The sequence below is a fragment of the Salvia splendens genome, chromosome 10 (genome assembly GCF_004379255.2).
Source record: "Salvia splendens isolate huo1 chromosome 10, SspV2, whole genome shotgun sequence".
NCBI lineage: Eukaryota > Viridiplantae > Streptophyta > Magnoliopsida > Lamiales > Lamiaceae > Salvia > Salvia splendens.
In genome coordinates, this window is record NC_056041.1 from 121,178 (window position 1) to 190,058 (window position 68,881).

At 38.2% G+C, this 68,881-nt stretch overlaps 9 protein-coding genes and 1 pseudogene across 18 annotated transcripts; 7 read left to right on the forward strand and 3 right to left on the reverse strand.

Moving 5' to 3' along the window:
- The first annotated feature begins 791 nt into the window (after window positions 1-791).
- LOC121752363 (dynamin-related protein 4C-like) lies at window positions 792-3,058 on the forward strand. The gene has a single exon (XM_042147389.1). The coding sequence runs from the start codon at window positions 931-933 to the stop codon at window positions 2,968-2,970; it is 2,040 nt and encodes a 679-aa protein (XP_042003323.1). The 5' UTR covers window positions 792-930; the 3' UTR covers window positions 2,971-3,058.
- A 966-nt stretch (window positions 3,059-4,024) lies between these two features.
- Window positions 4,025-7,421, forward strand: LOC121753221 (cycloeucalenol cycloisomerase-like). Its single transcript, XM_042148433.1, has 9 exons — window positions 4,025-4,159; window positions 4,327-4,351; window positions 4,426-4,568; window positions 4,990-5,073; window positions 5,382-5,423; window positions 5,971-6,081; window positions 6,159-6,350; window positions 6,477-6,574; window positions 7,026-7,421. Exons 2-9 carry the CDS (start codon window positions 4,345-4,347, stop codon window positions 7,207-7,209), a joined length of 861 nt encoding a protein of 286 aa, XP_042004367.1. The 5' UTR covers window positions 4,025-4,159; window positions 4,327-4,344; the 3' UTR covers window positions 7,210-7,421.
- Window positions 7,422-8,264: 843 nt separating this feature from the next.
- LOC121751200 (transcription factor GLABRA 3-like) lies at window positions 8,265-11,773 on the forward strand. Of its 5 annotated transcripts, none has more exons than XM_042145914.1 (9): window positions 8,265-8,583; window positions 8,681-8,781; window positions 9,231-9,485; window positions 9,626-9,722; window positions 9,834-9,848; window positions 9,939-9,995; window positions 10,086-10,910; window positions 10,983-11,408; window positions 11,528-11,773. In XM_042145914.1, exons 1-9 carry the CDS (start codon window positions 8,515-8,517, stop codon window positions 11,597-11,599), a joined length of 1,917 nt encoding a protein of 638 aa, XP_042001848.1. In that variant the 5' UTR covers window positions 8,265-8,514; the 3' UTR covers window positions 11,600-11,773. The 5 variants fall into 5 exon arrangements, with proteins under 5 accessions (XP_042001848.1, XP_042001851.1, XP_042001850.1 ...); XM_042145917.1 differs by having other exon boundaries at window positions 8,266-8,512; window positions 8,617-8,781; XM_042145916.1 differs by having other exon boundaries at window positions 8,266-8,483; window positions 8,617-8,781.
- Window positions 11,774-23,186: 11,413 nt separating this feature from the next.
- Window positions 23,187-24,980, reverse strand: LOC121751228 (F-box/LRR-repeat protein 13-like). The gene is made up of 3 exons (XM_042145938.1): window positions 24,876-24,980; window positions 23,682-24,567; window positions 23,187-23,573 (listed from the first exon to the last, which is right to left on the reverse strand). Exons 2-3 carry the CDS (start codon window positions 24,564-24,566, stop codon window positions 23,319-23,321), a joined length of 1,140 nt encoding a protein of 379 aa, XP_042001872.1. The 5' UTR covers window position 24,567; window positions 24,876-24,980; the 3' UTR covers window positions 23,187-23,318.
- A 2,271-nt stretch (window positions 24,981-27,251) lies between these two features.
- On the reverse strand, window positions 27,252-29,851 carry LOC121750260. Of its 2 annotated transcripts, none has more exons than XM_042144766.1 (7): window positions 29,703-29,851; window positions 28,847-29,179; window positions 28,275-28,419; window positions 28,024-28,163; window positions 27,808-27,870; window positions 27,653-27,721; window positions 27,252-27,553 (listed from the first exon to the last, which is right to left on the reverse strand). In XM_042144766.1, the coding sequence occupies exons 2-7, from the start codon at window positions 29,018-29,020 to the stop codon at window positions 27,494-27,496; spliced, it is 651 nt and encodes a 216-aa protein (XP_042000700.1). In that variant the 5' UTR covers window positions 29,021-29,179; window positions 29,703-29,851; the 3' UTR covers window positions 27,252-27,493. The 2 variants fall into 2 exon arrangements, with proteins under 2 accessions (XP_042000700.1, XP_042000701.1); XM_042144767.1 differs by lacking the exon at window positions 29,703-29,851 and adding an exon at window positions 29,526-29,627.
- A 4,321-nt stretch (window positions 29,852-34,172) lies between these two features.
- LOC121752954 lies at window positions 34,173-38,175 on the forward strand. 2 transcript variants are annotated; one of them, XM_042148062.1, is made up of 3 exons: window positions 34,173-34,510; window positions 34,653-34,727; window positions 35,018-38,175. In XM_042148062.1, the coding sequence occupies exon 3, from the start codon at window positions 35,045-35,047 to the stop codon at window positions 38,063-38,065; it is 3,021 nt and encodes a 1,006-aa protein (XP_042003996.1). In that variant the 5' UTR covers window positions 34,173-34,510; window positions 34,653-34,727; window positions 35,018-35,044; the 3' UTR covers window positions 38,066-38,175. The 2 variants fall into 2 exon arrangements, with proteins under 2 accessions (XP_042003996.1, XP_042003995.1); XM_042148061.1 differs by lacking the exon at window positions 34,653-34,727 and having other exon boundaries at window positions 34,174-34,510.
- Window positions 38,176-38,317: 142 nt separating this feature from the next.
- On the reverse strand, window positions 38,318-45,837 carry LOC121751711 (annotated as a pseudogene).
- Window positions 45,838-47,738: 1,901 nt separating this feature from the next.
- Window positions 47,739-48,899, forward strand: LOC121751712 (F-box/LRR-repeat protein At3g26922-like). The gene is made up of 2 exons (XM_042146509.1): window positions 47,739-48,632; window positions 48,717-48,899. The coding sequence occupies exons 1-2, from the start codon at window positions 47,739-47,741 to the stop codon at window positions 48,897-48,899; spliced, it is 1,077 nt and encodes a 358-aa protein (XP_042002443.1).
- Window positions 48,900-52,800: 3,901 nt separating this feature from the next.
- LOC121752158 lies at window positions 52,801-56,021 on the forward strand. The gene is made up of 10 exons (XM_042147070.1): window positions 52,801-52,823; window positions 52,926-52,953; window positions 53,265-53,367; window positions 53,797-53,912; window positions 54,000-54,072; window positions 54,137-54,249; window positions 54,335-54,418; window positions 54,486-54,585; window positions 54,731-54,810; window positions 55,894-56,021. Exons 3-9 carry the CDS (start codon window positions 53,275-53,277, stop codon window positions 54,761-54,763), a joined length of 612 nt encoding a protein of 203 aa, XP_042003004.1. The 5' UTR covers window positions 52,801-52,823; window positions 52,926-52,953; window positions 53,265-53,274; the 3' UTR covers window positions 54,764-54,810; window positions 55,894-56,021.
- An 871-nt stretch (window positions 56,022-56,892) lies between these two features.
- On the forward strand, window positions 56,893-64,375 carry LOC121752157. Of its 4 annotated transcripts, none has more exons than XM_042147069.1 (9): window positions 56,893-60,442; window positions 61,013-61,139; window positions 61,254-61,275; window positions 62,782-62,838; window positions 62,923-63,004; window positions 63,292-63,387; window positions 63,541-63,665; window positions 63,753-63,771; window positions 63,941-64,375. In XM_042147069.1, exons 2-9 carry the CDS (start codon window positions 61,040-61,042, stop codon window positions 64,181-64,183), a joined length of 744 nt encoding a protein of 247 aa, XP_042003003.1. In that variant the 5' UTR covers window positions 56,893-60,442; window positions 61,013-61,039; the 3' UTR covers window positions 64,184-64,375. The 4 variants fall into 4 exon arrangements, with proteins under 4 accessions (XP_042003003.1, XP_042003000.1, XP_042003002.1 ...); XM_042147066.1 differs by having other exon boundaries at window positions 56,894-60,917; XM_042147068.1 differs by having other exon boundaries at window positions 56,894-60,442; window positions 60,988-61,139.
- The last annotated feature ends 4,506 nt before the right edge of the window (window positions 64,376-68,881 follow it).

The following is a 68,881-nucleotide window of genomic DNA, read 5'->3' on the forward strand; positions in this document are numbered from 1 at the left end:
CGGCACGGTTGTGGGCCCGGGCAGTACTATTAATGCCTGCTCTCTGGCAAGAGCACAACACCCACAACTGTGCTCTTCCGCAAGGACGAGCACAATTAATATAAAATTCAATTACACAAAAACATTTTCATAATACTAAAATTCATTAAAAAAACCACAATAAAAATAACAAATTACAAATAAAATAAAAAGACATAATTAAAATCCTAAAAATTAAAAAGTGTGAATTTTTTGGAGTGAAATTGGGGGTATTTATAGATGAAAGTGTGTATTTTTGGGGTAAAAAAAATAAAAAAAAATTAAAAAGTGGGGAAAAACGGTTATAAACGGATATAATTTTTTGGGGAAGTGAATTTTTTTTTTTATTTTTTATCGATTTTTTTAATAAAAATCCGATTTTTTAAAAAAAAATGTTTGAAACCAACGGCTATGCCGTTGGCGAATGGGAGACCGCCACGTGTGCGTCCGCTGGCACGGACGTGCTCGATACATCGAGCAGCGCCGTGCCAGCGGTGCGGTTGCAGCGGTGGCGGTCCTTCGCCTTGCCGCTGGCACGGACGGCGGTGGCGCCAACCGCCACCGCTGCGGATGCTCTAATGTTAAAAGTTATGTAAAGCAAATAATTCAATTCAGTAAATTTGTAAGATCATTGATTAAAAAAACAGAGAAAAGTGGGGTGGGGCTGCTTGTCCTTTGATTGGCGGAGAAAAAGCATAGAAGTACACTATGGTTCCTTCTAACGTTAAAGTTATATAAAGCAAATAATTCAATTTAGTAAATAGTAGTCTATAATTAATTTACGGTACACTTCCTGAGTTGTATAACATGTGCTTTCCACTTCCCCCTTTCCTCACAAGTCACAACACTCAAAAACCATACCTGCCCTAATTTCATCCACACACCTCCAACAACACGCAATACAGATCAATCATGTCATCATCTACAGTAGTAGAGTCTGTGCGGAGGATGAATCTCCTCAAAATCTCCAAACACGACCTCCAACAAGAGGAGGAAGAGGAAGAGGAAGAAGAGCATGACTCCAGTCACGACGCCCCCATTGTTACCCCCTACAACGACCGGATTCGGCCGCTGCTGGACACGGTGGACAGGCTGCGCCACCTCAAAATCATGCAGGAAGGCATCCAGCTCCCCACCATCGTCGTCGTCGGCGACCAGTCCTCCGGCAAGTCCAGCGTCCTCGAGTCCCTCGCCGGCATCCGCCTCCCCCGCGGCGACGGCATCTGTACCCGCGTCCCCCTCATCATGAGCCTCAAAAACCACTCCGATCCCCGCCCTCACCTCTCCCTCGAGTTCAACGGCAAAACCGTCCAAACCGACGAGGCTAACGTCGTCGATGAAATCATGTACACAACTCAGGAGATCGCCGGCAAAGGGAAGGGCATCTCCAACACTCCATTGACTCTCGTCGTCAAGAAGAAAGGCGTGCCCGATCTCACCATGATCGATCTCCCCGGGATAACTAGGGTTCCGGTCAAAGGCCAGCCGGAGGATATCTCCGAGCAGATCTCTGACATTATCGTGAAGTACATCACGCCAGAGGAGAGCATAATCCTCAACGTCTTATCCGCGGGCGTCGATTTTCCCACCTGCGAGTCGATTCGGATGTCGCAGAGAGTGGACAAAACCGGGCATAGGACTCTCGCCGTCGTCACCAAGGCTGATAAGTCGCCGGAGGGGCTGCTTGAGAAGATCATCGCCGACGATGTCAACATCGGCCTCGGCTACGTCTGCGTCAGAAACCGCATCGGCGATGAGACGTATGAAGAAGCTCGGGAAGAAGAGGCGAAGCTCTTCGAGAATAATCATCTGCTTTCACGGATTGACAAGTCCATTGTTGGAATCTCTGCTTTGGCAGAGAGGTTGACGACCATTCAGGCCAACATCATCGTCAAATGCTTGCCTGAGATCGTGCGCAAAATCAACGAGAAGCTCTCGGCTAATCTGGAAGAGCTGAATAAGATGCCTCAGCATCTGAGCTCAATCAGCGAAGCGATGACTGCGTTCATGAACATTCTCGGCTCTGCTAGAGAATCTCTGAGGAAGATATTGCTACAAGGCGAGTTCGATGAGTATCCCGCAGATGATAATATGCACGCCTCCGCTAGATTAGCTGAAATGCTCAACAATTACTCCGAGGAGCTCCGATCTGCCAAATCCGGCGACGGCAACGACAATTTTCTGGTGGATGAAATGAAGGTTTTAGAAGAAAGCCGATCCGTCGGCCTCCCCAATTTCATACCTAAATCCGCATTCCGCACTCTGATCGCGAAGAAAGTGAAGGAGATATCGACAACACCGTTCGATTACTCGGAGAAGATATGGAATTACATCCAGAGCATAGTGATCTCCGTCCTGCTGAAGCACTGCGACAACTACCCGCAGCTGATCTCATGCACCAGACGAGCGGCTCAAAACCTAATTTCGAGGAAGAAGCACCACTCTGCGGAGTGGATCTCCGATCTGGTGGAGATGGAGAAGCTCTCCGACTACACGTGCAACGGGGCGTACACGGCGTCGTGGAACAAGCTGATGGCAGAGCAGAACGGATTCGTGGAGCGGATCCGAGGCAATTTCCCGTTTGCGGCGGTGAGCGGGTTCGGGGAGATCAACATCGCGCATCTGTGGGGCGTGAAGGCGGATGTGGTGCAGGCAGCGTACGATCTGAAGATGAGGATGGCTGCATATTGGGAGGTGGTGACGGGGAGGATGGTGGATAACATGGTGCTGCACTTAATGTTTAGCATAGGAAAGGTGGTGAATAAGGAGATGCAGAAGGAGATTATTGATGAGGTGATGGGACCACAGGGGAACGGGCTGGAGAGGATGTTGGACGAGCCACCATCGGTGGCGGAGAAGAGGAAGAAGCTGCAGAGCAGCGTTGCCTTGCTCAAGCAGTCTAAAGAGATTGTTGCTAATATTATGGACAACATTTCTCTCGATTTCGATTGAATTTGAATGACTAGTTATTTTACGCTTTGTTTTCCCTCTATGTGGCGCCGAGCTGATTCGGTTATTTATGGAACTCGTCTTCTATTGATGTCCTGTGTCTCATTTTACAATAATGTTCACAAATTGTCTAAAAATTGCAAAGATGTGGATTATATATTTACTAGTATCATTTAATATCCATTAAGAAAAAAATGAGAGTGACAAATAATGAAATAATCATCTACACATCTATATTTGGAAATGCCAAATTGCCAATTGAGGGAGTACTACAAAGTTATTAACAAAAATCACTTTTAATCAAATTACAGTATATTTTAATTTCAAATGATAGTTTTTCATAACTCTCTTTTTATACATGTAAAGTGACGGATGTGATCAATTGCTAACTAATTAGCAATCCAAAACTAAGACCAATTTTTAACATTATGAGATCTAGTGGTTGATATAATGTTAAATGGAAAATTTAAATGACTATTAAATAAAATTAAAAGGCATTAATGTCAATTCTCCCTTATTAAAATTATCATAAAACTTTAAATTTACGTAACTGTCTCGATTTAAAATATTTTTTCACAAAAAATATATCAAATTAAAGGTAATTCTATAAGGATTCTAACGAGATATCACATGCATATGTTCCGACAACGTTCGGATGATGAAATTTGATGATTTTATTTTAGTTTTCGTATATGTTGATAAACATATTTTTTATCAACAAATACATAAAAAATCTCAATATAATGGATATAAAATCTCAATATAATGCATGCAAATCTTAATATAATGCATGTGAAATCTCAATAAAACTGTGTTGATATTTTGTCTATTAATTCGTAAGATTTAATCTCATCCACTCATTTTTAAATTTAAAGGTAGAAATTTAGTCTTAGGGACAATCTAAGACTAAATTTCTATGGTAGAAATTTAGTCTTGATTTTGGACTTTGATGCTATAAGCCATAGAAGATGACCATCTGAATATTATAAATTGATATATAAAAAATTTACTCACTACAAATTATTGGACTGACTAGATAAAAAATTTATATCAAATTATTGGACTGACTAGATAAAATGGCTCTGCAGCCATCATCACCGGAATTCTCTCTCCCTCCGTCGTGCTTTTTCTGCCTTGGGTCGTTCACCAATCACGTGTGCGGGGCTATTGCATTCATCCATTGGAATTTTAGGTAAATTTCCTCCAAAAACAGTTCAGAACGCCAATTTCAATCTGCTTCAATATAATATAATAACACCCTAAATTAGCAGTAGGTATAGATTTTCAGTCTCTCACTACTATTATTTTTTTACTGAGAAGCATATCAAACTCACTACTAAATCTCGCTCTTCTCTGCAGCCCGAATTGCAGACGGAAATGGGAGGTACATTTCTGCTTGTTAATTGCTGATCGATATTCGTTTATGCGGCTTTGTTGAATTGGGGGTGAAATGCGTAGGTGGTGAAGTGGATCGCTCAACTTCAAATCTTTGGTTAGCTCATAACCCGAGCAAAAGATGGGCTGAACTTTTCTTTCTCATCTACACACCTTTTTGGCTCACACTCTGCCTTGGCATTGTCGTCCCCTACAAACTTTACGAGGTATTTTGTTGATTTGCCTTTTCTTCATTGATTTAGGGAAACTTTTGATCAGTATTTCCCATGAGTTGATTCCAAACATGGTTATGAATTTTCTTTTTCATGTAAATTTTGAAAAGGTAATGGTTAGGATTCGTCATATACTCCATGTTTGTTTTCTGTTGGTGCTGAAGAATGATACGGTAATTCCTGTCAAATCTTAATAACATGGATAGTGAGATGGAACATCCTAGATTTCGGAAGATTTGAAATATAAAGAGACAGGGCAAGATTGCAAAAATACACTATATCTTTTAGATGAACAACAAATATCCTTTTCTTTATTGTGCTTATAGATGAACATGGTGCTATGTAGTCCTTGTCCTGTTGTTATATTGATGACATTGTTGACTAGAATTTCTTAAATTTCTTATTCTTTTGCCAGAATTTTACAGAGTGGGAGTACCTCTTACTTGGACTTGTTTCAGCTTTGCCTGCTTTTATAATTCCAATGGTTTTTGTTGGAAAGGTGAGTTTATGGTTTTCTTTCTTCTGGTGAATAAATTCATTTGAGAATAAAGTTGTAAAGGTCAGTTTGATTGCTCTGCTGGCAGCAGTTGTTGTACTGAATCTTGCATTGATTCACTTGTTTCTATTATGAGTTATTTCTCCCTATCCCCTAGAAGATGTAAATTGTAAAGTCATGTTTAGAAACTTAGTTTTTAACTAGCGACATGTCTTTGTTAATTGCAAAAATCATGTGAATAAGGATATAAGCTTTAACATATTTCCATCTCACGTTGTAAAATTGTATTCATTCCTCTTAAACTCTTTCAGGCAGATAGGAGCTTGTGTTGGAAAGATCGTTATTGGGTGAAAGTAAGTACTTATAATTTTTTTTGCTAAACTAATTGAGAATTACTAACATTTATATGACTAATCTAATCATCTTTGTCTTATAATATGCTTTCACTTGTTTCTGTGGAATTTCTTATCAAACAAGGTAATTTTAACTCGTATCACTTGCATGGCATATAACCTGAGATTCAAGTTCCCATGTCAGATAAAAATCAGATGAGATCCTTGTTTCGGAGTTTTTCCCAGAAAAATGTTGCAACAGAGCTATCTTAATAATCAATTGCTTATCTTCCTTAAGAAATTGATATATGGAAGATTACAGATAACTCCTTTAGGCTGAGCAGAATAATTTACTAGATTGCGACAGAACAAGTCATGTCCCACCTGTTTAGCATGCAAATGAATGAGCTAACTTTTTTTTCTCATACAGTATGCTTCAAAACAAATAACGTTAATGGTTCATACATAGATTTTTTGTTGTTCGCTTCTGGTACATATCAATTAATAACTACTACGCGAGTTGTTTTGTCTTGCATCTTGCCGTAACTTGAAATTTCTTTTCTTCCAGGCTAGTCTCTGGATCATTCTCTTTAGTTACGTTGGAAATTACTTCTGGACCCACTATTTTTTCACGGTATTGGGTGCCTCATATACATTCCCGTCGTGGAGGATGAATAATGTGAGCCCAAAAATCATATTGTTTACATTTTTATTAATTCATAGTAGTTGAAAGTGATCATGGAAACCGTTTTGCAGGTACCACATACAACCTTCCTTCTCACGCATGTCTGCTTCTTGTTTTACCACGTTTCTTCTAATATGACACTTCGCAGAATCCAGCATTCTGTCGCTCACTTGCCAGAAACAACACAGTGGCTGTTTAAAGCTTCCTGGATTTTAATTCTTTCATATTTCGTAGCATATCTGGAGACTGTAGCCATTTCCAATGTAAGTAAAGACACAAAAACAAACACTGGTATTTGGGGTTTAATCTTTATGCAGTTCAGATCTTTATCAATATGTTATTATATATTGATATTTTCTAGTATTAATCTTCTATTTGACTATGTGCAGTTTCCCTATTATGAATTTGTCGATCGAGCTGTCATGTACAAAGTTGGCTGCCTGTTTTATGCAATTTATTTCTTTGTTAGTTTCCCAATGTTTTTCAGGTAATATTTGCTCCTCTCTCTCTCTCTTTCTGTATGTGTGTGTCTAACTTTTATCATGTGGCTGTAAATTTATGGGTGCTTGAGATGGCATTGCTTGTGTTTGGTGTATGTGTGCTTGTGCGCCTACTCGTTTAGGAACCCAACTTTAAAATACGGAGATCTACTTATATATCATGAAACTCCTTCATGAATGTAGGCTTGCTTACAATAGGAAAAGACTTTCACTTAGATTTTGGTATTGAAATTTGAAATCGACATAGATGCATATGATGGTCTAACTGCTAAAATTTATTGTCTTTCTGATGTTAATGGTAATCCATGATTATTACTGAAGTTAAAAATAGTTGTTCAGTGCAAAATTAAGGACCTAATTTAGAACTTGAAGCTCATGTTATTGAAGTAGCAAACTATTATTGATCTGCTTATTTGGTTGGCATCATATGCAACGCAGGATCGATGAGGAACCGAGTGATGCATGGGACTTGCCAAGAGTGGCTGTTGATGCTTTAGGTGCTGCAATGCTAGTCACCATCATTCTCGACTTATGGCGGATCTTCCTCGGACCAATTGTGCCTATTCCAGAATCAAAACAATGCCATCAACCAGGGCTTCCGTGGTTCCCCCTAAGCGCGTAAGCCTTGTTCATGCCAAGCACGTTTGTCCTTGTCGGACACATTGTTTAGCCCCAGACCTTCCAACTGCCCTGATTAAATTCTAATAGAACTTTCATTTCATACTCTTGGCTTCTTTGGCACATGACCAACTCTTCTATAACTGTATTCAAATCTGCCAAAGTTTGTCACAGATTATATTCAAATCTTTTCCACTCTCCCTAAGGGTGTCGAAACGGACTGTGGGACATCGTGTCTTCAACGAGGGAGAACCTCGTTGAAATGCAAATGTCAAGTAGTTGCTAGCGAAATCTATGGTGGTGTTGTACTCCCTACCAACCATGGATCCCAACCAGGGCTTTGTCATCAATCAACACTTAATAATAGTACTACTAGATTTAACATTATGGTAGGAGCATGAGTGTGACACATTGAGTTTAAATAGTACTCCAGCACAAACATGTGTATACAGATGTAGGGACAAATTGATCATGTGACCACTTCACTATATGAAAACATCAATTTCTTCGACCTGTTAATATTGCTGGTGTGGGCATCAGTGACTAAATTGTTTTGTATAAAGTGCTATGTCTGGAATAACAAAAAATGCACAGAACTACAAATGCTCAAATTTATTGGTTGTCAACTTAATGCAATATAGTAATACGGAGTATACAATAGAATTAAATTAACTCTAGAATATAAATAAGTGTATACAAAATAGAACATACAGACATAAGAAGAAGCTCGTATAAGGTATGTAGCATATCATTTTCGTATAAACATATGCTACAAAATTGAGCATACTAACTTGCTGTAAATTATGAAGTTAGAAATTTGGTTTAAATTTGCAACAATGTCCTAAATTTTCTATTTAATTCAGAATTAATACACAAAAGTAGCCAAGTGTCTCTGAATGTGAGGTCATTTCTTGGACCACATTTCAAATCTTTAATTCTTTCCTATCTTATCCAACTCTGTCACTCACTCAGGTTTCGATCACTTACTGTAATTAGCACTTGCAAAAAGTGTAAATAATATGGCCCATTTAACCTACTCCTCTGCACCTCATTTTCTCTCTCTACATATGCTACTTAAAAAGAGATTCCCTGTATAAAATTTGGGATAAAGGGGAATCATATTTCCTATGATACTTGTCACACGACATAGAATTATGCATGCATGCCGCAGGAACTATTCTTGAATCTTAACATGTGAAGATAAACTTGTTTCTCCGATCTTTGCCCCAAATGCCTAGATTGTGTTTTTATAGATGATGATGAGGGCTAAAATTTGAGGTGAACATAAAGATAATTTTTTTAGCGGTGTATGTATGCAAATGGGGATGTCACTTTTTACTCTTCCTGCATTTCAAGTGCAGCTGTCAAGCTCCATCTGGTAATTCTCTTCTTTTTTATTGTGCTTTTATAGTTTCAATATTTGTTTAGGTGGAGAGAGAGAGTGGTCAATAATGGCAACTGGAAACCAAAACCAGAAAGAAATGCCTCAGAATCTAAGGACGCATCTTGCTCTTGCTGTTCAAAGCTTTCAATGGAGCTATGCAATTTTCTGGTCCGTTTCTTGCATACAACCAGGGTAAGTAAAGATCCAATTTTTACTGTGATACCTCCCCACCCCACCTACCAACCAATAAAATTGATTTTTCTTCTTTATGCTTCTGCTGAAAAAATTCCTGCAATGAGAGGAAAACTGCCCTAAAAGTTTGAATGCAGTAGAAATATGAGAGGAATCTCTAATTTCAGTCATGATTTTTCTTTTCAGTGTTGCTATATGTTTATGTTATGAGTTTGGCCTTCCTACATTGCTTGCATTTAGGGTTACTTTTGTAGGACCACAAATTGAGTGATTGTGATCCACCATTCACTGTTTTAAAGCTGCTTTCTTGCTTCTTAACATTGCTTGAACAAAAGCTTTTTTTTCTACTTGAATTCACCTGCTTTGTTGGGGATTTGGATGTAGCTTTGCTGGTGACTGCATTGTTAATGGTCGATTTTGAATCTTATATGCATCTGTGACATGTTTAGGATGCTGGAATGGTGCGAAGGGTACTACAACGGTGATATAAAAACACGAAAGACTGTTCAAGTAGCTGAGGTGGACATGGATCAGTTGGGATTGCAGAGAAGTGATCAATTGAGAGAGCTTTACGTGTCTCTGTCGCTTGGTGATACCAAACCTCAAGCTAAGAGGCCTACAACTGCATTATCCCCTGAAGATCTCACTGATGCAGAGTGGTATTTCTTGGTTTGTATGTCTTTCGTGTTCAACGCCAACCAAGGGTACCTATCTTTCCAGCTGAATCAATTTGCTTTTACTTCGACTTCTGGTTGATGGACATAATTATGATGATCTGTGAGCTTGAGTCTGAAACATTAAAATATGAAAACTATATTGAATTTTGTGATTCTGAATTCTTGAGGTTGCCTGGGAGAACATTAGCTGCAAATCAAATGATATGGCTCTGCAATGCTCACCGGGCTGACACCAAAGTCTTCTCTCGTTCTTTGCTTGCAAAGGTAAGCAGAAAACGAATCACCCCACAAAATATGTATCCCATAGAATCAATTGAGTTTTTAACATCTTTTTGCTTCTCAACTTTGATTGTTGGACGCGCATTGCTTTATTAGAGCGCATCGATCAAGGTATTGATCTGAACTCGTTAATGTTTTCTCAGGTTCGAGTAAAAAAGAACATATTTCTAAAGAATCTATTGCATTGATCTGAACTTGCAGACTATTGTGTGCTTTCCCCATTCAGGAGGTGTCGTTGAGCTCGGGACAACTGAACTAGTATGCCACTTAAATCTCAGCCTCTGTAGTTACGTTCATCGAACTCATTTATTGTTATGATAACATGCAATGTCCACGCGATTTTTTAAGGTTCCAGAAGATCCAAGTCTGATTCGGCATATAAGTTCGTTCCTGGAAAGTCCTTCCGTGGCTGTTCCCCTTATTCCTAACCTTGTCTTCGACAGCAGCAGTTGCAACCCAAATGGTCTGAATCTTGAACGACTCGACCATGCCCACATGCTCGAAGATGGTCTTGACCGGCTCATGGATGATCCATACATGGAGATGTGTTCTCCATATAACTCTTCAGATGACTTTGCAAACAATCTGCTGAGAGAAGAGTCGAATTTGGTGGAAGGCGTGGGCGGTGAGGCTTCTAAACTGCAAAGCTGGCCAGTAATGGAAGATGCAGTCAGTAATTGCTTGAATAATTCTGTGAATTCCAGTGACTGTGTCTCTCAAACAGAGGGAGAACTCGAGAAGGTAATCCCACATTCGGATGGGAACAAGGAAAAGAAAAGCTGCGTGCAGGAATGCAATCAAAAGACACCCTCTGAAGGCCAAGGAAATGATGTTCATTACCACAGTGTTCTTTCCTACCTCTTGAAGAGTTCTCACCAATTGATTCTTGGTCCTTACATCAGAAATGGGAGCACAGAATCGAGCTTCGTTTTCTGGAGGAAGGTTGGAGTTCCGGGACCCCAAAGAGGAACTACTCCACAGAAGCTACTCAAGAAAGTGCTCTTTGAAGTTGCTAGATTGCATCAAAGTTGCAGGGGTGAATCTGATAAACATCGCATCTGTCCCAAATCTGATGAAGCCGACAGAAACCATGTCTTGTCTGAACGGAAGCGCCGAGAGAAAATAAATGAGAGATTCATGATTCTTGGATCCCTAGTCCCATCTGGTGGAAAGGTAGATGATCTGCTCTTCAGATTATCCTGACTCATAAACTAAATTTCATGAAAACGAAACTCGTTGTTGCAGGCTGACAAAGTATCGGTGCTTGACCACACGATAGAGCACTTGAGGAAGCTCGAGAGAAGAGTGGAGGAGCTGGAGTCCTACAAGGAAGCAATGGAGAGAGAGTCGACCACACACAGCAAATCCCAGGATGCCATTGAGAGGACCTCTGATAACTACAGAGATGACAACAATTCGAAGAGGCCAGCAATGAATAAGAGGAAGGCCGGTCATAGGGACAAGACAGGACCTCGGTTGAGAGACTCCTCCCCAACTGATAACATAACCATCAGTGTCTCAAACAAGGTGGTCTTGATTGAGATGAGGTGCTTGTTTAAGGAGCACGTGTTGTTCGAAGTTATGGAGATGTTGAGCAAAATACACCTCGAAACGCAGACTATCCAGTCATCCACCATTGACGGGACTCTCTCCATTACTGTAAATGCCAAGGTCTACCATCTAAGACCATGAATGTGACAGTTTCATGCATGCCTTACAACTTCAGTTACATTTTGTTTAAATAATTAGCTGAAGCTATCTATGCTAACAGCTGTTGCATGATTTTGCAGTGCGAGGGACTGAAATCTCCATCAGCAGTAGTGATCAAAGAAGCTCTTCAGAAAATTATCAGCAAGTGTTGAACATGTTAGACTCTGTGTTTGAGAACCTCTAATCACTAATTTAGCAGGTATAATTATATATTTTCAAGTAGTGCAGTTTTTGTAACCTTTTTTTAATGATGGACAGTAAATATTTCTAGTCATGTAGATTAATATGTACTGGTATGATTCAAACTATAGTTTTGGATGGATAAACCAGCATAACTTTTAGAGCATGCGCAGCGGTGGCGTCCGTCGCCACCGCCGTCCGCGCCGCTGGCACGGACCCCATCCGCCGCCGCTGCGTTCGCGCCGCTGGCACGGCGCTGCTCGATGTATTGAGCACGTCCGTGCCAGCGGACGCACACGTGGCGCGCTCCCATTCGTCAACGGCTCGACCGTTGCATTTAAACATTTTTTATTTTTTTTTAAAAAAAATCGGTTTTTTATTAAAAAAACCGATAAAAAAAAATTCACTTCCCCAAAAAAATATATCCGTTTATAGCCGTTTTTTACACCTTTTAATTTTTTTTTCATTTTTTTTACCCCAAAAATACACACTTTCATCTATAAATACCCTCAATTTCACCCCAAAAATTCACATCAAACTACACAACTTTCATCATCATTCTCCAATATCCATTCTCATCTCCATTCTCTCATATCCATTTTCATCTTCATTCTCTCATACCCTACAACATCACTATGTCCGGCCAAGACGATAACCCTTCGGGCTCCCACGGTTGTAACCCCGAATGGTTCGGTTCACAACCGTTTCCTAGTCCGGAAATGGAATATTCGGCCCCTCCTCAAACCCAAGATTCGGCCGTTCCGGGTGGCTACCGTCCATACACAATCGACGCCAAGGTGCCTCCGAAGGGCGCTACGGGTGGACACCAGAGCCTAGGCGTCGCGCCCCTTCCCAAATGCCGATTCCTCCATCTCACTCCGGTGTCCGCACACCGTACTCACCGGCGGAGATGGAAAGATTGTTCAAGGCGTACTTGGAAATCTCCGAAGATGCGGTGGTTGGAACGAACCAATCCGGCGATCACTTTTGGTGGCGCGTCTCTAGCCGGTACAATGCAAACCGGCCGCCCGGAACGATCGAGCGCAACGAGAGTATGGTGCGCAACTGCATCGGCCGAGCCAACGAAGAAATTGGCAAGTTCAACGGCTATTTCATCCAGGAGTCCCGGAATACCGGGAGCGGCCGAAGCGAGGTCGACATCATCACCGCCGCGCTGAGCACCTACCAATCCATGAACGGTAAGTCGTCCAAATATCTTAACGTTTGGCAGGAGACACGGACGCACCCGAAGTGTAAGGGAGGCATAACATCCTCCTCTAGCGGCTCCTCCAAACGATCAAGGTCGGTAGCCCTATCCGACTCCGGCTCGGAAGAAGTGACTAGCCAACTCGCCGGAGCTAACTTGGGTAGCCACGATGCCGGACCGAGCGGTTCCCAACGCCGCCCCCAAGGAAGGAAGAAGGCGGCGGCCAACCGTCGTCGCGGCTCGACTCCCGAAGCCACTCCCGAAGCCGCTCCCGCTCCCGCTCCCTATGTGCCACCTCCACCCCCGAACAACTCGCTGTGGATGCTCTTAAGCCAACTCAATATGGCCGATAGGTCATCTATGACCCCCACGCAACTTGAAACACACGAGACCATGATAAAAGGTCTCCAAAAACAATTGGGGTTGATCCCGCCGGATGCGTAGTTTTATTAGGAGTTTAATTATGTAATTTTTAATTTTTAAGATTTTAATTATGTAATTTTTAATTTTAAGGAGTTTAATTATGTAATTTTTAATTTTTAGGATTTTAATTATGTATTTTTTAATTTTATTTGTAATTTGTAATATTTATTATGGTTTTAAAATGGATTTTAATATTATGGAAATGTTATTGTTTAATTGAATTTTATATTAATTGTGCTCGTCCTTGCGGGAGAGCACAATTGTGGGTGTTGTGCTCTTGCCAGAGAGCAGGCATGAATAGTACCGCACGGGCCCACAACCGTGCCGCTGGCAAGAGCACGGTTGTGGATGCTCTTAGGTGTAGAACAGCAGATGATGAACTTAAACTCAAGAGTCAAAACAGCTTCATATTTTTTTGTTAATTTTTAATTATAATATAATTTGTGTAAAAGCTAATAGAGCTAAACTACTTTTCAAGTTTATCGTTTTAAGTGTGTACTTTAGGCCATCCACAATAGGCGCCCAGCGACGGCCCAGCTGAGCTCCGGCGCTGGGCGGTTCGCTGGGCGATCTATTGCAGCCGCCCAGCGGGCTATTGGAGAGAGAAACCGCGCAGCGCTGGGCGGTCGCGTGGAGCTGGGCGGTCCGTTCGGCGCTATTGCAGCGCCCGGATCGCCCAGCGCACCGCCTAGCGCGAAAAAATAAAATTTTTTTTTTCGAAACACTATTTCTACGCGCTTTGTTCGTCAGCGACAGCGACGACGGAGACGAGGAGTGAATTGTCACTCCTTTTTATTATTGTATTTTTTTTTAAATTTATGTACTTTTTTTTATTATTGTATTTTTTTAATTAATGTACTTTTTAAATTATTGTACTTTTTAAAATTTTAATAGTATTATTAAACTTTTCTCGTATATATCTCGTAAATTAAATTTCGCATATTGTGTGATTGTTAATTATTTCATTTTGTATATATTTGTTAATAGTGATGTGGATATTAGTGGCTAGGCTATGGCTGGGCTATTGCTAGGCTATTTGCTTGTTTTGATGATGTGTTAGGAGGATTTTTAGTGCTGCTGATGTGGCAGTGGCTGGGCTATGGCTGGGCTACTGCTGGGCTATTGCTGGGCTATTTCTATTGTGGATGGCCTTAGGGCACCCGCAACGCTGTGCCGTTGCGGTTCCTATGCCGTTCCGGCGGAACGGTTCCGTGGCGGCACGCGTTGCGGGGTGCGTTCCGTCGCCGTTCCGTGCCGTCGCCATTCCTATGTCGTGCCGCGTTCCGTTCCGGAGGAACGCGGAACGGAACGTTCCGCCACGCGCCGAGGCGACGTGGCGGCCTCCCATTCGACGCGTGAAGCCCACTCGCTGCCCCGCGAGTGGGCTTCGTCCGGTGACGCAATAATTCATTTTTTTTAATTCGAATTTAATAAAAAAAATTATTTTTTTTTGCAACGGTAATGAGACCGTTTTTTTATATCCGTTTTTTATTTTTTTTTAATTTTTATTTTATTTATTTACTCTATAAATACTCCTATTTCATACTCATTTCAATCACAAACACACATCTATTCCTCTCTATTTCCACCCCAATTTTCATGTCAAATCAACTATATTTTCCTTCTCCCAAATTTAATCAAACTAATGGATCCTTATGAACAAATGCGTCAAATATTGGAACAATCACTTGAAGAAGATCGACGACGGGAGGCGGAAGAAGCCGCGCCGCCCCAACGACGCTCCCGTACGTACATCCATCGTAACCGGGAGGAAGCCGCCGCAAGGTTAGTACGCGACTACTTCTGCGATAACCCGGTTTGGGAAGATACGTACTTCCGTCGCCGTTTCCGCATGGGGAAACCGTTATTTCTCCACATCGCGAATACTTTGGCAGCCCGGGAAGAGTTCTTCCAGGAAGGGTTCGACGCGGTCGGCCGTCCCAGCCACACGACGCTGCAGAAATGTACTGCAGCAATCCGCCAGCTTGCGACTGGACAAACGGCCGACATGTTCGACGAATACCTCCACATCGGAGACAGCACTGGGCGAATGTGCTTGCTCAAATTCTGCCAAGGCGTCCGGGCAGCCTTCACCGACGAATTTCTCCGAAGGCCAAGCACGACCGATTGTCAGTTCCTGCTCAACCTTCACGAAACAGTGCACGGATTCCCCGGGATGCTCGGCAGCGTCGATTGCATGCACTGGCAATGGAAGAATTGCCTGGTGGCGTGGAAGGGGTCCTACACGAGCGGCCACAAAGGCACCCACCCAACCGTTATACTTGAGGCCGTTGCCGACTACCGCCTTTGGATCTGGCACGCGTACTTCGGGGTCCCTGGGTCGAACAACGACGTAAACGTGCTCCACCAGTCCGACCTCTTGACCGAAGTTTTGGATGGTAAAGCGCCGGCCATCAACTTCGTCGCCAACAACCGGCTTTATAAAATGGGGTACTATCTCGCCGATGGCATCTACCAGAAGTGGCCTACCTTCGTGAAGACGTGCAGTGGGTCTGCGAACCCAAAGCAGACTCTTTTTGCGCAGAAGCAGGAGGCTGCTCGCAAGGATGTGGAGAGGGCGTTCGGGGTTCTCCAAGCGCGCTTCAACATCATCAAAGCCCCGGCTCGTACGTGGTTCATGGAAAACATGGTCGACATCATGTATACGTGCATAATCTTGCACAACATGATTGTCCAAGACGAAGGACCCGAGGCGGGAAATTGGTTCGACGACGAATCCCCCGGAAGCTCAACCGCAAGTAGTCCGCCTCGAAGTGGAGCGCATCCGTCTATACAAGAACGGTTATCTATTCGTGCAAGGCCACGCGACTCTAGTGCCCACACCCAACTCCAACATGATCTAATTGAGCACATTTGGGCAAATTTTGGCGGATGAAATTATTAAAATTGTGTACTTTTATTTTTTTAGGATTTTAATTGTGTGCTTTTTATTTTTTTACGTTTAAGTTGTAATTTTTTTTAATGTTGTGTGTTTTTTAATAAAGTGTGTTTGTTTTTTAAAGTGTGTTTATTTAAATTGAATTGGGTTGGAAATAAAAAAAATGAAATTGAATGAATAGTAATTTAAGAAACGGTTAAGGAACGGAGGGTTGCAGGTTCCGTTCCTTAGTTAAGGAATGGAGTAAAAAAGTATAGTGGGGCCCTCAAATAGTGGTTTAAGGAACGGTATAGGAACAACGTTGTGGATGGCCTTACTGGTTTACTCTTCCCTTTTTGGGAAAAAGATATCAATTGAATAGTTGATTCTCAATTTCTTTTTTGAGAATTTTACGACCAATATTATTAATAAATGAGCAAATCATCAAATCCATGTCAGAGATTCTGAGTCAGAAATCTACAGAAATGTTGTAGCCACACGGAGTGGGATCCCCTGCTGTGTTAAAAAACACAGCAGGTCCTGCTGTGCTTAAAACGACAACAAATGAAGAATGAAACGCAAGAGAGGTGATGGTAGGCCTTATCTTTCTGCTGTGCTTAAAACGACAACAAATGAAGAATGAAACGCAAGAGAGGTGATGGTGGGCCCTTATCTTTTCTTTCATGTAGTACAGTAGTAGTACTAATTTACTTATTTACTTTATTCAATATACGACATTTACCGGACACATTATTTCTACTGAATTAATCTTTATAGGAGCTCAATATTTAATTGTGAACTTTTCAAAATTTACGACATTTTCGAAATGAGCTCTATTTTTGTTTATTGATTTAATTGAAATTATAATATATTTGGGTGTGTTTAACAAAAGCAAAAATAACATAAAAAAATACCACCTCCGTACACAAAAATAGATTAATTTTATCATTTTGGATCGTCTACAAATATTAAACTAATTCTAAATATAGAAAGTTTAAACAAATAATAACCCTACACAGCATTCTAAAATGTGGACTTCATAATCTATAAACGCTACTTTCATAATATTTTTTTCTCAATCTCTCCATATTTTACCAATTGCACAATAAATCCATGTCATTCATAACTTTGTCTATTTTTTTAGACAGAAATAGTAGTAAGTGAAAAGGATATAACAAATTTGCAGACAAATTACACTAATCTTTTTATAATACTAACTCAAAATATGTTAGATTATGTTTCAATTACAGCCGTAGTGATTTAAATCTTTGCATTTGATAGAATGGTGTGAAGAAAAAGAAAAACCACGACCATTTTTTCTTTTGTTTTTAATATATTTTTATTTTGTTAAAACTCTCAAATATATTATAAGTTTTCAATTAAATTAATAACTTAACATACTTGAAGATTCTTTATGATATTAGAGATTATTCTTAAAATAAATTATTAGCTTTAAATATTTAGAAATAAAAGGTACTATAGAAAATTGTATTAAACAAGAAAGACGTAAAACATAAATATTAAAGACAAAAAAATACATATGTATATATATTCAATATCATGATCATAATCTATAAGTATTTTAATTTGTAAATATAATTGAATTTTATTGTGTTTTTTAGTGTTCAAATAAAAAATATTCCATAATGAAAATAAATAGTAGTACTCAGTATATCTTAAAAAAGGAAGAGAAAATACACAATTTATACAAAAATAAAAATATTATTAAAAATAAAAGAAAAAGATATGTAGAAATTTTGACTTACCAATTTTTGATCAGTTGAAAAATGTCGGTAAAATTATTTTTAAAAGCGGTAAGATTCACAATTACTAAGGCCATCCACAACGCTGTTTCTATACCGTTCCTATACCGTTCCTTAAACCACTATTTGAGGGCCCCACTGTACTTTTTTACTCCATTCCTTAACTAAGGAACGGAACCTGCAACCCTCCGTTCCTTAACCGTTCCTTAAATTACTATTCATTCAATTTCATTTTTTTTTATTTCCAACCCAATTCAAGTTAAATAAACACACTTTATTAAAAAACAAACACACTTTATTAAAAAACACACAACATTAAAAAAAATTACAACTTAAACTTAAAAAAATAAAAAGCACACAATTAAAATCCTAAAAAAATAAAAAGCACACAATAAAAATCCTAAAAAATTTGGGAGAAGGAAACGGCGACGGAAGTACGTATCTCCCCAAACCGGGTTATCGCAGAAGTAGTCGCGTACTAACCTTGCGGCGGCTTCCTCCCGGTTACGATGGATGTACGTACGGGAGCGTCGTTGGGGCGGCGCGGCTTCTTCCGCCTCCCGTCGTCGATCTTCTTCAAGTGATTGTTCTAATATTTGACGCATTTGTTCATAAGGATCCATTAGTTCGATTAAATTTGGGAGAAGGAAAATAGAGTTGATTTGAGATGAAATTTGGGGTGGAAATAGAGAGGAATAGATGTGTGTTTGTGATTGAAATGAGTATGAAATATGAGTATTTATAGAGTAAATAAATAAAATAAAAAATAAAAAAATAATAAAAAACGGATATAAAAAAACGGTCTCATTACCGTTGCTAAAATAAAAAATAAAAAATAATAAAAAACGGATATAAAAAAACGGTCTCATTACCGTTGCAATTTTTTTTTTATTATTAAATTTGAATTAAAAAAAATGAATTATTGCGTCACCGGACGAAGCCCACTCGCGGGGCAGCGAGTGGGCTTCACGCGTCGAATGGGAGGCAGCCACGTCGCCTCGGCGCGTGGCGGAACGTTCCGTTCCGCGTTCCTCCGGAACGAAACGCGGCACGGCATAGGAATGGCGACGGCACGGAACGGCGACGGAACGCATCCCGCAACGCGTGCCGCCGCGGAACCGTTCCGCCGGAACGACATAGGAACCGCAACGGCACAGCGTTGCGGGTGCCCTAAAGCTCCTATAAAGAATAAAGTAATAGTACTAGCATAGTAAAGCCATCCACAACGCTGTTCCTATACCGTTTCTAAACCGTTCCTTAAACCACTATTTGAGGGCCCCACTGTACTTATTTACTCCATTCCTTAACTAAGGAACGGAACCTGCAACCCTCCGTTTCTTATCCGTTCCTTAACCGTTCCTTAAATTACTATTCATTCAATTTCATTTTTTATTTTTATTTTTATTTCCAACCCAATTCAATTTAAATAAACACACTTTAATAAAAAACAAACACACTTTATTAAAAATCACACAACATTAAAAAAATTAAAACTTAAACTTAAAAAAAACAAAAAAAAAACACACTTCAACGTGGGAAAATAAAAAAAAGTACTCCGCCGGCGAATCATCCTCCGGAGGCGGTCGAGGTTTAGGGGGAGTCGGAAGGCCAAGTTGTGCTGCCATAGCAACAATTCCGTTCCACCAGGCCGTGAATTGGGCATACGAGAAGCGGGAAGGGTCCGCCATTGTGGCGGTTATGTACGCCACCATAAGTGTGTCCAAGCCTCCCCGCGAGCCCGATCCCGAGGCCGACTGGCTTGATTCGCCTAAGCCCTTCCTCGCTCTAGCCGCCCTCGCTCGTAGAGATTGAATATGAAAATTGGAGAGGAAATGATGTTGGTTGTGTGAAATGAGAATGAAGTAGGAGTATTTATAGAATAAGAAAATAAAAATAAATAAATAAAATAAAAAAGTTAAAAAAACGGTAATATTACCGTTATAAAAAAAATTTAATTGGGTCCTTCCTAATTATTTATTGTAATTTAATTGGGTCAATGATGTTGCTTGATTCGCCTCAGCCCTTCCTAATTATTTATTGTAATTTTTTTAAAATGAATGCGTCAATCACGGAGAGAGTACTACTTATTTCTATTTGTAAGTTAATTGGGTCCAACAGAATTTGTGGAGAAATTGTTAGAGCATCCACAACCGTGCTCTTGCCAGCGGCACGGTTGTGGGCCCGGGCGGTACTATTCATGCCTGCTCTCTGGCAAGAGCACAACACCCACAACTGTGCTCTTCCGCAAGGACGAGCACAATTAATATAAAATTCATTTAAACAAAAACATTTCCATAATATTAAAATCCATTTAAAAACCACAATAAATATTACAAATTACAAATAAAATTAAAAAATACATAATTAAAATCCTAAAAATTAAAAATTACATAATTAAACTCCTTAAAATTAAAAATTACATAATTAAAATCCTAAAAATTAAAAATTACATAATTAAACTCCTAATAAGACTACGCATCCGGCGGGATCAACCCCAATTGTTTTTGGAGACCTTTTATCACGGTCTCGTGCGTTTCAAGTTGCGTGGGGGTCATAGATGACCTATCGGCCATATTGAGTTGGCTTAAGAGCATCCACAGCGAGTTGTTCGGGGGTGGCACATAGGGAACGGGAGCGGCTTCGGGAGTCGAGCCGCGACGACGGTTGGCCGCCGCCTTCTTCCTTCCTTGGGGGCGGCGTTGGGAACCGCTCGGTCCGGCGTCGGGGCTACCCAAGTTAGCTCCGGCGAGTTGGCTAGCCACTTCTTCCGAGCCGGAGTCGGATAGGGCTACCGACCTTGATCGTTTGGAGGAGCCGCTAGAGGAGGATGTTATGCCTCCCTTATACTTCGGGTGCGTCGTCTCCTGCCAAACGTTAAGATATTTGAACGACTTACCGTTCATGGATTGGTAGGTGCTCAGCGCGGCGGTGATGATGTCGACCTCGCTTCGGCCGCTCCCGACATTCCGGGACTCCTGGATGAAATAGCCGTTGAACTTGCCAATTTCTTCGTTGGCTCGGCCGATGCAGTTGCGCACCATACTCTCGTTGCGCTCGATTGTTCCCGGCGGCCGGTTTGCATTGTACCGGCTAGAGACGCGCCACCAAAAGTGATCGCCGGATTGGTTCGTTCCAACCACCGCATCTTCGGAGATTTTCAAGTACGCCTTGAACAATCTTTCTATCTCCGCCGGTGAGTACGGTGTGCGGACACCGGCGCGAGATGGAGGAGTCGGCATTTGGGAAGGGGCGCGAGGCCTAGGCTCCGGTGTCCACCCGTAGCGCCCATCGGAGGCACCTTGATCGTCGATTGGGTATGGCCGGTAGCCACCCGGAACGCCCGAATCTTGGTTGAGAGGAGAGGCCGAATATTCCATTTCCGGACTAGGAAACGGTTGTGAACCGAACCATTCGGGGTTCCAACCGTGGGAGCCCGAAGGGTTATCGTCTTGGCCGGACATAGTGATGTTGTAGGGTATATAATCTAATTCATTAATTTGATCCAACCTTGGAGCGAAAGAAATAATTCTATGTAATCTAATTCTAAAATACTTTTTTTTTTTTTATCTATTATAAGTAGCAATGAATGAGACAATTAATTCCACAAACAAGAAGAATTTTGATATCCTCTAAAACATTTATTGTAATGGGAAATTCTTCTTCTGGTAAGCAATTACAGTTTGCATTGATTGATTGTTTACTTTTCAAAGGCATATTTATGAAGTAGTACAATTTGCAGAAATTTATATTGATGGTGGAGAGTGAATGTGGATGGGAGAAGAGTGTTGAAAGCGTGATGAAGAAATACTATGGCATGTATATTTGAAGTGTATTTATAGAGTGTTAAAAGGATTGAATGATGTGAGTGAGTGTGTGTAGGAGTAGAGTGTTACAGAATGGGTAATAGTGATTTGATGGGGCGCGTTGATCCAAGTGCAATAATTTTGGTTTGGTGGAAATATGATCCAAGTAGAGTGGTGAGAATGTTGCGGAGAGCAGGAAGATCTGTCGAGGACCCTATCACATACACATAGCCTACATTCACTCATGCTACTCCACCATGTTATCAATTTATTTCTACTTACATACACATAGCCTACATTGAATACTGAGATTAGATATCCATATAAGCCAAATACATTTACGATTCTAAATTTTATTAATAAATACTACCTTCGTCCCTCGAATATTGACACACTTTGACCCGCCACGAGTTTTTAAAAATATAATGGAAAGTGAGTTGAAAAAGTTGGTGGGATGTGAGTCCATAATTTTAAAGTATTAGTTTTATAATAAAATGTGAGTAAGAATGAGTTAGTGAAATATGTGGTCCACTACCAAAAATGGTAAAAAGTGAAGTGTGCTAAACTTTCAGTGATGGACGGAAATGGTAACCTGTGTCAAACTTTCAGGGACGTAGGTAGTAAATGTTTTACTCGTTCATGAATAATCCCATTTTCCTATTTTGAACATCTATTAAAACTAGTCTTCATGATAAATTTTCTATTTTCTCATTTTCACCAAATACTTCAGTAACTTTTTATTTATCTCTCTTTCATTTTCCCCCAATTTTATGTCAAAACATATATCATCAATTAAGACTATTTTTTGCATTTTTGGTTTTGTAATAATGTTGTAGAAGAAAGGCTTGAATTTAGAATTTTTATTTATCAACCAATTATTATTTACCATTTTGATTCTTAGGTTATATAGTCATATAATGTCAGCTAGCTAGGTGTCAGCAAAGGTTACCAATCTAATAAGAGCATCTTAAAAAAAAGGTAAATAATATTTACCTTCTTTTTAGAAAAAAATATTCTCTCAAGAGGAAAGGTTTTTTAGAAAATATTATACAATTTTTTATTTTGAAGAGGTATTTTTACCTCTTCATCATTGGAGTTAAAATCTTATAACTATCATATTTGTCTTTTTTCCATAAAAAATCATTCTCTAAGAAGGACGATATTTGAGAAGATACTATATATATTTATGTCTGGAATGTAATCTTGTACTATTATTTTTTTATTTTAAAAAATAATTTACCTCTCCATATACCTTTTCTCTCTGGAGTTTGTTACTTTTAAGAAGAGTTATTTCTTTTTCTAAGAATGTAAATAGATGATATGCCTTTTTTTCTTGGAATGCTCTAAAGTCCTACGCTCTCTCTCTCTCTATCTATAAAAAAATATATCTATGCAACTCTTTCGTAAGAGTCTTGAGTCACTATAATATACTTTATATATGATATAATGTATAAAGAGATTTAAAATAAATAAGCTCTGAAATCAAATACAAACAATCTTAAAAACTAATACGTCAAAAGTAAACAAATCAAATCCAAGGGAAAATGCATTTAAAAAAAAATCATAGTTCCGAATCAACAATGGTCCCCTATTGTTGAAGTGAAAATATCTTACCAACTAAGTTGCATTATATTGGTGTACCAATTGTTTTAAGGAGTTTTGATAGTCGTACATTTCTTCGTCAGTCATGTGTTCAATATCAAATAAATTAGGAGAAAGCTCCACCTCGCAGTTCAAAGTCCTTGTCAAATAGTTTATTACACTCGGACACACTATGAGACTTGTATAACGTCCTTTCATCACTTTGAGACATTTCATGTTGGGAAATGGAATAGGAGTTTGGTCAGAGAAACCAAATTCGCGTTGGAGAATCTATCAATTTCAATCAACCCAAACATACATGTAAGCAACAAACACACTAGCTAGTTATTAGTAAGTATATATATGCAGATGAGGAGGGAGGGAGAGAGAGAAATGTACCTGCAGAGTGTTGGAAGTCAATGAAACAGCAGAGGCATTCCCAAATTGGTGAAGCATAGTAAGACAGTTGGTATTGAAAACCTGGTCAATGTCTAAATAGACTTGTTCCAAGATTGGGAGATTCACCTTGGCACATTCCCAAGCAGCTAAACACTTGTATGTAAATGAGGTAAGCAATGGGGCAGAGATTTCTTCCATATTTAAATAATAATTCTCGATTTCAAGAAGTCTAAGCTTTGGAGCCTTTATAACAACGAGGCCATCACACACAAAACTAGTGAGAGTAAGCTTCTCCAGCTCCGGAAGGGCGGAAAAGGGGTCCATCCTATGGTGATCATTGGCGAAGACCAAAACGATGGTGTGAAGATGAAGGGTTTTCAAATACGGTAAAGATAAGCGTCCAGGTAGTTTAACCGGGCAGAACAAATCCCTGATCTCGAGCTCACGTAGCGTGTTGCAGGTGAGAAACGCTGGCGGAAGCCTGAGTTTGCGGTAGGTGGGCCAGTGGAGGCGGATGGATTGAACGCCGTGATTGATGGCGTAGAGCACGCATTCCTCCAAGAATTCCCGGTCAACTCCGCATGGAAATTGTGGAACGGGGGTAGGGCCGTCGAATAAGAGGTGGAAGTCGTGGACGGCGGCTGCGGCGTCACGGTGAGATAGCAACTGGGAAACAAAGGTAGAGTGGATGGTAAAATCTTGTAAGTGGATGCGGAAGGGAGTGGTGGCGGGACGGAAGTGGAAGCGGAGGCCGGGGAGGGAACGCCACAGGTTTTTCCAGAGAATCATGCTTGTTTTAACCGCTTCATATATGTCGATTTTATCGAGGATGAGTAGAAGAATGCCATCAGGGAGTTGGCTAATCAGATCTTCCTCTTCCTGCATTCTATGATACAAATAAAATTCACTTTAGAAAAACTAGAACTCCTTGTATTCCTTTTTGCTCCTTTTTTTTAGCGAAAGACAAAACATTTAATCACTCTCACTTTATTCCATCATTTACTCTACTCTCTCTTATATTTCCTACTTGTTACTCGTTTCCCATGTAAACATTGAGTATAGAATTTGTAATTTGCATTAGCCACTTATACATTAAATACTGAGATCCCATTTTTGGGTTGAATTGACCTCCAACCATACTCCATTTGCAAATAAATCCTTTTTTTATTTTCGTATAGAGGCAAGAAGACGTACCTTATTTAGTGATTTATGAAGAATGGTTGGCGGAAGATATCGTCTGAAGCCGAGAAAGAAAACGATAAAGGAAGAGGAAGAAGTTCAGTATTCATTAGGTTTAGGTTTAGGTATTTAATTGTGGTTAATGGGTTGGGCTTATAATTATACTCTACAAGTATTTAATAGTCAAATAAAATTCATCTTCTATTAATTCATCCACACTACATACAATGTATATGTATAAAAATATATAAGCAGAGAGTGGGATGGAGAGGCGGATGCAAATTTTATACATCGCAAAACCTGAAACCTAATCGTCATCAGATTCTATAAATTTAATTGTGATTGGGCCCAATAGCTCAATTTATTAATGTAGACCAGGCCCAACTCTTTTTCTTCTTTATTGACAGAAACGTCATTTTAATTTAAAAAAGTCATGTTTTATATTAATGGAAATTTGAATTAAAACTATGTCTAGTTGGTAGTTGAAATTTGAACAGCGAGCGCTGGTGGTGTGCCGATTGAGAGGTGGTGTTGCGGTGGGATAGGGAAACCTAAAGTTTGTAACTTTTTATATCATACTACTATTACTCCTATAATATACTATTAAGTAAGATTTTAATTGATTAGGAAAAGATTATGATTGATTAATTTTCACATGTTCCCTCTTATTCGAAGATTTTGCAGAATAATTGCTTGGCTACATGTTAGTAAGTTTTCCATATTTAGGCTCTTATATTAAGCAGCAACTGATTTATTTATTCATTAAAATTCATAAAGTTGTTTTATATTATTTCTGCAGTTTTTGAAATGAAAACTATAAATGTTACTGTTTTATTAAATAAATTTAATTGTTATATTGAATAACATTCCATGTGCGAATTAATGTGTGGAGGCGGGGCATCACATAACCAACAAAGACACGATCCCAGTTAATTCAATTATATTCCCAAAATAAGAGCAAAACAATGTTTTACTCAAAAAATTCACCATGGTTCCTTTAGCAAAATGAGAGTAGCTATTTAGATATAGTTCTTACAATAATCTCCAACAAATTTTAAAGTATTTTCCTCTAAATTTCTCCGTTTCCCAAACAATAATTATTAATTATATTAAATTAAGTTTTAGTGTATTTTAAATTTATTTATTTATTTGCCTTTAGAATAGAAAGTTACGATTGATTGCAATAACAAAAATAATTAGGTATGATAGTTTATTATACGAAATCATTATATAACAATTAATTCTAATATTTTTGTGTAGGTTATGGGAATGGAATCATTGGATGCTCAAAAAGTGTTAATGGAGTTGTTGTAAATTCAATTCTTTTTAGTTTGATTAAAAATGAAGGTATTTATAAAAAAATTATTGTATAAATCAATAGTAATAAAATATTATTCTTAACTTTTTTTGTCAATTATATTTGTATTTATGTTTTTTTTCAATAACAAAAACTATCGATTTCTTGATTTGTTTATTTATTTGTATTTGTAAATTGCTATTGTTAAGCCAACAAATAAGTGTGTTGATATGATGATAAAAAAAATTATGAGAAAAATAATAAAATTCACATTTTTTCTAATAAAATTTTAAAATTTAGCTATGTTGAAATCATATTTTTATGTTTAGTCCCGACTTTTATGGAGTATAATAAATTCACTTTTTCGCTCCCATGCATATTTTTTCCCGTTTTTTTATTAAATATTAAAATGTAATCTACATGTTTGTTGTTGGTTTGTTTTGCAAAATTGATGGACTATATACCTTATAGGAATATGATATGTTACATCCATATAAAATAAAAAAAGTCAATAACGTTTTTAAATATATTCAAACAAACTAGTAAAATCAAACGAACAACGCTAAAAGTGCATCAATGATAGTGATGTTCACATAAATTGCACGTGTAGTATAACATACCGAGTATCATATATGTAGCATACCATGTCACATCACGTGATTAAAAAATATTAGAAATAATTATTAGGTGCATACATATATGAGCACTCCCGTATGCTATAAGTAGTACTCCCTCCGTCCCAAGCTACTCGCACTTATTTCCTTTTTGGGCGTCCCAAGTTACTTGCACTCTTTCCATTTTTAGTAAAAATTTTCACCTACAGCCGTCATTTTTGACTTTCCTATACACTCATTCCTTAATCTCCGTGCCGAAAAGGAAAGGAGCGAGTAGCCCGGGACGGAGGGAGTATGTAAATACTTCTCCCGTCGTATTACAATTGAATCGCTTTTGGGGGGTTAACTTGATTAATAATATCAATGGGCTTTTGAATCGCTTTATGTGGGTTAACTTGATTAATATCTTTATGCAATGGCTTTCTGTGGTTAACAGCAGACTCTATTAAGACGTGCATATTAAGATAGACCAACACAACCTAAAAAGAAAGATATGAAGGTGTATGATAGTGGAGTATAATTTATATTGACTAAACAAACCAAACCAAACCAAACCAAACCCCCTATTGCATGGTTAGTACAATCCACACTCATGCACACCTTTTCTCTACATCAGCAGTGCTAGTGAATAATTAGAGGAGGTTAAACTAAAAAGCTAGGGTCTATTAGAGTAGATTACCTACTAAATACATACTATCCATATATCATCAATCTTTGCCAACTCACTCAAGTCTCTTGGCCGCACGAATAAACTCCACAATCACTTGTACCTCGTCTACTTTCTGTAGAAGCAGCAAACGCTTCGAAGAATTACATCTTTTTGCCATAGAATATGTAACATGACTATAATTTTTGCAAAGTGTGAGTGCAAAAGAGGAGACCTGCGAATAAAAATGCTGCTGGACAGCTTTGATGAGTTGTTCCTTAGTAGGGTGAGAGCTGATATTGGCCTGCATATACAATTTTAGAAGAACAAATTAACATTGGAAAATGACATCAACTACAAAGGAAAGGAAGATTGATGAATAAAACCCACGATGTGGAAGCTTCGACAATATCTCCATAATGATCCAGTCCCGAGCTTTGCCAGATTAACTCTCTGAAATGTTTACACGAATATTATATCCAGTTCAAGAATTTCCAGTTGCAACATTTCCTCACTCGTATTCAAGTAATCACATGAACATGTAGACATGCTGATCCAGAACTCTGTTAGAAAACAAAAATTGGTATCATATGGTATTGTGATTACCAATTGTGTTGCGCGAAAATTGGACTGAACCTCTCTGCAACTGCTGTGGTTCATCGACTTTGTTGTTGCTACGGATGGAGACCACTGCATATTATACCTAATTTTAGGCTTGTTTATCTTGCTTAAGTGAAGCCCATAAGCTGTTTCAAAGAAAAAAAGACAAAGTTCTCTAAGCTACATTATAAACCAGATATTGAAGGCAAACACCAAAAACAGAATGTAGCGCTGTAGTGATATTTAAGGCAACTCACAGAAGCGGCGATGGTTTTCCCCCATATCAGAGCCACTGCTTGAATCATCAAAATCATATTCATCGTCTTCTTGAATTCCAGTAGGCGGTTCTAATACACTAAGAGCATTCCTCTGAAGCTTGACCTCAACACCATTCTTCAGTACCTGATCATGTCAAGGACCTTAGCAAGAACACGAATGTATAGAAATACAAAGTGAAAGTAGCTGGAATTGGTTTCAGGCCAAAAAAAAGGAGAGAAAAGAGTTACCGTATGAACAGTAAAGCTCAATGATGAGACTCAACTCATTAAAGAAGCAGAGTCATTTGATTCCTTATCTTCATCTCATATTAGGCAGGCTTGTTTAGAACTTTTTAGAAACAGACTTATCAAGCAATGATCTGATCGACTCGTTTATAAACCGAAAGAAGGACATGGAATATGTACTTGTAATTGAAAAGTGAAGCGTGGAGCATATCAAGCATTCTACATTACACAAATTAATTTTCCTGGAAATGTATAAGTAATAGTGGAGTAGCAGATAGTAATAAAATAAAGGGAAAGAGGATAAAAGATAGAGAAAAAAGGAGTACCAGCCAATGCCAACCACCAAGACCAACGGCTTTCTTGACCACTCCTTGCAAACCCACCAAAACGCTCTTTGTTCTGTTATTCCCTGTCACAATAACCTTTGTATGCCTGGGAAGAACGGCTAGCTCTTCCTCACAGCTTTCATCGCGGAAATCAGATAAAGGGCATGACTCCATAGCCAGCCTCAAGCCTAATTACTGGAACCGCCGGATATCATTACAATAAATCTCTCTTGTGTTTACTCTTGTTACAACTTACAATCAACACTTGCTGAATTGGGCCACAACTAAGAGCAAACAAACTGCAGGCAGAAACTTGGAGCTCTGAACAAATTCCTGACACACAAGAAAAATCTATGGAGTGAGTCATAAATACACAAGTTGCATATGAGTTGAAGAATTTTCATGGAATTGACATGTACAGGTTGTGGGGATTTTAAATACTCCTAGAGCATTCAATCTCATATGATTCACGGGCTTAGTTAGCTCACATTAAATGAAATCAATTTCATTGTTTTTCAGAATAAAAATATCTTTTTCTCTCACACACGCGCGCACACACACACACACACATAATTGATTTATGAAATCACGCTCGGCAACATCTGCATTTCCAACAGAATAGAAGCTACTCGAAAAATCAAGTGATCGCGTATAGACAGAAATGAAAGTCAAGCAACACCTCAGACAATTGAAAGTTAAGCATTGATACTAGTAACCTTGAAGTCGACAACTCCAATGCCGTTGAATTGAAGTACATTAATCAAAAAGAAGAAACAAAACTTGATTTAGCACTTAAAAATATGAGAAATTAGGAAACTTGAACTTTGCTCATTAAATTCGCAAAACCCAGCCTTACCAGCTCCAACGGACAATGGCAATCGACGACGACTAGAATCAGCATACAAAAAAAACAAAAATGGAAGGGGGGGGGGAGCAATCAAATTTGAAGCAATGTGTGTGTGTGAGAGAGAGAGAGAGAGCGCAGGCAGCAAACTGCCGTGTGAATGTGGATTTGGAAGCGACCTGCTACTGCTAAATTGCAGTGATTTGTACGGCCGCTGCTTCTAATTTTGTCGTAACTTTCATACCGGCTGAGCCGGTAGTGGGTCGGAATGGATCCGTTTACATTTTATGAAGTAAAGATACCTTTTCTCAAATCTTAAATAGTAAAGGATAGAAGCTAAATTAAAAAGATAAATAAAATAATTAACTTTTTACATTTTAAAAAGTAAAGATACATTTTCAAAATGAAAGAATATATAATATCTCTCCAATACCTTTTCTTTGGAACATAAAATTTTATAAAAAATAGGTAAATATGATAATTATTTCTCTTTACCTCTCCATTTACTCTCCATGCTATAAGACATTAGGCTATTACTCCCTAAATTATTACCCTTCTCTACAAATCGGAGTAATTTTTTTATTCCTAAATTATTACCCTTCTTTACCACTAAAAAGCCTTTTCATTTTTTCCTTTTTTAATTTTTCTTATTTTATTCTATTTGCCTAATATGAAAAATAAAACTACTTAGAATCAGGTGTCATACAAGGAAATGAAATGATCATCTTATTTGAAATAGAGGAAATAATAAATTTGCTCATTTGGGCGATTCTTGCATGCTCATTGTAGCAGTATACAATCTCTACTACGAAGCATGTCGAGAAAACCATGTTATATACTCAATTACATAGAGTAGTTGATGGTAGTCATTGAATTTCGTGTACGGTATTAAATATTGGATATGTAATAGTACTACCTTCGTCCTTAATAGGAATTCATATTTGATTTTATGCGAGAAGAAATGTAATAGAAAGTGAGTTGAAAAAGTTAAAGAATATGAATCTCACTTTTATATGTTTCATCTGTCACATTTAAGATGTCCATATTTTTAAATGACACATGATTTTAGGTGAAGTAGTTAGATATGATAAGAAAAAAAAAAGTGATCGAATATTTTAATGAGGACGAGAGAGAGGAGAGAGACATTTAATTTGTTTCTAAATATGAAAAGTGAACGTCTCGAATTAGACAAACTAAAATGAAAAGATGAATAATTTGAATGAGATAAATAGAGTATGAATTTCATAATGAGCTTACTTATTATTTATTGTAAAAGTAAAGTCTTATTATAGGACGGATTAAATGACATAATGAATTAGTGTCTCATTTTCCGAAAGTTCGAATTTTCATTTGCAATATTGGATGGATATCATCAGTTGCAATTTGATGGTCTGCTCAAATGGGCCGAGCCCAGTACAATGGCCAATGCTATGTCTTTAAATAAGCTTGATAGATTTTTTATACTATTTCTCACTATTTAATTTAGATAGATGTCTACACTTAGTGTTTTTTATATGTAATTAGTCGTTTTTGAAAAAAATGTTTATTGAATTTAACTGGAAAAAATAAAAAATTTCAGATAAGATTTTCCAATGAAAATATAAATGTTAATATAAATACTTAAAAATGAAATGGTGGGCGGAAAAAGAGGATAAGTGATAATCAGGCTGCCTCCCAAGAAGAAACAAAGAGAGGGTAGTGCCCAATAATAATAATAATATTAATATTATGGCCCAGTACGGTCAGACACCCATACCATACAAAGTGTCACACTCAATTGTAGTGTGGAAATAAAACAAGTTCTAAGAAAATATCTACTTATATATTTTAAATCGAGGTGAAAGTATTAGTTGAAGGATAAGCACTGGTTAATGATTATTTAGGTGTATTAGAGGTATTGGTCAATGATATTTGGTTGCTTAAATAAGTGGTAAATTTTAATGCTAAGCTCTATTGATAATTTGATATTATGAATTAGAGTGATTGAAATGGGAAAGCTGAGAATATGGGCCTCATTATTAGTAGTGAAAATATTTTGAGCACTTTCCAGATGGATTCCAGTGCATGCACTTGCAACCCAATATTTATTACTCCACTATCAAGTAGATGAAGGTTATTATAGTCACTACACTAACTGAAAAATTTAATGGGTTCGTCAAAAGTTCAAAACTTGAATTTTTGTGTTTATAATTGGACCGTTTACTTATCTAAATGATGAGAGATTTCCCATCAATCAAGCACTTTAATTTTTGTTTCTTCGGTTTCAAAACTTTTTGGGACAACACAATTTATTTGATCACCTTTCCCCGCCAATTATGCTTAAGCCACACCATCTTTTTTTTTCATTTAATCAGTATTTTCCATATTAATTTGGCCTATATTACTTATGTAGGGTAGAGAATATTAAATTGTCTTTGTCCTTGTAACCTGCAAAACTACCAAACACTGAAAGAAATATTTGATTTGTGATAAACTTGTTTTATTAAGTTGTGGCCAATGTGCAAACTTGGATTTATTGTGGTAATATGTTTTTTGAACATATATATCCCCTAGATTTATGTACCCAACCACCCCCCAAACACTCACACACACACACGCACAAGTTTGCGTTGGAAAAAGTCTCTAAACTAAGCTACATTGTGTGAGAAATGTGTGTGAATGCATCAGAGCCGTTGTGAAGGCACATGGAGACATGTGGTATTAGCACTAGGTAACAAAGGAGTGCATTGGAGTGATGTTGAAAGATCCAAAATTAAGTATCATATAAGTCAACTCAAATCTATCTCTCATTTTGATAATGCGAACTTTCAAATTGGCATTCTCAGTTCGTTCTCACATGATATCATTCGTGTAACGTCTAAGGTATAGATAGGGAGTGATCGTTGGTACAAAGGCATAGACAATGAGCGGCTCTTACGTCTGAATCAAAGGAGGACATGAATCGACAAAAACTCGCCCGAAATATATAAGATTTCGAGGATTTGCGTATATGAGACTACATATTTGAGAACTTATTCGATGGATGATATCCATACTAACAACATGCATATTGTTCTTCTTATCTCCAATCACGAGATGAGTGATGTCATGAATGATAACTGTTAATTTTAGACTCAGGTCGTTACATTATGTAATTTATAATATATTCTCTCTTAATAGCATATCATACTATTTTTTTTAATTCATTTGGAAGTTCATAGGAATCTTGCTGTAAAGTGTAAATAATTAGGCATGTGCAATAATATTTTTGTAAGAGGACTAAACTCTTTTAGACTACACAATATATGTTCTTATTCCACATAAGTGCATATACAAATTAATGTTGAGGAGACGAAAGCTCTAAAATTAGTAGCTTAAACATTCAGAATCCTTTTACTTTTAGCAAAAATTCATAATTATTGTTTCACGCCCCACAACTAGTACTAAAACACCACTAATAATTTTGAAATATTGCTACAACATTATTGCCAAATGAAGAACTGGTGTATGATGAATATTAATGTGTAATCAATTTCCTACTGAAAGTGGACCACTTATAGAGTTGTAGTTCCCTTTAACTTAAATTTTATGAATAAGATTTCTTCAAATTCCCTTTATTTAAAAATAAATGGATGAATAAATCATGTCAAATATAAAGAGGAAAAAAGATTTTTTTTTACATAATACTATGTTTGTATGCCATAATACTCTTATTTTTATTCCGTGTTCCTTTTTAAATGACAAAAAAACGTAAGGATTTTAATCTTAAATTATACGTATAACACTTCAATGGTTTTTATCATTATATGATAAGTTGTTGAGTTAATTATAAAACATAGTACATTAGTACTCTATATTGTTTGTTTCAAATTTAATAACAAATCTTGTTGCAATCTTTTTCATAAAATAGAAAGATCTGCACAGAAAATACTAGTAGTACAATAATTAAAGAAAAGTAGAAAATAATACTAGTAATTAAATCCTAGCAAGTCTCAAAAGCATAACCAATATAACAAATAACAATAGGGATACTCCTAATTAAATTTAACGCGTAAATGTTACTGGTCCTCACGTCAATGCGTCATTTAATATTAATCCAATTTTGAATACTTAAATAATTGTCATTAGCGTTAATATATTTGTTAAATTAAGGGGATTATTAAGGGTAGCTTTCCTCGTTAACACCGTTTGCCGGCCCTATGTGTCTTTTATGGAGTAGTTACTTATTTAAGCAAAAATAAATTAAAAATATATTCAATGCTTGATCTGATATTGAGCTCTCAATTCATATGAATAAAATTGCATTCCAAAAATAAATATTAGCAGTATATATTTATCGAAATGAAAAAAGAAAATGAGGTTTTGAATCGTAGACTTTATACAGTGACAAAATGAGACATTATTTGTTACCATAGGCATGAGATTGGATTTAGGACAGGATAAAATCTTATGGGGCTCAAGGCTTACTAAATTTTACTGTATTATATTCATGTCTCCGATGAATAAGGTAAACTCCATTTTCCCAATTCTCTATCGCCATTTATAATCTTTTCATTGCTCTTCACTCCCACTTTTTCAACAACTGGGGCCTCTCGTCCTCTGTCCAATTCCGCTTACTCTTCCTTTCACAAACACTCCTTTCATCAATTTTTGCACTTATTGTCTTGGCCCTCCATATATTTATAAGCTTTGTTACATGATTTAATAGTCAAATACATTAAATACTAGGAGTAGTATTTTTTCTGGGGTTCTTAAAGATTGCTCCTTTCTGCATCGAGGAGGTGTCTGCTCTCTGCTATTTGGATTTCTGGATTTGAAGAGTTTGCGTTTTTTTGATTGAGGTAAGTAGTTCAGATCTAAATGTTGGCCTGTGACATAGGTTTATATTCTATTGGATTGAATAAGGTTTATCATATTCCTTTTAAAACTCGTGTACTTAGATCTAAATTTCTTTAATTTGAAGCTGCTTTTAATGCTTTTTAGGGATGTTGAAGGTTGGTCTTTTTCATGGAATCTAAGGGGATGAGTTTTACATCAGTGTAGCAATTGCTTGTAGAAGTAAGTTGTAACTTAGGTTTTGCTCTGTGAGTTTCTTGATGGTAAAAATATATGCTTTTGCTGTACTCAGAAAATCTTGCTTTGCACAATGTGGGAGCAGCTTTCTTTGCACTAGTTAGTTAGGTTGTTACTTTTTTATGCATTTTGCCCTTTTCCTTTCATTTTTGTGTGAAATATTTGTACATGTATGTGTTTGGCCTAACTCTTCTAGTTCATATATGAATGGCCTAATTATTGCATTCAAGATTTTGGTATTTAGATGGTGTAATCATTTTTTTGTTGTGAATTAGGTGTGCTGTTGTCCTTATTGAGAATGCATGGGATTTCAGTGTACAAGGAATTGGGTGGAATTAGAGATGGAAGAAGAGATTTCTAAGTTGGGGCCATTACCTAATACAACATCTAGGAATCTCTCATCATCTTCGTCTGCATTTTTCTCTGCAAATCAGTCTCCTTTCTTCTCCCCAAGATCATCTACTTGTCGTAAATCTGCGCAATCGGACGAACTGTGCCCTTCTGCCACCACAAATGCGGATAATGGAGATGCGAGTATGGATAACGCCAAATCAGAGCTTCTAATGAGCATCCGATACGCCTCAGTAGACGTCTGTCCTGGTGCTGAAGCATGTACGTCAAGCGATCCCTTGAAGTTGGGGACTGTTTCTTCTTCCACGGGCCTATCTGTAAGTCCCCTTTCAAGTAATGAAGTTCTGCCTCAAAATGGTTGTTCTAAGCAAAAGAGTAAAGGGAAAAGGGTTGAGAGGTCACTTGAGATTGAAGTTCCTCCGGCTTCCTATTCGTCGAATAGGCTGAGGAGCTGTGATGTTTATGTTGGCTTCTACGGCCGGAAGCCTCTGTTACTGAGGTTTGCAAACTGGCTTCGCGCTGAGTTAGAGGTTCAAGGTTTGAGCTGCTTTCTCACTGACCGCTCTAGATGCCGGAATTCTCGTAAGCACAACATTGTTGAGAAAGCTATGGATGCTTGCACGTACGGAGTTGTGATCCTGACAAAGAAGTCGTTCAGAAATCCATACACCATTGAAGAGTTGAGGTTTTTCTCGAGCAAGAAGAATTTAGTTCCTATATACTTTGATTTGGGTCCAGATGACTGCCTTGTCAGGGATATAGTCGAGAAGAGAGGAGAGGTGTGGGAAAAATACGGTGGTGAACTATGGTTACTTTATGGAGGAGTCGAGAAGGAATGGAAAGATGCATTAGGTGCCCTTTCTCGTGTTGATGAGTGGAAGCTAGAGGCTCGAGATGAGCAGTGGAGACATTGCATACTACGAGCTGTTTCTCTATTGGCATTGAGGTTAGGAAGGAGAAGTGTTGTGGATCGGATGACAAAGTGGAGAGAGAAGGCCGAGAAAGAGGAGTTCCCTTTCCCTCGAAATGAGAATTTTGTTGGTAGGAAAAAGGAGATATCCGAGCTGGAATTCATGCTTTTTGGAGATGTTAGCAGAGATGCTGAACGAGACTACTTTGAGCTCAAGGCCAGACCAAGGAGGAAGAACTTGACAATTGCGTGGGGAAGGACTAGTTCAATAGATGAGAAGCAGAGAGATAGACAAAGTGAGAGTAGTAAGCGTAAGGGGAAAGAACCAATTGAATGGAGGGAATCGGAAAAGGTAATTGAGATGCAAAACACTGAATTTTCTCAACCACAGCAGCACACAGCAAAGCCGAAGAATGGCAGAAGGAACGGAAGGAGAAGATCGTTGAAAGTTGAATATGGCAAGGGAATCGCTTGTGTATCAGGTGACTCGGGGATTGGCAAGACCGAGCTTGTTTTAGAGTATGCTTACCGGCACCATCAAAGATATAAGATGGTTCTTTGGATAGGCGGCGAAAGCAGATACATACGTCAAAACTATATGAACTTGTGGTCGTTCCTAGAGATAGATGTAGGGGTGGAGAGCTGTGCGGAGAAAACCCGGCCAAAGAGCTTCGAAGAGCAAGAGGAAGCTGCTATATCTAGAATCCGGAAGGAGCTCATGAGGAACATTCCATTTCTATTGGTGATTGACAATTTGGAGAGCGAGAAGGATTGGTGGGATCACAAACACGTAATGGACCTGCTGCCCCGGTTTGGTGGGGAGACGCACGTCATCATATGCACCCGCTTGTCCCGGATAATGAACCTCGAGCCGTTGAGGCTGTCTTACCTATCCGGTGTTGAGGCAATGGCTTTGATGCAGGGCGTCGTGAAAGATCAATCGATCAGTGAGATTGACGCGCTTCGTGTCATTGAGGAGAAACTCGGAAGGCTAACCCTGGGATTAGCCATCGTGGGAGCTATTCTCTCCGAGCTTCCTATCACGCCTAGCAGGCTTCTCGACACCATAAACAGGATGCCTTCAAAGGTTCCATCATGGACTGGTCGCGAAAACCATCCCCTGAGGCGGAACAATTTCCTCTTGCAGCTCTTCGAAGTATGCTTCTCGATATTTGACCATGCAGACGGGCCAAGGAGTCTGGCGACTCGGATGGTTCTTGCAAGTGGCTGGTTTGCCCCAGCGCCCATCCCTCTGCCCATCTTAGCCGGGGCTGCAAAGAAAATACCCGAGAAGAAACGCCACATACGGCTCTGGAGAAAGATCCTCGCGTCTTTAGCATGCGGCCTCACATCATCCTTTGCTCGAAGATCAGAAGCAGAAGCCTCTGCACTGCTGCTGAGATTCAACATGGCAAGAAACTGCACGAAACAAGGATGCATCCAGTTCAACCACCTTGTCAAGCTGTACTCGCGAAAGAGAGGGATCTCGGGCGTTCCACAGGCCATGGTCCATGCTGTCATCGCCCGGGGCTCTATGTCCCACAGCTCCGACCACATATGGGCTGCGTGTTTCCTGCTGCTCGGGTTTGGGAAGGACCCCATCGTTGTAGAGCTCAAGGTGACGCAACTGCTGCTCCTCGTCAAAGAAGTGATCCTGCCGCTTGCCGTAAGGACATTCGTCAGCTTCTCCCGCTGCAACGCTGCCATGGAGCTGCTCCGGCTGTGCACAGACGCACTGGAAGCAACGGATCAGGAACTCGTTACTCCGGTGGATAAATGGCTGGACAAGTCGCTTTGCTGGAAACCGATACAGACGAACGCACAGCTGAATCCTTGCCTGTGGCAGGATCTTACGTTGGCTCGGGCCACTGTGCTTGAGGTCAGGGCGAAGCTGATGGTGAGAGGTGGGAAATTCGACATCGGCGACGATCTGATAAGGAAGGCTGTTTACATTAGAACTTCAATATGTGGTGAGGATCATCCGGACACCATCTCGGCTCGTGACACTCTCACAAAACTCACTAGAATTATTGCCACTGTTCAAACTCATACTTCCCCCTAGATTTTATTTATTTTTCTTGCCTTCAGAGCTCATAATAGAATTATAGTAGTACAGAATTTTGAATAAGCTGCATTCTATATTCAATGGAATTTCTATGAGTTTAACTGGCATTCAGCATGATGCATTAGAAGTTTTATCCTCTCATAACTTTTGTTTTGTACTCCATAAAAGAAAAAGAAATAATAAAGTAATATTAGAAATAACTGGTTTTGAATTCTAAACAAATGAATAAAGTCATAATCGATGCGTCAATGAAGCAAGAATATTGGATTTGAATTCTAAACCGGAGTATTTAACATAGCCTGTTGATTTCCTAACATGCATCCCTCATCAAAATTCGTCCTACAAAATTGTAGACTGACAAAACACTTTGTGTAGTAGCAGAGGGTAGGGGGAATATTCAAAATGCCAAATCTAATTTAATTCCATAATTCTCTCTACCACATCTACTAAATATACAGTTCTCTACACCATCCAGCTTCTGTGGCTTCTTACATCTGCAAAGAGAATACTTTCGTTAGTTATTCTGCGTCTTATATTGCAAGTGTATGTGAAATATGGAGAAATTGTTGCTCAAAACGAGTATTTACCTTCAGAAACTTTGCTGGGCTTTCCCTCCTTTTTAAGAAAGAGAAAAAATATGCTAACGACATTGTTTGGTTAGTCAATCTTGGCCTCATTAACCTCCAACTTTGTAACTCGGCTTCGGTTCTGAACCTTGATTTAATCTCACTGGATTCCTCAATAGCTGCTGTGACACCCGGTCCGCTAAAACTAGATGTGAGTCATATAATTCTTCTTTTGAACCATGCAAAACAGGGCGTTCAACCTTGTTTCTACGGTTGCCATTATCCCGTGGAACAGATTCCAGGGACAAATGAGCTTGAATAAGTCCTCGAAATATATCAGGTTTATGCTCCTGAGAGCCATTTCCACGTGCAGGAAAGGACATTGCTAACGTACCACTGCCTTCATGCAAATTGTTCAAATGGAATTGTTGAATTGCACCGAGGTTGCCTCCACCTGGAGGAGTCGAAGCGCCAGATGCAGCACGAGGGCTTGATATTGGAGATGATGATAATCTTCCATTAATGTGCTGTGGAGATTGTGAACACGAACGAGGACTTGCAACTGGAGGTACAGCACAGGGGGTTGTTTCTAGCCATATATGCATCTCTGCTGAACCATGAGAATGAGAATCAGTTCGAGACTGATTAGGTGAAACTGAATACAACATCTGACTCTAATTTATTATGTCGGCGTTCGGTTGCCATGACTAATATCATGAGACTATCCATCTAGGATTAAGTTGTGAGATTATTTTAGTTGAAGGGGGGAGGCTATGACTAATTATCATGAGACTATCCATCTAGGATTAAGTTGAAGGGTTCAATCTTATGAACCAAACTTGATACATATTTAATCATGAGATTTAATCTTGCCAACCGAACACCCCCTATATGGATTATGGTGTCGAGCAATGAGCTTTATGCAAGACCTCGTAATGGTGACAATCTCTTCCCATAAAGATACACAACAAGACACAATAGTCACTCTTATACTACTCATCCTACTGAATAGATGTTTAGTATGATATGGAGCACTGCCTACCACCTCTTCAATTTTCAGTTCTTCTCGCATAAGTAGCATAACCCCTATAACCATTTAATACCTATAAACAACTCAGCTGCTAAAAAGACTTGAGGGTATAATAGCAAAACACATAAATCATGTTTTGACTGACAATCAGAATTTCAGCAACTAATGTAGACTCAGAATGCTACAGCACAAGTACACCATTTATGCATACCATAGTAAAAGTTGCATTTAACATCATAAAATGACATGTTCACGTGTGTGCGTGTGCGCATGAGTGAGTGACAGACAGAGAGAGATACCTAAATCCAGGAACACTTTTTTGGGTTTTAGAACGACCGACAGCTCCTGAGGAGTCCAAACAAGGTGGTGTTCTGGAATGTCCAAAGCCCTGATAGAATTCAGCAAGTCAATTAAAAGATAATCACCCTCATTCTTGGTAATACATAAACATAGGAACACTTTTTTGTTATGTCACCTTAAAAGAAAAAAATCTCCAGATACTAAATGAGAAATAAGATGCACATAACTATATAACGATCGGAAATCAATGCCATCCTAAGACTTTTCTCGATTAAATCATTTAAAGTCTCGTACTGTTATACATAAATCACGAAAGTAGATTTCCATTGGAACAGTCCGATTAAACCTAAATACTAGTAATGGAATGTACATTCTTGAAGGAAATCATATGCACTCCAGTGCAAGTTGGAAGAGATACCAGTGCTCTGACTTCATGTGTGAGTGTAGGTATTGGCTCCATAGGATCAGCAGTCAAAACAGGTCTCTCCAGAGAAACAGAATTTTTCACAAAAGGATGCTCCAGGAGTTGAGATGCTGTAGGACGATTAGACGGATTGCGCTGCAAACACTGTTTCACAAAACTCCTCCCCTCTTCTGAGAGGTGATTGGGGATTTCTGGAAGTTCCTTGCTATTCCCAATCTTAAACATAGCTGCAACCTTCAGGAAGAAATCACTATCATTATTTTTGAAAGCAGATTCTTGTACATGTAACAATGATGTAACAGTAACATGTCAAAATTGCAAGAACATAAAGTTACCCCTTCGTAGTGACTCCAAGGTGGTTTTGTTGTAGCCATTTCCAGAACTGTGCATCCAAGGCTCCATATATCCACCGCTAGGTTACAACCACTAGTATTCTTAATGACCTTTATATTAATACAGTAACTAGAGTTGGCTGAGATGGGTCTAAACAACTAAAACTAGTGAATCATCTTTCACAAACCTCAGGTGCCATCCAGTATGGGCTTCCCTTAAACGACAATGGACTGGATTGCCCAGTTATCTGCAAATAATAGATTTGATTCAGATTTAGACAAACTAAACGAGATAAACAGCCATTTCTTTATTTATTGAGTATTGCATAATTATTATTACTGTTCCAAATTTACTATAGGACAATGGTGAATACTTACTAAATAATTAACACAGATAGTCACCTATTGAGGGGCTATGTTCATCAAATAACCTTTATATTTTGTTTGGAAGCAAAAACAATAACGACGCTAAGTTATACTAGAACCATCCAGATAGCCCCAAATCAATAACAAGATAAAATTAAATCGAACCAGTAGCTTAAGTCTGTCGCAAATGGAAACCATCGAATAAAGTGCAAGTGTTTACATGTTTCGCCATCCCAAAATCTGCCAATTTTACCCGCCCATTAGGGTCGACAAGAATATTTGCTCCTTTTATGTCCCTGACCAAATAAATATAAATCCAATCAGCACACATAAAATCCCCAACTTGCCCAAGTTAAGTGTTGAACAAGAAACCAAGGGATAATATTAATTTCAAACAATTTAAGTTTAGGCCACCTATGAATTGTGTTTTTGCCATGAAAATAAGCCAGCCCCGATAATATCTGTTGGGTATAACTTCTGATTGCTGCTTCACCCAATTGCCCATACTCTTGGAGAATTTTGTAGATAGAACCACCGGACACAAACTCAAGGTATATATAGAGTTTGTCGTCTACCTGAAGAAAGAAATGACATCAAATGGAAGTCAAAAGATCTCATTCCCAGAACTATAAAAAAACTTCATTTAATTATATGTTAATAAGGAAATAATGCATGAAAATGGTAAGAAAGCATCATGATAATTATTAACTAAGTTCAGAAAAATGCTTGCCATATATCACCCAGAGAGCATGAATTATCAATCCAAGAAGATATGATACTTGTCCTGTATATTTCAATTACAAACATATGAACTGCAACATGAGACAAAACAACAATGGAAACTTTTCTCCACTTCAAAGTATTTATATATAACCAGGCCAATCTTCTACTGAGCTTTGGATAAAGAAATAAATAGCAATAACAGACGATAAAAAAAGACTTACTGTTTCAGATCCATAATATTGCACAATGTTTGGATGATGGAGGCGACTTAAGAGTGCAATTTCCTGCAAGAATTACCAAGTTATGGAAGCAAAATGGCAATCGGAAAAAATGTATCATAAACTTATTCATGCTATCTCAGGTAGATGTCATTTTTCTCTTTCTAATTAAGAGCTCCAAAAGTTTCCCCATTGCTTTTTATAGTAAGAAGAGTCCAGAAACCTTACTTGTCCAAGTTGCTGAGCAGATTCCCTTGACTTAGCATCATCAGAGAACAACGTGACCTCCTTCATTGCACACATCTCACCACTTTCACTGCAGCCCAAGGAACAAGAAAAGTGAACTTAAAGTGGTAATTGGTGAAGTAAGAAATTAAGTAAATTATTAAAGCACTATAACCAGTCCTGAGCACAGAGTGATGGCAAAGCCATTAGATGTTTACTAGGTACATAACAGAAGATATTAGAAGCACATTTAGAACTATGGCGCTCTAGTTGGGAAAGCAAAACTGTTACTCTCCCGGTCCCACTATTTATGGAACATTTCTTTTGGGCACAAATATTTAGGAGATTTGTAAAGTAATGTAAAGTGGAGAGGGACTATATATTATTTAAAGCTGTGTGAGTAATAAAGATGTCTTAAAAAAGGAAATGAGCCATGTTATTTAGGATGGCTTAAAAATGAATACATGCCATGTCTAATGGGATGGATGGAGTATTAGGTACGCTTCATAGAGAAGTGCTATGCATACTATGCAGTGTCATGTTGCTATTCGAGTATTAATATAATGATTAAAGATCAATTACCTATTAAAACCCAGATAAACATGGCCAAATGTTCCTCTACCAAGTAGCCGCCCTTTCTTCCATCGTGAACCTGGGCTTGGAGGATTATCAGTCCTACAAGGACTGCGCATAATCCTTGGAGAAGTTCCTGCTGAATACGATGGAGTGACTGAGGAAGCATTAGAACTTGTTATTGGAGGAAGAGGCAGCCGATGGCTCTGCTGCCTTCCATCTTCAAGCCATGCTGTAGGTGACTCAGCTGACGCCCCCCCAGCACAAGGATGCAGAGGTGTCACTGTACCACTGTGTACTCTTGAGCTGGGACCAGGGCTCGTCATTCTTGGGCTAGGTAATGGTGAACATTCAGGACTGCACCTGCTGTTTGGCCAAAAGAGCTGGCATGTTCCATCTCCTACAAAAGAGCTGTGCCCTGAATTGTGAACAGAACTCGGACTTGAGCCATGCCCAGATCCAAGTAAAGACAAATCTGTATATGGCTTTCCTAGCCAGACACCACCATTCATGATAGGCTCGTGACAAAATCCCCTAAGTGGACTTCTAGAAGGACTAGACATTGAGCTGTTTGGAACACATAGATTAGGAACTTGTAAACGGGAAACTTTAGCATCTACATGCCTCTTCTTAGGTGATGCAGGGCTTGTTTGACAATGCAGTAAATTATCAGCTGGTGGCGACATCTCTTTTGAACTCATTTTTTTTGGCAAAGGGGAATCGATCCTTTTGCTTCAAACTATTTGAGCAATAACATAGTTCAGTTAGAGGGAAGATACATAATAAGTGTTTCATATTAAAGAAGCAGTTTGGTAAATAAATAGTACTGTTGAACAAACTCACCCAGAAGGACTAGCTGCATCAGATTTAATCACACTCTCATAATCTGAAGCTTCAGGGCTTAGGAGGTGTGAGTCAGATGGATCATCAGTATCACTGGAACTATCACTACAACTAGAAGCAGTTGCCAGGTCCTTTTCACCAACTTCAGCATGTTTTCCAATTTTTCCATGCCCAGGCTTGGGAAGGGGATGTAGGACTGTGGATTTGGAAACTCTATCAGCTGGTGGTCCATTTAATCCCCTTTCCCCAGAATCAGTACGGTAGATGTTAGTGAAATGGCTCCCCGGAAGGGGAAGTGGTTGCGCCTGGGGCCTTTCACCAAAGCTCTGACAACGTGATACTTGTTTCTACGGCGATGGAGACTGTGAATCTGTTCCCGATACCTTCTGTAAGGTAGTATTACTGCTTTGTCTACGAGGACCCCCAGATCTAATGCATTTCCTGCTCAATGAATCAATGAAACTTTCTACATTTGATTTCTTCTTCACGTCTTTGGAAGATTTCCCCCACCATGTAGGCATAGTTAATATACAACAATAACTTCCAATCCTGAAGCAGTAACTTCCTTGGATTGAACAAACTTGGCACAGAAAAGGCTTCTTTATAGATCAAATACATATACAATGCATCTTTAATTGTTGGTTAAAAATACAGGTACTGCTACAACCTGCAATCAGAAACCGATGCATGAGTTTCAAGGAATTGTCTCGCAGATGCATGAAATGTTTGGAAAAAGCATTTATGATTTTCACGGATTTGGTACAACCCTTAATAAGTACGGATTGTTCGCATTTAATGCAGTACAAAAAGAGATTTATTTAATAACCTGTTGCATAATAAAGACGTCACGACAAAAATGTAAGCACACCATCTCCATAGTCCACCATGACAGTGAATATATAGGCTACTTTAATAAGAACCCCAAATATTATCAGTATATTTTGGTGGTCTAGATTACAGCTTTCTTTTTACTGGATTTATGGGACAAAGTCACAAAAGTATATTGATCCATATGTTCACCAAATCGGGTGTCCAGTTTCTAAATCTTAACATCACAAATTTCCAATAATGGGACTTTCTAAAGCCGGTGCATATTCTTAAGTAACTACAGTAGTAATATACTAAGCACAACTCTTGAATCATTCCACATGAACAGGGTATACAGTTTAGAACTATTTAATCACATATTAAAATCCAATTTTCTGGATCGCATTAGAGAAAACATATAAAATCAGATGACCCATGGTTCACGTCTTAGTGCACTGGACTCGTGAAATAATTAGCATTCTCCATCAAGACGAACAAATAGAGTTGATACTCGTAAATGCCTCGCCATTAAAAAAACAGAGATAAAGTTCATCAAATATATGTGTGGGCAAGTATCTAGATGTGATCACTAAGGCAACAATACAAAAAAATTTGAAAGACCTTTCATTAACTCGTATGTCCTACTAAATAACAAACTATTAAAAAACTAAACGCAAAGCTCCTAAACATCTGAGATTCTTAAGACTCCTGGTGCCAACATAGAACTTGACAAGATATTTAAACCCGCCCCAGTATATGATTCCAGAATCAGATGAAAAATAGATTAAAACTTATATAGCACTTGGAGTAGATAAGAACTTTAGACCCCCAAATGAACAAACAATTGGGGCTAAACGTCGGCTTAGTAAATATTTGCAAGCTTATGCAACTCATAGACCCTTCATTTCATCGAATCGAAACTAAAAATGAAATCTTACATAATCAATCAAGGGATGCACATCGATCATAAGGAAAATACACCTGAAAACTGACTTCGAAAGCGCCAAAACGTCTCAAAGTATGGCAATAGAAAATGCAACCAGAAAGGAAGAGTAAAAACGCATAACCCTAACACAAAAATCACTGTTTGTGAGACTGAAATGGGATTGGCAGGAGCTTGTGAATTTATAAGATTAAAATACAGGTAAATACGAGGAGAATCACAGTATGAATTCACATAATTTGAGAAGAATCAAGTAAAATGCAAACCCTAATTAATTGCAACTGCACTCACCGGAGTGAGGGACAGGACGAACCGGACCAAATATTTTGTCTGTGCTCACAGAGTCAGACGCTTACTAAAGAGTTGCAGAGAGATATTTTTAGACAGCGAAAGTGTAGGGTCTTTATTAGGAATGTAAGAATGTATGCATGCCCCTTGTTGAAAGTTGAAACCCATTTGACAATACATGACTGTATTACCGTAAAATCTAATGGTCATAATATAATTTTACTTGAATAATTAATTATTACTAATACTACAAGTTTATTCTTGGTTCATAGGATTTATTTATCAATCACGACAATATATATAATAAAAGAGATATAGAGAAAAGGTTACTAAGTTATTTAGTGAAAAAATGAAATATGCCTGTTTCTGCCTTTCCGGCTATATAAATCAAATCCAAACTCATTTTTCAATATATGTACATCAACCATTAATTTTTTTATAAATCATTTAAATCAAACCCAACGCAAAAAAAAATTACTAGCAATTAATATTATAATTATTAGTAACTAATATTAATAAAATAAAATGAATTTTATCCACAAATAATGAATACTTTGAAATAAATAGAAGATGAATTTTATTTGAAATATTATAATTATTTTATTTCGGTTATTTAGATAGAATTATACCTAGAGTCAATATTGGATAAGGAAAGATTAAATCATGCAAAAAAGAAAGGTGTTCGGTTAATCAGCTAATTTTTAACATACATACCCAAATTTGCGAATTTACTAAAATAACCTTAGCTGCGCCAGCACATTATATTAGTAATAATTAAAAAACCTCTTCATTACATCACTATTGTATCCATCGATGACTCACTCACAATATACTCCCTCCGTCCCGCACTACTTGCACTTATTTTCTTTCTAGACGTCCCAAGTTATTTGCACTCTTTCCATTTTTAGTAACAATTTATACCTACAGTCGTAATTATTGACTTTGTCTATCACTCATTCCTTAATCTCCGTGTCCAAAAAGAAAGGTGCGAATAGTGCGGGACGGAGGGAGTACTATTTTTCTTCCATCGCACACGTTGTCTCCTAATTTTAATTTATTCATTTTCTCTTTCCACCGTCATTTTCTCTTTCCACCATCTTCCCCATTTTCTTTTTCGAAAATAAATTTCCATCATCATCATCCAATTCATAAAACCATAAACACAAAACACCCTCCAAAGCTTTAATATGCACAGGAAATAAAAGATGAGGGGATACAAAAAATCATATACGTGCCAACACTAATTTTTTTTTCTTATATCATTATATACCTAATTTTCTCTATTGGTGAGAGAAAGTGGCGAAAGCAAAGGTAAAAAAATGAAGGAGAAGATTGTCTTTAGCCAAGATAATATTTGTCGCAGGGGAGGGAGCCGGACCTGGAGTCGTGCGTTAGTAACGGGTCTTGTATACAGTTGCGGGCCTTAACAAGAATGAATCTTGCAAACCAAACGGCAGATTGTATGGTTTGTCAGGGGTAGTCGGGTTGTATCGGGGCAACCGAACGGTGCCGTAGAGTATAATTATAAGCCCAGCCCATTAACCACAATTAAATACCTAAACCTAAACCTAATGAATACTGAACTTCTTCCCCTTCCTTTATCGTTTTCTTTCTCCGCTTCAGACGATATCTTCCGCCAACCATTCTTCATAAATCACTAAATAAGGTACGTCTTCTTGCCTCTATACGAAAATAAAAAAGGATTTCTTTGCAAATGGAGTATGGTTGGAGGTCAATTCAACCCCAAAAATGGGATCTCAGTATTTAATGTATAAGTGGCTAATGTAAATTACAAATTCTATACTCAATGTTTACATGGGAAACGCTACTCGTAAATAAGAAACAAGTAAATAAGAAACAAGTAGGAAATATAAGAGAGAGTAGAGTAAATGATTGAATAAAGTAAGAGTGATTAGATGTTTTATCTTTTGTTAAAAAAGGAAATGGACAGACTAAAAATGAATACAACTCAACTTTCTTGAGACGGAGGGAGTACCAGTTTTTCTAAAGTGAATTTTATTTGTATCATAGAATGCAGGAAGAGGAAGATCGGATTAGCCAACTCCCTGATGACATTCTTCTACTCATCCTCGATAAAATCGACATATATGAAGCGGTTAAAACAAGCATGATTCTCTGGAAAAACGTGTGGCGTTCCCTCCCCGGCCTCCGCTTCCACTTTCGTCCCGACACCACCCCCCGCCTCGTCCACTTAGAAGATTTTACCATCCACTCTAGCTTTGTTTCCCAGTTGCTATCTCACCGTGACGCCGCAGCCGCCGTCCACGACTTCCACCTCTTATTCGACGGCCCTACCCCCGATCCACAATGTCCATGCGGAGTTGACAGGGAATTCTTGGACGAATGCGTGCTCTACGCCATCAATCACGGCGTTCAATCCCTTCGCCTCCACTGGCCCACCTACCGCAAACTTAGGCTTCCCGCAGCGTTTCTCACCTGCGAGACACTGCGGGAGCTCGAGCTCAGGGATTTGTTCTGCCCGGTTAAACTACCTGGACGCTTGTCTTTACCAAATTTGAAAACCCTTCATCTTCACACCCTCTTTTTGGGCTTCGACGATCATCACCATAGGATGGACCCCTTTTCCGGCCTCCCACAGCTGGAGAAACTTACTCTCATCAGGTTAGTGTGTGATGGCCTTGTTCTTATAAAGGCTCCAAAGCTTAGTCTTCTTCAAATCGAGGATTATTCTTTAGAACTAAAAGAGATATCGGCCCCATTGCTTACCTCATTTACATATAAGTCTTCTAATGCTTGGGAATGTCCAAAGCTGAATCTCCCAATCTTGGAACAAGTCTATTTAGACATTCATGCGAGTTACATTGAAAATCATACCAACTTTCTTAGTATGCTTCACCAATTTGGGAATGCCACCACAGTTTCATTGACTTCCAACACTCTGCAAGTACATTTCTCTCTCTCCTCGTATACATATACTAATAACTACTGTGTTGCTTACATGTATCTTTGGGCTGTTTGAAATTGATAGATTCTCGAATGCGAATTTGGTTCCTCTGAGCAAACTCCTACTCCATTTCCCAACGTGAAATGTCTCAAAGTGATGAAAGGACGTTATGTAAATCCCATAGTGTGTCCAAGTGTAATAAACGATTTGACAAGGACTTTGAACTGCGAGGTGGAGCTTTCTCCTAGTGTATTTGTTAGTGAATAATTGACAAGAAATGTACAACTATCTAAACTCCTTATGATAATGTAGTGCAAGTCAGTTCATAAGATATTTTCTCTTCAATTAATAGTTCTCCATTGTTAATGGGAACTATTGTTGATTTTTTAAAAAAATGCATTTTCCCTTGGATATGATTTGTTTAGTCTTGAAGTATTAGTTTTTAGATTGTTTGTATTTGATGTCAGAATGTATTTTTTTAATCTCTTTATATATTATAGATATGTATGAAGTATATTATACAGACTCGGACGCATACTAAAGAGTTCCAGGAAAATATTTTTAGATATATATATGAGAGAGAGAGAAGCGTATGCCTTTAGAGCATCTCCAAGGAAAAATGTTTATCATCTAAATGTATCTATTTACCTTCTCAGAAAGAGAAATATACCCTTCTTAGAAGTAACAAACTCCAAAACAAAAGGTATACAGAGAGGTAAATTTTTTATAAAATAAAAAAATAGTAGTGTAAGATTACATTCCAAAACATAAAGGTATATAATGTCTTAAATATCTTCCTTTCATGAAAAAAAATACAAATATGATAATTATAAGATTTTATACCTTTCTCCTTGAAAAAATGATTTCCCATAAAAAGAAATTAAATATTATAAGACTTTACTTCTCCAATTACCTTTTTTTTAAGATGCTCTTATTACAAAAGTAATTATCATGTGTATACATGCCCTTTATTGACGCCTAATTGACATTACATGACTATATAACCTAAGAATCAAATGGTAAATAATAATAGGTTGATACCAAAAATGTATAGACTTGAATAGAAATTCTAAATTCAAACCTTTCTTCTACAACATTATTACAAAACCAAAAATGCAAAAATAGTCTTAATTGATGATATATGTTTTAACATAAAATTGAAAAAAAAAGTGAAAGAGAGAAATAAAAAATTACTGAAGTATTTGGTGAAAAAGAGAAAATAGAAACTTTATCATAAGCAGACAAAGACTAGTTTTAGTAGATATTCGAAATAGGAAAATAAGATTATTCGTGAACGAGTAAAATATTTATTACTAATAAATTTTAGAATCGTAAATATACATATGTTTATCTTGGCTGAGATGTGATCAATTGCTAACTAATTAGCAATATCAATTTTTAACCATTAGATTATGAGATCTAGTGATTGATATAATGCAAGTGGAAAATTTAAATGATTATTAAATAAAATTAAAGGGCATTAATATCATTCTCTCTTTTTAAAATTATCATAAAATTTTAAACTTATGTAACTCTCTCGATTTAAATTATTTTTTCGCAAAAAATATACCAAATTAAAGGTAATTTTATAAGGATTCTAACGAGATCTCACTTGCATATGTTTCGACGACATTCGGATGATAAAATTTGATGATTTTTGTTTCAGTTTTCGTATATGTTGATAAACATATATTTTTTTATCAACAAATACATCAAAAAATCTCAATATAATGTATATAAAATTTCAATATAATGCATATAAAATCTCAATATAATACATGTGAAATCTCAATAAAACTGTGTTGATATTTTATTTACTATTTATTGAGATTCGTAAGATTTAATCTCATCCACTCATTTTAGAATTTAAGGGTAAAGATTTGGTCTTGATTTGGTATATGTTGATAAACATATTTGCTCTTGATTTATTGAATTATATGGATATCTAATCTCAGTATTCAATGTGCAAGTGGTTTATGACTAGGCCCGTAAATGTTTGAGACCACCACGACGTAATCTTAAAATTTAATAACAATTACAAAATAAAACATTTATATTGGGAAATAAATAAGAAAATAATTAGACCCGGCCTAAATTTACTTGGACAAAATAAATTGGGCTTTGTAAGAGTACATATCGGCCTGATATATTTGGGCCCTATTATTCATGCCTATAACAAAAAATATTTAAGGAGGAAAATAAATTAGGGAGTTTGGGAGGGGGCGGTCGATTTCCAAGTACGCCTTGAACAATTTATCCATCTCCGCCGGAGTGTACGGTGTGCGGACACCGCCACGAGTAGGAGCCGGCGGAGTTTGGGAGGGGGCGGTCGGCCTAGGCTCCGGTGTCCACCCGTATCGCCCTTCGGAGGCACATTGGTCGTCGATTGGGTATGGCCGGTAGCCACCCGGAACGCCCGAATCTTGGGTTTGAGGAGAGGCCGAATATTCCATTTCCGGATTAGGAAACGGTTGTCCACCAAACCATTCGGGGTTCCAACCGTGAGAGGGAGGGTGGTCATGGCCTTGGCCGGACATTGTTATGTTGTAGGGTATGAGAGAATGAAGATGAAAATGGATATGGGAGGATGAAGATGAGATTGGATATGGGAGAATGATGATGAGAATTGTGTAGTTTGATGTGAATTTTTGGGTGTGAAAGTGGGGGTATTTATAGATGAAAGTGTGTATTTTTGGGGGAAAAAAATAAAAAAAATTAAAAAGTGGTAAAAAAGGTAAAAAACGGATATATTTTTTTTGGAAAGTGATTTTTTTTTTTAATCGTTTTTTAATTAAAAACCGATTTTTAAATAAAAAAAGTTTCAAAGGCAACGGCTATGTCGTTGCCCAATCGCCGCGCGCCACGTGTCCTGCTCGCTGGCACAGCGCGACAGCAGCGGCGGCGAGACACGTCTGTGCCAGCGGCGCGGACGAACGCGGTCACCCCAACCACCGTTGCGGATGCTCTAATAATATGAAAAAAGAGCCATTGCTATATTTTCAAGGTAATAAGAATATATTGCACAATTTACTAAAAAAGGTAGGTATTGTTATACAAATATACTTTCTCTATTCACAAAATAATGACTTACTGTATTATTTTTTTGAGATATTCATAATTATTTTTTTTTCATTTTTTGATAATCGAAGTACACACTCTACTAAATCATTATAAAACCGTATATAAAAGTGACATTCATATTTCAATTTTTTTTTCATGAAGTAAAACATTTGTTAAAAATATACATCAAAATAAAACAATCATTAAAAGTTATAAAGGGAATATTAGTTATTGAAATTTTACTAGTTTAATACAATAAATTTGATTGGGTTGAGTGATGGCATGAGAGAAAACATGGCCATATATGTCATGTACTCCCTCATTCTGTATGAAATATTTGATTTCAGCATGAAATTTTATATATTTTCTGCGAATTGATAAAGACAGATAAAAAATAGTAAAAGTATTGTTTTTACTAATATTTCATTTATTTGATTTCAGCATGAAATTTTATATATTTTCTGCGAATTGATAAAGACAGATAAAAAATAGTAAAAGTATTGTTTTTACTAATATTTCATTTTTAATTATTAATTTGATTAAAAAAAATGTTTCGTTTTTAATAAGATGACTATGTGCACATACCAGTATTCAACAGACTAGAATTGATCATATATCAACATGATATGCAAAATATGTATTTCATATACATACCTTGCAATTTTTACATGTACTCTCAATTTTTTTGGCACTAGGTAGTGGCGTGCGGCATCATCAAAATACGGTTGTGATGATGCTGGACAAGTCAATCATAAAACAATTGGACGTTGATTTTGAAACAAATTAAATGACAAGCGAAATTGATAAACGATATTAAATTGTGCAATAATAATATCACATACTACATACATATCCGGCTAGTACGATGCTCGACCTGTCAATTTCTCGACCACCGAAAAAAATTGGGTGGTAATTTTTGAAAACAAATTAAAAATAGTAAGTAAGGTGAAAATATCTCAAAAATCAAAATTGCAGACATACAATTAAACTAGCTGGGAGGCTATCAAGAGGCCTTTGCAAATTGGCCCATAATCAAATTGGCCCAGGCCCGACGAGATTGTTATACATAAGGCAAATTCTAGAGAGAAATTGAAGCGACAATCGACGACGAGAAGAAGTTAGCAATCGCGGGTAAATTTTCAAATTCCTGATTAACATTATTTTCTAGTATTTCATCTCAAATTCCTGATTAAAATCATTTTCATGCGCTGTGATTGATTAAGAATATTGAAGATCGACGAGAAGCAGTTAGCAATCGCGGGTAAAATTTCAAATTTCTCTGATTAAGATTATTTTCTAGTATTTCATCTCAAATTCCTGATTAAAATGCGCTGTGATTAAGAATATTGAAGATCGACGAGAAGCAGTTAGCAATCGCCGGTTAAATTTCAAATTTCTCCGATTAAGATTATTTTCTAATATTTCATCGCAAATTCCTGATTAAAATTATTTCATGCGCTGTGATTAAGGATAATCTCATAAGAAATCGACATGTAAAATTTTAGGATCTGAAATTCATCTTCAATATTAGTGATCAAGAATACTTAATCGTTTAATGTGTGTTTTTACTAGGTCGTCTGAAATGTATAGACAATGCGGAGAGTGTCCTATGGATTTGAAGGAGTTGACGTATCCTGGCCAGCCGCGGCTTTCGCACTGTGATTGCGGTTATGAGGTTAGGTTGTTGATGATGTGATCAATAGTTATTTTTATAATTGCATGGCAATATTATTTTGTATGTATGAAATATAATGGTTTTTACGCATGGTAGAAGTTGGAATGTTCAGTTAGCTATTATGCAAAGAGTGGAGTGGAGAGTTGATGAGCTTCTATGTATTACAGATGTTGATACACATTGATTTATGTGGCCCTCTCCCTAGAAATGTATACTGCTATATGTATGCTGCTACTATTATATATCTTTTATAGACCATCACTTGGATTTATGTCTTGAAACACAGTGAAGTATATTCTGTTTTTCAACACTTTAAAGCATTGGTTGAAAACTTGTTATCAAGAAAAATAAAGATAAGCAAACAGATTGGGGTGGTGAGTATCAGGCATCCTCAAAACTAATCACATACTCCACATATTCATATTACAGATTTGTTTGGCATGTTGGAACAGCCTAGTAGGAGGGTACAAAACAGGTACTGTAGCGCGTTGTCCTAAGTGTGGTCACCGCTATCAGAAGGACAGATTTATTCAGATGTATCCGAGGTCAAGTCCTTGCACCCTAGTTTCAGTTAGGTTAGATTGTTTTATACCCTAATAGCCTACTCATCTCACATCTCATGTTACTTATAGGCTACCGGAAGGAGAGCTTGCATTTAGGGTTGTATCTGTGAAGGGTATACCCACCCGTCATGCTAAAGAAGATGTAAGTAATAATTTTCAATTGTGTTCTTTTTTATCAGCTTTTAATATTTAATATGCATCAACAGATGTTGATGAAACATGCGTGGTTCGGGCAATATGGGAAGGTGACTAAGGTCTCAATTACACGAAACCGTAAAGGGCGCATTGCCTTGGATACGCCTGGAGTATGCTCTAAAATGTGAGTCAATTTTTTTTGGTTAATTAACTTTTGTAATATGAATCTGATGGTTTCACATCATTGTGTCTTTTTTAATTTATTTCAGAGAAGTATATTTTGAGAAGAAACAGAGTGCTTTGCAGTGCATAAAAGCACTCAATGGCTTTATTCTAGATGAATCAACGTTGGGGTAAGTACTGTGATCATTTTGTTCCTTATATAACTTTGAAGTTCCCATTTAATTATAACTCATGCAGGGCAAGCTACGCGATTGGGTTTGATGGTCCTCTGCGCACCGGCAACATGTTTCCTACTCCATTCTTGGATGATGCTAATCCGATCATGAACGAAGGCCTAGTATGTTTAGATTCTCCACACGCACACATATCATACTATTTTTGTTATATACATATACTTTGCCCGCATCAAATGCATTTTGCATACAGTTGCTATCAACACATTCTATCACTTATCAATCAATTCTTCATCATTTAATGATCAGGGGGGACAGGCAGAGATAAGTGGCACATTCTGACTGAAGAAAACAGTAATGCATGGTCATGGATCATACTTTTGTAGTGAGTAAGTGATTGATTGACAGGAATCTATATGCATGGCAATTGCTAATACTTTTGTAGAGTGAGTAAATAAGTGATTGATTGATCGACAGAAACTATGCATGGCAATGGCTAATAGTACTTTTGTAAATTGAGTAAGTCATTGATTGATTGACAGAAACTATTCATGGCAATGGCTAATACTTTTGTAAAGTGAGTAATTGATTGACAGAATCTATGCATGGCATGGCTATTTTGTAGAGTTAGTGATCTTGCATATACTTTTGTAGAGTGACAAATCCATCTTACTTCGATTTCATGAATTTCTCTAAGTCCTACTCTTATCATGTAGAGTAACAGGATCTTAGTTTATGGAATCATGAACTTCTCTAAGTCCTTTTGTGCATCATATGGCATACTTCTTTTGATCTTTCAATTTTAAATCCCATTTTCTTATCATAAGTTTATGTGATGAGGTGGTTGTTCTGATCGACTTAAGAAGTTTCTTTCATTTATTCTGTAGAGCTTACAAGTTTCATAAGTCCATAAAATAGACCTTATTAGATATCAAAATGATTAAATGTAATTATAGGAAATAACAATCTTAGTGAAAAACATGAGAAACAGAAATAACTACCACTACTTCCACGTCAAGAAAAAAACATCACACTTTACAAAGACCAAGTCAAGTTATAACCATGTATTTTGCTATTAATTTTATCAACAGAAGGATATATGATAAACCCAAACCCAGTGATCCATCAACCGATGATTTCAGAAAAAAAAAACCTAAAGCAACCTTCAGCCCTTGTCTTCTTCTTCTTCTTCTTCTTTCCTTGGAATCCTGCTCAAAACTTTTAGCATTAAATGCTGCATACTGTTTCTTGAGCTCAGCCAATGCCTTCTCACCATAAAAGTCCACCGTGTCCTCTCAGTATTGAAACTGTATGTGAAGTGGCTATAACTAGTTTATAGGAGTAATAAATATTGGGTTGCAAGTGCATCTGGGAATTGCTCAAAATATTTGCTACATTCTGTTTTTGGTGTTTGCCTTCGACATCTGGTTAATCATGTAGCTTAGAGTGCTCTATCCTTTTATTTGAAACAGCTTATGGGCTTCACTTAAGCAAGTCAAACAAGTATAAAATGCATTGGTCTCCATCCGCAGCAACAACAAAGTCGATGAACCATAGCAGTGGCAGAGAGGTTCAGTCCAAATTTCGCGCAACACAATTGGTAATCACAAAACCATATTTTCAATTGAGCCCCTCTATTGTTTCTTTATGTCTGAAAGGCCACTTAACTTCTAGAAATGACAGGGTAGTGCCGGCTCCCTAAATTGTCACGAAAATAAAAGTAAAAATATTAGAAGTCTTAAAGATGGTAATCAAGAGAGGTGGAGAAAGATTGGTTAGGCATTTGGAAGATAAAAGTGTATTAGAGAAATATTTCAATGCTTGTTTTTCTTGTTGTCTATTCAAATGTTCATTACCCTAGTATTTATAGGGTAAATGAGAATGTTCTAGTACAATAATAAATGGGATTGGAACTCTACAATGCTTAGGGAATAAACACCACTTGGTACTCTACAAAACTTATGGACTCTTCATCCAAATTGAATGTTGGGCGGCATATTAATGTTGTCGCTCTTTCCAACACTCCCCCTCAAGTTGAGTAACGGTATCCCCGATACTCAACTTGCCAAGGAATTCTTTGAATTTTGTAGGACTTAGCGCCTTGGTGAGAATGTCTGCCAGTTGTTCCTCGGATCGGACAAATGAGAACTCGATAATCCCGCTTTCAAGTTTCTCTTTGATAAAGTGACGATCGAACTCAACATGTTTGGTCCTGTCATGCTGTACGGGATTTTCTGAAATGCTAATTGTTGCTTTATTGTCACAGAAAAGCTGACTTTTTCGTGTTGGTGGGAAGCCAATTTCTGTTAACAATCTTCGAAGCCAAAGTATCTCCATTAGACCGCTTCTGATCCCCCGGAATTCAGCTTCTGCACTTGATAAGGCAACCACTTTCTGATTCTTGCTTCTCCAAGTGACTAAATTATCCCCAACAAAGGTAAAATATCCACCAGTTGATAAAATCAACTTGATTACTTGCCCAATCAGCATCAATGTATCCATCAATCTCCAAATATTTCTTCTTTTCTAAGAAAACTCCAAAGCTGGCTGTTCCCTTTAAGTATCTCACGATTCTCATGACAACATCCATATGATCTTCCTGAGGCTGATGCATGAATTGACTGACAACTCCAACTGCATATGTGATGTCGGGCCTAGTATGAGAAAGATAGATAAGTTTAGGAATATTCCGTGCTTGGATCTCAACACTTCAATTCCTAGGAAGTACTTTAAAGCTCCCAAGTCCTTCATTTCAAACTCCCTGGAAAGATTCTCCTTTAGATTTTGGATCTCTTCGGCATCATCTCCTGTTATGATCATGTCGTCAACATAGATTATTAGACATGTCATTTTGCCGTTCCTCTTCTTTAGGAATAGTGTGTGATCTGAATGGCTCTATTTGAAGCCATGTTTGAACATTGTCTGGCAAAATCTTCCAAACCACACTCTGGGGGATTGCTTTAACCCATATAGAGTCTTCCTCAATCTGCACACCTGTCCTTTTCCAAATTCTTCACAAAAACCTGGGAGAACCTCCATGTAGACTTCTTTGTCTTTCTCAAGTTCTCCATGAAGGAAGACATTTGTAACATCAAACTGGTATAATGGCCATTCCTTACATGCAGCTACAGATAGAAGTGCTCTTACTGTATTTAGTTTGGCCACAGGGAGAAAGTTTCTTCGTAGTCTACTCCATACACCTGAGTATATCCCTTAGCAACCAATCTTTCCTTGTATCTCTCGATTGAACCATCTGCACGCCTTTTTATGGTGAAGGTCCACCGACATCCTACTGGTTTCTTTCCCGGAGGTAGAGTACACTTTTCCCACGTTTCATTTTTTATCAAGGCATCAATCTCCTTCTTCATGGCTTCCCTTCAGTGCTTGTGTTTCATTGCTTCTTCGAAGGACTCCGGAATCTCTTCTTCTTTATAAAGTGCAGCTTCGAATGCCCTAGCCATTTCGGTAAGGTGTCCCTGGGTGAGATTGGCAATACTGTTTCTAGATTTCCGCCATTTCCAGTCTGGCGAATATCTCCGAGGAGGAATGCCCCTTGTACTTCTTTAGGGCAATCTGCCGTGCCCTGTCTCTTGTTCCACCGGGGGTTCATTTGTGTCACCTCTGTTTTCCCTGTCACTGTTAGTGGTTTCAGGTAGGGTACCAATATTGGGATCAGAAGTGTTTACCTCAGAATTCAAAGACTGGCCAGATAGCTCGGTGGGATCCTGAAGCGACACATCATGTTCTTGGGGATTTGACTGGCCGATGGTACTGCTAACTTCCTCCGTTGGACCAACTTCTGTGACAGGATTTTGGTCTGACTCATTTGTTTGGTTGTTCTCTCCCTCCCCCTGAATGGTATCTCCCCAAAGAGGTAGCCAATTTAGTGTGTCACTACTCGAGTTTTCTAACTTACTCTCCCCCTGACCGCTAGATTGGCTATAGAAATATTCGCTTTCAACAAAGTCGTAGTTCATAGTTGTGTACATACGATCTGTCGAAGGGTCATAGCATCGATAACCTTTTTTATTTTTCCCATAACCCAAGAAGACACATTTGACTGCACAAGGTGAGAATTTGTCACGATCATGTTTGGGGATGTGAACAAATACGGTACAACCAAAAATTTTAGGGTCGAGATGGAGGGACGATGGTACCGAGTTTTGGGAAGAGAAGACCTCTAGAGGAGTTTTGAAGTTAAGGATCCCAGTGGGAAGACGATTTAACAGATAGACGGAAGTTGCGATGGCTTCTGGCTAGAAGGATTTTGGGATGTTTGATTCAATGAGTAGGGCACGGGTGATTTCTAGGATATATCGATTTTTCCGCTCGGCTACCCCATTTTGTTCTGGTGTATAGGCACATGAAGTTTGGTGAACAAGGTCATTTTCAGTGAAGAAAGATGTCATCTTAGAGTTCACGTATTCCCTCCCATTATCAGATCTAAGGATTTGAATTCTAGAGTTATATTGGGTTTGGACAAGACGATAAAACTCAGTAAATTTCTCAAAAACTTCTGATTTTGTTTTCAAAAAATAAATCCAAGTCATACATGAAAAATCATCAATAAACAACAAAAAATATCGAAAACCTTGTCTTCCAGTAACCGGAGCAGGGCCCCACACATCAGAGTGAACCAAAGCAAAAGGTGATTTTTCTCTGGTGTTGTTTAATTTGAAGGAATGTCTGTGACTTTTTTGCTAAAACACAAGTTTCACAATTCAAAACATGGGTAGAAGAAACTAACTCAGGAAAGAGTAGACGCAGATAATTTATGGATGTGTGCCCTAACCGGCGATGCAAGAGCCAAATCTGTCTGTCAGTTAGTCCGTGAGTTAGCATCGCAGTACTCTGTTGGGCTATCTCATCCACGTAGTACAATCCATGTCGCTCAGTGCTACGCCCAACTATCGTCCTTGTCTTGATGTCCTGTAACATACAAAAATGAGGCTGCATTGGCAATTTGTAGTTGAGATCTCTTGTTACATGACTAACAGGCAAAAGTTTGTGGGACAATGAAGGAACATAAAGACAGTTTGAGAGGCGAAGGGTTGGTGAGATAGTGACAGTTCCCGCCCCTCTACTTGTGCTAACTCCCCACTAGCTGTTTGGACAAATTTTTTTATGGATTGAGAAATATCGAGGAAGTCCAATGCATCAAAGGACATGGTATCGGTTGCCCCACAGTAAAAAATCCAATGATAGTCTTTATGTCCTACGTTTGAGGAAGATGGGTATGCTAAAGCTTGGAATTTGTTTGTACAAGTAATGGAAGGCTGAAATTCAAAAATTTGGATTTTGTTTTCAGAATTTTCGAGACTTGGGGATGTTATTTGGGTCTTTTGGACAGATGCATGTTTTTTGTATAATATTTCGGACAACTGAGGTGAGTTAGCAAATTTCTGAAATTGCTTAGGTGGCTTTTGCAGTTTCAGAACTCTTTGGGGTGGTTTTTGTGAGAAATGTTTGGAGTGGGGTCGGATCTGGGATAGTGTATAAGTTTTGGGTTTTTTTTTGCAAAGTGTGGAGGGTTTTTTTTTGAAAATCCCACACAAGATTCAGAATCAGCGGCGCATTTCTTTCATCTTCTCCCAAATTCCTTTCTTCTTCTCCTCGGCTGAACCGAATCCCCAGCTCTACCGGCAGCAGCTTCAACGGCGTAGGAATTCGTCATATTTTCAGATTGCACTAGAACAAGAGCCACTGCTTCAGCCGCCGCTGCCTCCGACGCTGCTTCAGGAGCAGCCGCTGCCACCGCTTCAGCCCCGCCGTCGCTGCTCTAGCCGCCGCTTCAGACGGATACTGCTCGGCTGGCGACGCTGCTTCAGATGGATGCTGCTGCTGCTGCCGACGTCGACGCCTACTGATGTTGCTGTTTTTGCCGCCGTCGTCGACGATGCTGCTGTATGTGACGGGTGGAGCTGCAGACATGTTACTCCTTCGGCTGTTCGCCTGTGTTGCTGCAGCAGTGCATTTCGATCCTTCGCCGAAGAGCGATCCTTCGCCGAGGTTCTTCGGCAGGTAGGAATTTTGGCTTTGGTTTGTGTAGGATTTGTACAAATCAATTAGATTTGAGATTGTCTCGATCAATAGCTCTGATACCATCTTAAAGATGGTAATCGAGAGAGGTGGAGAAAGATTGGTTAGGCATTTGGAAGATAAAAGTGTATAGAGAAATATTTTAATGCTTGTTTTTTTTGTTGTCTATTCAAATGTTCATTATCCTAGTATTTATAGGGTGAATGAGAATGTTCTAGTATAACAATAAATGGGATTGGAACTCTACAATGCTTAGGAAATAAACACCACTTGGTACTCTACAAAACTTATGGACTCTTCATCCAAATTGAATGTTGGGCGGCATATTTGGTACTCTACAAAACTTATGGACTCTTTATCCAAATTGAACGTGGGGCGGCATATTAATGTCGTTGCTCTTTCCAACAAGAAGATTCAGAAAGAAGTCATCCAACGACTTAGTAGCGACCCCTCCTGCGTTAGTTTCTCAATCAATAATTTCGCAATAACGCTTCCTCTTCTTCGTCTCCGTTTCTTCTCCCCTTAAGAAATTGAAATCGGAGCTCAATTCAGGGAGATTTTTAGCTGGTAGCTGCACAAATGGGGTCTCAAGCGAATATGGACAAGATGCAGCAGCGCCAGAATTATCGCAATCTCTGGCACACCGATCTCATGCGCACAATCCAAAATGATCCTCCATGTGAGTATTATTTTGTATAACCTCTTTATCTCTACGCGTAATTCGATTTCTTCGTTTACGCCCAATGTGTTTGTTACGCTGCTGATTTTATTTTTTTCAATGCTTTTTGGGCAGATTGCTGCTTGTCGTTTTGGTGGTAAGTGTACTAATTGATTCATTGTTTTATGTGTTTTTACTAATTTTTTCAGATTGTTTCGTTGCTAAGGAATGACTATCTTCTTGGTTTTCTGCTCTGTGTTATTTGTTTTTTAGATCTGTGTTTCGTTTTGATTAATATGCTTTCATTGAAGATTTCAGATGTTTCTTATTTTAAAGCTCGGATCAGTTAACTTAGGCTTTGAGACTTTGCTGCGACTCAGGGTTGACTTGGATTAGTTAAATCTTACTTCATATACTTGTGCTTAATTTAGGATTAACTGTCCCTTTCTGAGTTTTAAATTTAACAGCCACGGATTCAAAGATCATTCCAATCAACGAGATATTCATTTCTGAGTTTCTGCAAGAATGCCAGTTCAATTTAGAAATATGATTATAACAATATCAATTTATCCCTTGAGGAAGCGTTGTGCTTTTGAGGATTAGCCTAGATATATAAACTTAAAACTTTAAACTTTGTGATATTCAAAAGCCCTTGATAATCTTTCATATGAGCCGATTTTGTTTGATTCATATCCAACTGATATGCTAGGACTAGAGCAATCCTGATGAGGTATACGAACAAAATCATGTATCTAATCAATCATAATTCATAAAAAAGTAAATATCTCTGAATGGCTAGTGGCTAATCTGTGAAGGCGAGGAATGTCCTTGCTAATGCTATGATTGGGTTAGTTATAATTTTTGGCCTCAACTTCAACTTTATAAGTATCATGTAATGTTGTTTGAGAATTTGTTTGATTATTATGGCTAGTTTAAAATTTTCGGGATTTGGAAGTGTGACTAGGATGATAACTAAATGGGATGGATTTTCAATTTTACAACACAACAATAAAATGACTAATGGCATCATTTTCTTCATTGTCACTTCAAATTTGAATTTTTAAAAATTGAGCTGTGGGGCATGAGTTTGCTGCCTGCATCGTTCGTTTTGGAACAAGATTATCCTCGGGCTTTGCCATGACCTGTTACTCAATAATTTTTGGTTGAGTAATAAGGACAATGATATTTCTTGATTCCTATTACGACTTCGATTTTGTTGGTCTATACCATTAACCTTTGGGGAGTTTTTACTTAAACAAAAAATCTATTTCCTTTAATCAGTCAGACTCCCCCAGGATATCACAAACCATTAAGGTTTGGGATTGAAAATTATTGTCCCTTCAACATGTTCACTTATCTGTAAAAAAATTAAAAAATCGTTCATCCTTAACTTAATAAGTCACAGACTCCACCAAGACATCAGGAAGCATATTTCAAGAGCATTTTGGCCCAGTTTAGGATTTAGCTTTGATGTGTAGCTTTGTTGCAATTTCATAAGACCTCTCTAGGTATTAAATCGCTCGTGTTAGTAAGATTGAAAATTAAGCATGTACATGGCCAATTTTGAAATAAATTCTTGTTTCCTCCGCCCTTGATTCTCCATCTGCAGTATGAAAATAAGTTTTTGAATATGTTAAGTAATTGATAGCTTTCCATATTACAGTGGCCCCTGCGTGTCGTATATGCTCCGCAAAAGAGCACTCTACAATGACATGTCCCGGTAATTACAAATCATCTCTCATGTCTAGATTGTAATTTGACCACCTGTTGCGGTTACAATCGTTTTTTCTGTATTTTGTGACAGGTATGTGTGCTGTGCTGGGTATATGCCTTGCAGTGGTCGATGTGGTGAAAACCGTTGCCCAGAATTTTGCCTTGCAACTGAGGTACTATGAAGTTCAGGGGAGCAAAGTTTTGAGTTATATAAGATTTATGATATTACTGCTGCGATTTTTGAAAGCTACTACAAAATTTCTCCAGCTATGATACCCATTTCTATATTTTTTTCTTTTATCTACATTTATGCTTAAAACATTTTTTGGTAAGGTATGGACTCTCTCTCTTCTCCAGTGTGTACTAAGTGCTTCTATTCTTGTTCTCTCCTTGTTTCGTTTGTTTGGCTCCTGCTACCAAGCATTGCTGATATACAGAAATAATCGAAGTGCAATTTCAGGTTTTCCTGTGCTTTGGAAATTCAGTTGCCTCTACTCGGTTTTTGTTGCAAGATGAATTCAACATACAAACAACACAGTGTGATAATTGCATCATTGTAATCTCTCTCTCTCTCTCTCACACACTCACTCACTCACACACACAAAAATGTGCTTGTGTGCACAAAACTCGTTTGCTCTTCCCTTACGACCTCCTGAATATGAATTCTCAAGTGTTATGCAGCTTGACCAACTGCTAGTTCTGTATGTAGGGTTTCATGGTGTGCCTCCAACAATTTGCTTGCATTTTCTCTATTGTTGCTATGATAGTAGGAAGTGAAGAGATCTCAGAGGCTTCCCAGATTCTGTCATGCTTGTCTGATATGGTGTATTGCACGTAAGAAAATTTTACCATATATCTTGAATGTAAATCTTTGGTTTGTATCTATCCTCTACTAAGTCAAATATGATTTGGTTTTTGCAGGGTTTGTGCTTGTATGCAGGTAAAGCCTAATGCCAATACTTTATTACTACTTTATACTGTTGGTTCAATAATTAACTGCATAAAGAAATAGGTGGAGTTATTGCTGGTGTAGGAGTTAGAAAACCCGACTTTGTGGTTTGGTTCATAAGTTCTACTATCAAAATGTTTTTCCTTTGTGTTAATGTCAGACACAACATAAGATTGAAATGGACAAGCGCGATGGTAAGTTTGGCCCACAACCGATGGCAGTTCCACCCGTCCAGCAAATGTCACGCCTTGATCAGGCATATCCCTCTACTGTCGGATACCCTCCACCCGCATATGGGCAGCCAACTTATCCTCTTCCACCCGCGTATGGGCAACCAAATTATGCTCCACCCGCGTATGGGCAGCCAACCTATCCTCCTCCCCCTGCAGGCTATCAGAGGTGAGCTTGTGTTCTTTCTGTACTGTTGGCGGAGTTGTTCGAATATATCATCAGGAGGTTGTTGATAGATATTCATAAACATTGTCCGTTGTACAGTATTTTGTTGGTTCTTTGTTGTGTGTCACATATATAAGACCTAATTTTTTAAAGCCTTTGCCATGACTTGAGATTGATAATAAAATGGCATTTACATGTTTTGGGTTTGTTACGTTACGTTAAGTAAATTTTGCACCAATTGTGATAGAGCTTAATTTAATGGAAAGAAGGCTTGCATGTATTGTAATGGTTAGAAACAAATGATTGATCTCGAGTCTTAATGGGCGGCTACATTTAAGCGATGTGGGACATCACCTAATTAATCAAGGCGCTTCTTATCTACAGTATCCTTTACAACGCCAGTCTTTTATTTTACGAATGAAATATCGTTTTGGTTGATGTCAGATACTACAAGTAAGCAATTAAAAGATTGTACGTAATTGGTTGCAAAATCATAATAAATCGATAATTTGATTTTGAAGTCAAAACAAATTAATACTCCTAGCTCAGTTTACTGACAGAATTTAAAGTGTACAAAATCAAAATTTGTCACGTGTAAAACTTTTACATACAAACCACTTAACAAGTTGGATTTTATCTAGACCACGCACGGTGTCTCAGTTTTGCCATGTAATTGAATCAAATTGGCAATACGATATATAGAAGGACGAAATAACAGTCCAACATGGACACTGCAATTTATTAAATGTAAAATGTTAATATCATTCCGATTAAATAAGGCATATATTACAATTCAATTCTTTAAATAATTTTTAATTGCTAGTTACTACACGCATATGGAGTACTTATTATAATATCAAGACAACATATAAATAGTCATTGTTATAATGTGTTCGTTCACATCGAACATATGAGGAAGCTTCATCCTACAATTATTCATTATACTTATGGTAGGTTCAGGTTTTTCTCAGAATATAATTTATTGAGGTGATCATTGTGCTATTATTTTTTGCTTTTATTTCACTTTTAATCAAAAGAGATACACAAATAAATTAAAGTGATAGTAGTTACTAAAATCACAAAATTTAGTCAAATTTTTATTAAACTATTTGGAAATAAAAACGACGTTCTTGATGATGCTCAGTACTTGGTCTTTCGTAGGATATTTTGATATAGCATTGGGGAAGAGAAGAGGCATTGCAACAAAATTCCCCACCAAAAACCATTGGTATAAGCATTGATTTAATCCAAGTTAGAGAGATGTCCCAATTCAAATAACAATCAAAAGCAATCTCATCTTCACAGCTGGATTTGCTGCTTTGCTATCATGACTCCTTTGAAATGGAAAATAAGACAATGATACGAGACATTAATGCCATATCTTCCATATCTTTTATTTAGTTATCTTTTGATTCATAGTATCTTTTCATATATTGTTTTCTTGTTCCATAAGCTAGTATTCTAAATAGGGATAGGTTGTTATCATTTTATTCATTCAATCAATATATTATTTTGGCCCAATTAATTGTGCAACAGGAAACTCTCTCTATCGCTGCCGACGAGAACCTCTCTCGCGCCCAGCACCCCCTCTGCCGGAAGTCTTCGCCGACCCAAACCTCTTGGGCACTCGGCGACTACGGTCTCTGTTTCTTGTGTGTGTGGAATTCTGACGTTAAGGAAGGCTATCCTTAACAACTGGTGCTTTCATCGTGAGCTCACCCTCCACAACACCGATCGAACCATAGCTACGTCGCTGCCCGACGGGAATCCACCCGCGCACAGCAACTAGCCACACCGCTGCCCGACGGGAATCCACCCGCGCACAGCAACTAGCCACACCGCTGCCCGACGGAATCATTCGGCACACCCTCCGCAGCACCACCATCACCGCCGCATCTCGTGCTCATCCTCCATCTTCTATCAACCATAACCCAAATCTCACCAAAAAATAATTTAATCCACCACCACTTTTATCCCTTCATCAAAGCCGTCAAAATTTTCACAAACCATGGCTACCACCAACTCCACTTCTCAAACCAAAATCCACCAATATCAGCCCCTGCACCAAATGCACCCTATTATTGCAAAACTTGATTGCCTACTGGACAGGATGGAATCCCGTATTGACGCAGCAGATCGGTGCGTGGACAACCTTCGTCGGAAACAATACCGACAGAATGGCCACCGGCCACCGCCGCCTCACCGAATGGGGTCTGTCCGGACACGCCGCCCCTCCTGTTGGGATCCTCCCAGAAACCGACCACTACCGAGCTTCCAGCCCTACGACCCACCACGGTCATGGCTGCCCTCTTGTTGGGAACCACCGCCTCATCGTGCATCGCAAGGATACTCGGATTATGATCAGCCACCACCATATCCGCCTAGTTGTTGGGATACACCCAGGCGGCAAACCGATCACTTCCGGCAGCAGCGCAGCCCACTCCCGGGCACACAACCTTGGCAACACTCACCCCCAAGTTACTGGCCCGTACAGCAGCGTCGGCACGCCTACGGGAAGCAGCAACAGATACACGCATATAGGCAGCAACACCAACCTGTTGCTGCACATATGGAGCCTCTTAATCGGTTTGGCAATTCCCGACCTCGACATCAATCAAACCCAACACCGGTCTTTGAGCATTCGTCGTACACCTGCACGCTTTCAGACGCGGCGCTGCAAAATCCCGATGCCGAATACCAGCCACATAAGCCACCAGCGCGTATGGAGCCCCCGGATTGTATTTTCCAACCCCTGCCGTAGCCACAACAACCACATTGCTGTCAGAATGCAGCAGATGAAGAAAGCTGCATTGGAGAAGTCATTACTCATACACATTCACCAAACCTTGACGCGTGTTTGGATAGTTATGTGTGTGGATATGCACATGAATTGAGAGACCAAGACGAAGATGATTCTTCTTCATCGAGTTTCGTTGCGCCGATTGGGTATTCATGTGTGGTTACAAGAGATTTTGACTATTACTTTAAGCGCAGGACGGTGGAAGAGGAGCATTGTGAAAACTTGGGCAGTATGCTTTTAATGGACTCTAAATCTGAGACAGAAGTGGAAGATGTATGTGGCGATGATGCTTCTAATTCAGATGCTACTGGTGTATCGATTTCGTCTATTGCCTTGCTTGGTGAAAAGCATGGAGTTGAGGAGGATAGAGCTGTAAGTCCTGCAGACCACCAAGTTTCAGCTTCTAAAGAAATATATTGGTCGTGCAGGTCCGATGTGAATAACATCTTCTCAACAGCGCCTCCGCCTGCTGCTGCATTATTGTCGGATGTCGACGGGGATTTCAAGTGTTTGCTGCAGGGACATACACATGACGAGTGGGACATCTGCTTGGTAAGCAATCATTCCGTGCAAGAATATATAGGGAGACGTTCAGTTATTCGGTATGCATTTGATCCAGGAGGAGACGCCTCGCAATAGCTTTTGCTGTCAACTCTCGTCGTTGGTTCGTGGTTTCCACCTTGAGGACAAGGTGGATTTTAACAGTGGGGGAGTTGATACGAGACATTAATGACATATCTTCCATATCTTTTATTTAGTTATCTTTTGATTCATAGTATCTTTTCATATATTGTTTTCTTGTTCCATAAGCTAGTATTCTAGTATTATAAATAGGGATAGGTTGTTATCATTTTATTCATTCAATCAATATATTATTTTGGCCCAATTAATTGTGCAACAGGAAACTCTCTCTATCGCTGCCGAGGAGAACCTCTCTCGCGCCCAGCACCCCCTCTGCCGGAAGTCTTCGCCGACCCAAACCTCTTGGGCGCTCGGCGACTACGGTCTCTGTTTCTTGTGTGTGTGGAATTCTGACGTTAATGAAGGCTATCCTTAACAGACAACAAAAATAGTTTAATTAAAAATTATCTGTGGGATGTTTATTAGTACTTCATGCCAAATACTATAAATTCAGCATCTATGCATTCAGTTTAGACGACACCGTCACACTCAAACCACATCCAAAATGTCTATTTGTTTGATTGCCTTTCTTGGCATATTAATAATTTAGCGTTTGAAAAGATAAATAGTCGATTTTGTCCTAACACTTTTAATGTTTTAGCTAAAAATAATCGGTTGCTGCACTTCCACCGGCGAGTTTGTTATTGAGCTGATGAAAAACTGTCTTTTTTCACCAATTAAATTATGTAACCACGTTGTTACTACTATTTAATTACAAAATTGAAATTTAAACAAAAGGTAATAAAAAATTGAGGGAACATCATTTTTGGTCCACAAACTTTGCTAAAGTATCATTTTAGTTCTGTGAACTTTGAGTTAGTATCATTTGATGTACTTTTTACTATTTCCAAGTTTTTTTATTCGAAATAGTAAGTACCTCAAACGAAATATTCAAAAATCATTTGAGGTATTGAGGGTATTTTCGTCCAAAAAAACTTGGAAATAGTAAAAAGTACCTCAAATGATACTAACTCAAAGTTTAACGACCTAAAATGATATTTTCAAAGTTCACGGACCTAAAATGATAATTTGGCAAAGTTCGTGGACCAAAAATGATGTTCCCTCTAAAAAATTTTATGTTGGCAAAACATAATGTTGCTGTTTAGATTCGTGTACGATAGCTTACCCAACCAAGTAAATGTATAGGAGTACTACTTACTTAAATTAGCTACTTAATCTACCAAAGTAGTTACACTCACGTCAAATTTTATCCAATTACACCCA

What these genes read in the sequence shown, in the direction of transcription:
- LOC121752363 (XM_042147389.1), top strand. Translation starts at nt 931, where the DNA reads ATGTCATCATCTACAGTAGTAGAGTCTGTGCGGAGGATGAATCTCCTC.
- LOC121753221 (XM_042148433.1), top strand. An exon ending in TCCCCTACAAACTTTACGAG is followed by an intron (nt 4,569 to 4,989) that starts GTATTTTGTTGA and finishes TTCTTTTGCCAG; the next exon opens with AATTTTACAGAGTGGGAGTA. An exon ending in AGTTTCCCAATGTTTTTCAG is followed by an intron (nt 6,575 to 7,025) that starts GTAATATTTGCT and finishes TATGCAACGCAG; the next exon opens with GATCGATGAGGAACCGAGTG.
- LOC121751200 (XM_042145914.1), top strand. Translation starts at nt 8,515, where the DNA reads ATGTATGCAAATGGGGATGTCACTTTTTACTCTTCCTGCATTTCAAGT. An exon ending in GTGTTCAACGCCAACCAAGG is followed by an intron (nt 9,486 to 9,625) that starts GTACCTATCTTT and finishes TGAATTCTTGAG; the next exon opens with GTTGCCTGGGAGAACATTAG. An exon ending in AGCTCGGGACAACTGAACTA is followed by an intron (nt 9,996 to 10,085) that starts GTATGCCACTTA and finishes CGATTTTTTAAG; the next exon opens with GTTCCAGAAGATCCAAGTCT.
- LOC121751228 (XM_042145938.1), bottom strand. Translation starts at nt 24,566, where the DNA reads ATGCAGGAAGAGGAAGATCTGATTAGCCAACTCCCTGATGGCATTCTT. An exon ending in TGACTTCCAACACTCTGCAG is followed by an intron (nt 23,574 to 23,681) that starts GTACATTTCTCT and finishes TGAAATTGATAG; the next exon opens with ATTCTCCAACGCGAATTTGG.
- LOC121750260 (XM_042144766.1), bottom strand. Translation starts at nt 29,020, where the DNA reads ATGGAGTCATGCCCTTTATCTGATTTCCGCGATGAAAGCTGTGAGGAA. An exon ending in GGAAAACCATCGCCGCTTCT is followed by an intron (nt 28,164 to 28,274) that starts GTGAGTTGCCTT and finishes TCTTTGAAACAG; the next exon opens with CTTATGGGCTTCACTTAAGC. An exon ending in ATTTTCGCGCAACACAATTG is followed by an intron (nt 27,871 to 28,023) that starts GTAATCACAATA and finishes TAAACATTTCAG; the next exon opens with AGAGTTAATCTGGCAAAGCT.
- LOC121752954 (XM_042148062.1), top strand. Translation starts at nt 35,045, where the DNA reads ATGGGATTTCAGTGTACAAGGAATTGGGTGGAATTAGAGATGGAAGAA.
- LOC121751712 (XM_042146509.1), top strand. Translation starts at nt 47,739, where the DNA reads ATGCAGGAAGAGGAAGATCGGATTAGCCAACTCCCTGATGACATTCTT. An exon ending in TGACTTCCAACACTCTGCAA is followed by an intron (nt 48,633 to 48,716) that starts GTACATTTCTCT and finishes TGAAATTGATAG; the next exon opens with ATTCTCGAATGCGAATTTGG.
- LOC121752158 (XM_042147070.1), top strand. Translation starts at nt 53,275, where the DNA reads ATGTATAGACAATGCGGAGAGTGTCCTATGGATTTGAAGGAGTTGACG. An exon ending in ACTGTGATTGCGGTTATGAG is followed by an intron (nt 53,368 to 53,796) that starts GTTAGGTTGTTG and finishes TTCATATTACAG; the next exon opens with ATTTGTTTGGCATGTTGGAA. An exon ending in TTTATTCAGATGTATCCGAG is followed by an intron (nt 53,913 to 53,999) that starts GTCAAGTCCTTG and finishes TGTTACTTATAG; the next exon opens with GCTACCGGAAGGAGAGCTTG.
- LOC121752157 (XM_042147069.1), top strand. Translation starts at nt 61,040, where the DNA reads ATGGGGTCTCAAGCGAATATGGACAAGATGCAGCAGCGCCAGAATTAT. An exon ending in TGCTGCTTGTCGTTTTGGTG is followed by an intron (nt 61,276 to 62,781) that starts GTAAGTGTACTA and finishes TCCATATTACAG; the next exon opens with TGGCCCCTGCGTGTCGTATA. An exon ending in AGTGTGATAATTGCATCATT is followed by an intron (nt 63,388 to 63,540) that starts GTAATCTCTCTC and finishes TTCTGTATGTAG; the next exon opens with GGTTTCATGGTGTGCCTCCA.